This window comes from Chelonoidis abingdonii, chromosome 21 (assembly GCF_003597395.2).
Source record: "Chelonoidis abingdonii isolate Lonesome George chromosome 21, CheloAbing_2.0, whole genome shotgun sequence".
Classification (NCBI taxonomy): domain Eukaryota; kingdom Metazoa; phylum Chordata; order Testudines; family Testudinidae; genus Chelonoidis; species Chelonoidis abingdonii.
This window is the reverse complement of record NC_133789.1, coordinates 5363218-5432882: the sequence shown is the minus strand read 5'-3', so window position 1 is coordinate 5432882 and position 69665 is coordinate 5363218. Positions and strand designations below refer to the sequence as shown.

Here is a 69665-nt window from a genome sequence, read left to right as displayed (position 1 = left end):
TTCCAGCTGCTGCTTCCCGGGGCTGGGAGGTGGAGGGGGTTGTTGGTAGAGGGGGAGGGCTGACGTGGGTGTCAGGGTGATCAGAGGGGATCAACCAGAGGAGGCAGAACGCGGTGTCCTGGAGAGACGGCTGAGAGGGCCTGGCCTGGGCTTGGAGCTGCTGGAGGAGGCAGGATCCCAGGGTGGGTGGAGAGTTTGGCCCTTGGTCCTCAGAAGCGTGGGAGGGACCCGTTCAGTCCATCTAGCAAGTCCCTGCTCCCATCCTCCTTGGATGTCACAAATGCCCCCCCCCCCCCCCCAGTGTGTCCAGGGCCCACATTTGCTGCCTTTGTATCTTTCCTACTCCCCATTGTGGGCTTATTCTGGGGGGGATTTGGAACACTGTCTCCAGCTTTCCTAGGGGGCAGCGCGTGCTGCAGGGGTCACAGCAGGGGACTTTGATTCAGGACTCCTGGGTTCCTTTCCCAACTTTGGGAGAGGACAGTAGTAGAGCTGGGAGTCAGGAGACCTGGGTTCTGTTTGAGCTCTGGGAAGGACGGATTGTGTGTCGTGGCTTATGCCCAGGGGGGCCAGAATCAGGACCCTAGATTGTCTTTCTGACTCCCACCACCCACTGGCTGTGTGATCTTGGACAGGTCTCTTCCCCGCTCTGTGCCTCAGTTTCCCCCATCTGTAGCATGTTCCCCAGATCTCTGGGTGCAGATGGTATAAACACGGAGGCCTACGAGCTGATGGGGAAGCTGAGAAATGCCCAGTGCTGAAAGGTTTAAACCTTCCTGAGGCTTGGGAATGACCCTGTTGTCATAGCATCAGGGACAGGCAAGGTGTGGAACCCTGTTAAGCCCTCCCACCCGTTCCACCCCCCTTGGCAGAAACACACAGATTTGTTTGCCAAGGGAGGGTACAAAGGAGGACAGGGAGGGCCACATGCTGAGTTTCCCCTCCCCCGCCATGCTTCCTCAATCTCACCAGATGTGCTTCCTCCCCAGGTCCCCACCTGGGTTCTGCCGGGGTTGTTAGCAGGGATCCTGCCGGGTGCCCTGGGTCGTGGCTTCTTGGGGAGCAGGAGGGTTATGCGGAGAAGCAGATGGGAGAGTCCTAGCGCTCCGGTGAGCGGAGACAACTCCACATCTGCCATCTCTTCCCCATGAGGTCAGCTGTGGGGTGCCGGGCTCTGAGGATGAGGGGTGAGGAGGCAGAGACATGGGGAAAGGGGGTGTCAGTGACGGATGGACAGTCAACCTGTGGAACTCACTGCCAGGGGATGTTGTGAAAGCCAAAACTAGAACGGGGATCAAAAAAGAATGAGATCCATTCATGGACGACAGGTCAGTCAGTGACCATTAGCCAAGACGGGTAGGGGACACAACCCCATTCTCTGGTTGTCCCATAGCCTCTGACTGCCTGACGCTGGGACTGGACGACGGGTGGATTACTTGATAATTGCCCTGTTCTGTTCGTTCCCTCTGGGGCACCTGGCACCGGCTGCTGTTGGAAGACAGGACACTGGGATCGATAGCCCGTTGGTCTGACCCGGCGTGGCCATTCCTACGGGCCTGTACGCTCGTGTGTGGCATCGCACCCTGTCAGAAGGGGCCATTAGATCATTTAGTCTGACCCTCCATACAGCTACACGCATTAATATTCATCCTGTATTAAATCCAAAGACTTCAATTCGACTAAATCATTTCAACCCTCCGGAGAGTAAACTGCCTAGGCAGAGACTGAGGGGCCTCCACAGGGTTGGTCGCAGGTGGCTGTGCCCAAGGCTGCTGCCGTGGCAGGGAGTTGATCAGGTGTGATATGCCCAGGTGATCCTAGTGAGTGACTGGCGCCCTGCGCTGCAGAGGAAGGAGAATCCATCCTATGAGGTCCCTACCAGTCTGCTCGTGGGTGGGGGGAAATCCCATACAAACCCCAAATCCAGCAACCAATCTGACCCTGAGCAAGTCAGCAGGACACGCCAGCCAGGCAGCTAAGATGGGATCACCGGCCCCCCGTCTGGTGTCTCCAGCCATGGCTGTCTCTGATCCTCCTTCAGCGGCAAGCAATCCCCCCCCACTCCCACCCCTCAATACATCTAGACCTGGGATACTCGAAACTGAGGCTAGGGAGCCGCTCTTGCCGCTCTGTGCAGCACAGGATATTAAAACCCCGTGAGATTTAATTATGAACCGATCTAAGCTCCTAACCAATCAGGATGCTTTTCCTCTGTATTAACCATTTGTAGACTGCTTGGTCAGTCTGTCTTGCTGTGAGAATTATGTGTCCAAATAGTAAATGAAGCCACAGATGCCCAGGGCTGGGGCTCTTTCGGGTAATGTTAATTTGGCTCCTGGCCCCCCTGAGGTCGGAGTATGTCTGCTCTAGACTGGGGTAGGCAACCTATGGCACCCGTGCCAAAGGCAGCACGCGAGCTGATTTTCAGTGGCACTCACACTGCCCGGGTCCTGGCCACCGGTCCGGGTGGGCTCTGCATTTTAATTTAATTTTAAATGAAGCTTCTTAAACGTTTTAAAAACCTTATTTACTTTACATACAACAATCATTTTGTTCTATATTATAGACTTATAGAAAGAGACCTCCTAAAAACGTTAAAATCTGTTACTGGCACGCGAAACCTTACATTAGAGTGAATAAATGAAGACTCGGCACAGCACTTCTGAAAGGTTGCCGACCCCTGCTCTAGACACTTGTGTCCTGCCTTGTGGGGAGGAGACGAAAGCTCCTGGCCCGAAAAGTGGGGTGGGAGAGGAGAGAGACAATGGCCAGATTGGACCAGCTGAGCCTCTGTGCTGAGGAGGGTCTGTCCCCTCACTGGAGTGTCCTCCTGCTCGCCCACAAACCCCTCTCGACTTCCGCTAGGTTTGCCCTCTCTAATCTTCTGGGGCCCGCCCTGTCCTCTATGAGTTTGCAATGATATTTGGTAACATTTCCGAGCTTGCTTCAGCTAGTTCCTTAAGTAGTGTGGGGTGAATTTCATCAGATCCTGATGGCTTGAATACATCTAACTTACCTAAATGTTCTTTTACCCGTTCTTTCCTTCTTCTGGCTTGAGTTCCTGCCCACTTGTTAATGTTAATTGTGTTCAGTATCTGCTCACAATTGATCTTTGTAGTGAAGACCGAAGCAAAATAATAGGTTTCAGAGTAGCAGCCGTGTTAGTCTGTATCCTCAAAAAGAACAGGAGGACTTGTAGCACCTTAGAGACTAACGAATTTATTTGAGCATGAGCTTTCATGGGCTACAGCCCACTTCATCGGATGCATAGAATGGAACATATAGTGAGGCAATATATATACATACGGAGAAGATGAAACTCCCACCTTTTCATGGTCTCTGTATGTGTGTATATATATCTCTCCTTACTAGATGTTCCATTCTATGCATCCAATGAAGTGGGCTATAGCCCATAAAAGCTTATGCTCAAATAAATTTTAGTCTCTAAGTACTCCTGTTCTTTTTGAAGCAAAATACGTATTAAACACCTCAGCCTTCTTGATGTCACCATCCACTATTAGCTCCCCTTCCCTGCTAAGTAGAGGACTTACACTTTCCTTTGGCATTCTCTTGCTCCTAATGTATTTATAGAACCTCTTTTTGTCTTTTATGCTCCTAGATGAGTTACACTATTAGCTTGTGCCTTCGCCTTTTCGCTGTTGTGCCTACATGCTTGTGCCATTCGTTTATATTCATCCTTAGGCTGCGATTTGTCCACATCCTACTAGGCTGTAGATCCTACTAAAAAGGAGAGGATAGAAGTTGATCCTACTCTTTGTAGGATTCCCTTTTTGTTTTTCAGGTCACTAAAGAGTTCCTGATGGATCCCTATTGGCCTCTCACTAGTCTAACTGTCTTTCCTTTGCACCACGATAGTTGCAGAGCTTTGTGTATCACCCTGGGGCCTGCTGGGTATTCTCCACAGTTGTCTCCACTAGTTAGATGAGCCTCCAGTTCTGGCACTTCCGTTCTATGCTTCCTACCGTGGAGACGCTTCCATAAGCTAATGGCATCTCCCCTTAGCCCAGAGGATGGTCTCAAGTTGCAGTGGGGGAGGTTTAGGTTGAATATTAGGAAAATCTTTTTCACTTTGTGTGTGGTGAAGCACTGGAATTGGTTACCTAGGGAGGTGGTGGAATCTCCTTCCTTAGAGGTTTTTAAGGTCAGGCTTGACAAAGCCCTGGCTGGGATGATTTAATTGGGAATTGGTCCTGCTTTGAGCAGGGGGTTGGACTAGATGACCTCCTGAGGTGCCTTTCAACCCTGATATTCTATGGTTCCTTTGCTCGGCTGCAGCTTACATACGGTGTGCCAAGCTTCTCAAGCCTTCTGCATTGCGGTGAGATCTCATAGGACTGTGGAACAGTCTGCCAAGGGAAGTGGGGGAAGCTTTGTCCCCAGGGACCCTTAAAGCTAGACAGGACAGAGGAGCAGGAGGGTTGTCAGGAACAAGCCTGCCCTGCACCAGATGGGACCAAAAAGGTCCCTTCTGTTTGCAACTCCTGTGACCCACCGTTCCAATGGAGAGCGAAGCCCTTCAGAGCTCTCGCTTGCATTTCTGAGCAAAAAAGGAAAAGCTGAAGGGCAGGGTTCTCAGCGAGTATAAATCTGCCAGTGTGGAACTGTTCTGATTTACCCCAGCTGGGGATCTGGCCCCGTGAATGCAGTCAGGTGACACTGCACTGCACGTAACCCTGAGCTGAGCGGATCAGAGCTGGCTTGGCCACATGGCCCATATCAAGTACTGTCTGGATCTTGTGGTCTCCATGGGAATAAGCTGGCTTTTAGCCCAAAGCCAGCCTTGGAAAGGCTCCTGCTTGCAAAATAAAAGTCCCGGGGGGTGTAGGGGTGATCACTGTTTGGGCGGGATGTGCAGTGTACATTGGGGTACGTGCTTCCCTGGCCAGAGGTCCAGAGTTCTGACCTCTTAGCAAGATGAGCTGAGGCAGAAGGGAAGGCACCAGGGTCTGCCCCATGGCTGGCTAAACCCTGAAGGCTAAACCATCTGCTCTAGCTTCTACTCCACGGAGCCCTAAGTGATCAGGATAAGAAATTTGCAAATAGCCCCTTGTCCGTGGATGTGTTAAAGATCCCATCACCCTTCTTGTAAGTGCAAGGGTGTTAGCTCCAGTGTTCAGGCCAAATTCCAGAACTGGACTGGAACAGAAGTGGGCTGTGGGTTGGGAGTGAGGATCATCGGTAGAGCTGGGCCGGGTTCGAGGGCTGGAATAGCAGGGGGCTGTGGGTTGGGAGTGAGGCTCATGGGTAGAGCTGGGCCGGGTTCGAGGGCTGGAATAGCAGGGGGGTGCAGGTTGGGATCGAGATGTCTGTCCCCCGCCTGGAACCTGCCTGTCGTTCTCATGAGAGCCGCAGCTCCAGGAAGCGGGTCACAATGTCGCGCGGCAGCACCACTTCCAGGCCGTAACAAGCTGGGTTTTGGTTTCTCTCCCCGCAGGGGGGCTCCGAGCTGGAGATGAAGGTGGTGGCCTGACACTAAGGGCCATTCCATTCACGAGAGGGACCCCCGGCAATGGGCAGCCACGAGAAGGAGCTGGCCTCCCCCCGGAGGGCGCCGGCGCCGTCCAGGTCCAACAGCACCGTGTCTTCCAAGCACAGCAGCGCTCACCAGGTCCGGCATCTCCCCTCCTTCTCGCTGACGCTCCCAGGAGACCGTTCCCTGCCCCCGGGACCAGAGCTGGGCCAGCGGAGCCTCGGGAGGGGGGCGGGAAAGAGGGGGGCTGGTGATCTCGCCCCAGAATCTGGTGCCCGCACCACAAAAGCGGGGCTGGCCAGCGAGGAGATATGTTTGCACCAAGGGTCTGACGCTGCCGATCAGTGACTTGGAAGCCAGGGATGTTCTCCGGGGCCCATGTTGCTTTAAGCTGGAGCAAAGGCAGGGACCAGGAAGAGGTCTGATGGGGAACCCAGCACCCTGCTATCCCGCCCCGCAGTAGGGCATGGCCATTTCCTAGTGCCAATTGGCATTGGTACCCCCACAGCCCTGGGCGGTGTGTGTAGACAGAGATCATGGTCCGTCAGCCCGGTCATGCCAAGGAGAGCGCGTCTCAGGGGCACTGAGGGAGCAGCGCAGGGGTTACTATACGACTTATCTCCCTCGGCGCCCAGGCGGGGCGGCGTTGGGGCCTGTCTGTTCTCAGTCAGACCCCCCCACCCGTGTGCTGCAGGGCTCTGAGTGCTGGGAGGTGGTGGACGAGCCCCAGGGCAGGATCGGGCTCAGCCAGGAGCTGGAGCGGCACGAGGGATACCTGCTGAAGAAGAGGAAGTGGCCCCTGAAGGGCTGGCATAAGGTGAGAAGGCGAAGGGGCGGGGGATAGAAAACCTTCCCCCTTCCGCAACCCAGCACCCCGCTGTTGCTTCACGGCCTCCTTGCAGTGCAGCTGGGGGGCACCCCTCGTGGGGCAGGGGACTGGGGCTAGCTCTCAGTCCCCACCCGCCTCGTCCTGGGCTCTGCACTCATCTGGGACTGAGCCTGCCCTCAGCTGGGGGACCGCGAAGGGAAACTCAGGGCATGGCCCCAGCAGGGGGCGCTCTTCCCCACGCCGGCGCTGATCGAGTGCCCCAGCAAGGCCCTGCCTGCGTCCTCATAGAGCCCAGGGATGGAGGGTATCTGGCTAACGCTGGGGCATTTGTTGACCCTGGTTTCCTTGGTCAGCTCCTAGCTTGGGTGGTTACATTCTGTCTGCAGGGGATTTCCCCCTGCAGCTTCACGATTCTCCTTCACGTCCTGTCCTAAACTGCCACGCGATGTTCAATAGCTTTCAGCCCAGGCCTGGCTGCATTTTGAGGCTCTGTGAGCAGTGGGCAGTGTGGCTGTTAATTGGGTCCTGTGCTCCACCCCAGAGGCGGCTGCATTTCAGTGCTGGGGGAAGCGATTTTGGGATGACGTTTGGAAGGTGCTTTGGCATCCTCTAGGCACCTTGAATCCAGCACGTGAGTTGGGCTCCTGGGGGCAGATCCTGCTGCCCTCTGCCCCCTGACGTCCCCACCCTCTCCTCCCTCCTTCAGCCTTGTTGTCTTCTCCTCTTCCTCCCACAGAGATACTTCGTGCTGGAGGAGGGGATCCTGAAATATGCCACCACGCGCCAGGATGTGAGTACGGCACAGGCAGGGGCCAGGATCAGTCGGCCTGGGGTGGGTGTGCTGGAGCTGGCTTGCAAGGACTCTGTGTTTAGAAGGAACCCTATGGATCGTGCCCCCATTTCACCATCATCCCTCTGCCCCAAATGGGGCCAGTTAGGAAGGGGTCTCTCACTGGGGACCGTCCTTCCCCCGATCCAGGTGGGGCGAGGTGGGCGGGGTGGTGCACTGGGATGTGGGGGTGGAAGGGCACTGCCCAGTGCCCATTCGCACCCCTGCTGACCCGGGCCTGCAACCCGGCCCCTTGCAGGTCCTCAAGGGCAAGCTGCATGGCTCTGTCGACGTCCGTCTGGCCGTCATGTCCATCAACAGGAAAGCTCAGCGCGTGGACCTGGACACGGAGGAGAACATCTACCACCTCAAGGTAGCGGAGCGCCCAGCTGGGGCACGGGGAGAGCGGGTACGGGAGGGAGGAGATGGGATGAGATGGGGAGAGAGATGGGGGAGGGAGGAGACGGGACGCGGGGGTAGACAGGAGGAGAGGGTGGGGGGAGGGAGGAGATGAGGGACAGGGCAGATGGGGAGAGAGAGGTGGTGGGAGGGGGGTGGCTCGGGCTATAGAGTGGGGTGTCTATGGGAGATGGGTGGTGACACATGTCCCGTCTCTCCCCCGACTCTCTGGGGTCTCCCCCTCCTGCAGATCAAATCCCAAGAGCTCTTTACTAGCTGGGTGACCAAGCTGTGCTCCCACCGCCTGACGGAGAAGCCCCAGTGCCCGGCTCCCACAGGGGGCCCAGCCAGGCGAGTCCTGCCCTCCGCCGAGGTGAGCGCTGCCCGTCCACTTTGGGAGCACAGGAAGGGACTGTGGGGGGGAGGTCATGGGAGACTCTGCCCCTTTGGGAGATGGAACCTAGGCGTCCGGGCCTCGCCCTCCCCCTATGGACAGAGTCTTCCCCAGGGAGCTCCCCTAACCCCCCACCCCTGCGTCCCCCAGGGCTATGGCTCCCGGAACTGCGTCCTGCCGTCGGATGGCACCCCAGCCCTGTCCACGGTGACCAGCCCCCGGGACAAGGTGAACGCCTGGCTGAAGGACAGCGAGGGGCTGGATAGGTGCTCAGCAGGTGAGCGGGGTGGGAAGGCTGGGGACGGGGTGTGGAATGGGGGGGCTGTGGCACCCAACCCGAGAAGCTCTTTGGGCACTCTGTTCCCCTGCCTGAGCGATGGGGGCAGGGAGTGTGGCACCCACCTGTTCTCGTTCACCGTGGCTGCTTCTTTGTTTCTCTCTATACCTGCCCTCCCCCCATCTCAGAGCTCTCTGAGTGCCAGGGGAAGCTGCAGGAGCTGAACAAGATGCTCCAGAGCCTGGAGACCTTGCACCGCATCCCGTCCACACCCCTCATCTCCAACAGCCAGGTGACTGGGGGGGGGGGGGGGGGGGGGGGGGGGGGGGGGGGGGGGGCTGGATCCTTCCTGTGGGGTGGTGCTGGCCCTGGCCCTTTAGGGAGCTCCCTGCCGGGAAGCCGGAGCAGTGCTGAGATCAGGGCCCATATTGCTGAGGATGGAAAAGGCCTCAGATCACAAAGGGGAGCCCAGAGGAGGGATCGTGCCTTGAATCCATGGTGATGGGCTCTGCACAGGGTCCTAGGTGCAAAGGCATCCACATGGATGGCCTGGGTCTGAGCTTCCCATGGGCTGTTGGCAGCAGGTGGGGCAGGGCAGCGGGGATGCAGATTCACTAGCCAGGTGCCACTGGCTGTTAACTGGGCCCTGTGCTTCACCCCAGAGGCGGCTGCATTTCACACTAGTGAGCGAACCCTGTGCACCGCTGGCTGTTTACTAGGCCCCGTGTTTCACCCCAGAGGTGGCTGTATTTCACGCTAGTGAGCAACCTCTGTGCACCGCTGCCACCTGAGTCTGCCCCTTGCCCCTCCCCCACATCCGTGGTTCCTTCGCCTCTTGCCAAGGGGTCTCATGCTCTCTCTTGGTTACAGACCTCAGCAGCTGTAGAGAGACCCAGAAAGGGGAAGCGAACCACCAGGATCTGGTGCACTCAGAGCTTTGCCAAAGACGACACCATTGGCAGGGTGAGTGGGGCCATGGGGAGGGCTCCAGTGTTGGCGGGAGGAGGGGCTTGCTGCTTCGACTTTCCACAGATCCATGCGGTGCTGGCTTCGAAGGGCAGAGGGAGGCTGGAGCCAGCCATAGGAGAAGGAGGTCCCCTGGCAAATCAGGGGGCTGGGGGAGGCCACAGCATGAGACCCCCAAGATGTGGCCACGAGAGCCCAGATCCCATGTGGAGCAGAGTCAGGGCTTCCTGGGAGAGCCCCACCCGAGCCAGATTCACTGCAGAGGCGCGGCCTAGTGACTGGGGTTAGGGGTCTCTGAGGATGGCGCTAAGCCCCTTGGGGGGGTCAGAGGTCATGCCGATGTACGAAAGAGGGTGCTCTGTGAAGATCTAACCCTCCCCCATTCCGTGCCCCCAAAGGTGGGCCGTCTGCACGGCTCTGTCCCCAACCTCTCACGCTACCTGGAGTCGAGCCAGAGCCAGCCGGCCTTCAGCCTCCCCCCAGAGTACAGCCAGCTGCAGAGGAGCTTCTGGATCCTGGCCCAGAAAGGTGAGATGGGTTGGGAATGGGGAGGTGGGGACAGGCCATGGGACCTGTTGCTCAGAAGACACAAGCCGCCGTCTGGGGAGATGCGCAAAGCGCTTTACCTGGTCCAGCCACGGGGGGGGAGACAAAGCTCAGTGTCGGGTGAACGTGGGGGGCAGCCTGATCTTGTGTCCGTCCCTGCCCCCTGTCCCGACCCCTTCTCTAGTGCACGAGTCCCTCAGCAGCGTGGTGGCCGTGCTGACCGCGGAGAGGAATTGCCTCCAGGAGACGCGGCGGGCGCTGGATTTACAACACTGGGCAGGCGGTGCCAGGAACGCAGCCGCGGCTGGGGTAAGGCACCAGGTGTGCGTGGGCCACGCGCTGCGCCCTCCCTCTTTGCCACCGCGGGGAGCTGCGGGCCGATCCCAACTTTGCCTCCCGGCGTCACGGCCCCCTGGGTGGGTGGAGAGTGGCGACCCGAACCGGCCGCTCTGGCTGAGATGTGTGAGCGGCTGCTGCTCGAGCTGAAGGATGAGGCTATGGCCACTAGAGGGAAACAAAGACCCAGGTGCTTGTAGGCATCGGGTTTGCCGGGGTCCAGGCTGGAGCAGGTGTCCCTGGGTAGGAGATTCTGCGCTCTCCCTCCACCGCCTGCCCCAGGCACCCGCCACCATGGAGGTCTCTAACTAATAAGAAGGAGAAGCTCTGAATCCCGGGTTCGAATGCCGCCCAGGGCCGTAGCGACCGGAAGTACGGACCGTTGAGTGGCTCTGTACAAGGCCTGGCTGGGTGACTGAGCTCTCGTCTGCATTGGCAGGGCGGCTGGGGGCAGGGAAGGCTATGCTATGCACCCGTGATCAGCAGAACCTGGCAGGACCCGGCAGGGGTGCTGGGCCATCCGGGGGTGGGTGGGGGGAAGGAAAGGACGTGCTCCTGGGAACAGCCTCCCCCCAGCGTTCCTTTGTCTCCTCCTGGCCCAGGCTCCCTCACACAACCCGGACCACGCGGAGTATCTGCGGCGTTTCCACTCCCTCTCCATCTCCTCTGATGCCACGCTCGACTCGTTCACCTCGCTGCACCCGGACGAGGTCAGGCGCCCGCGGGGGGGAGGGAATGAGTGGGGGGGAGGATTCGTGCCCCTCGGTGGAAATCAGGATCAGACGACAGAGGGAGTCCCCCACCCCCCCGTTCCCTCTCATGCCGTGGCGGGCGGTGCCTGTGGGTTGATGCTGGGGCCATCGATGGAGCCGTGCAGCACTGAATTGCCCCGCAGATAGCTGTCCAGCCCTCTCTGGAGGGGGGGTGTCTCTCTAGCGCTGCCCCTTCCAGCCAGTCCTGCTGCTCCTGCTTCCCTGGGGGGATCAAACCCGCCCCGCCATGGGGGGCTTAGGCCCTCTGGGTGCCCCCTGGCATAGCCCCCTGCACTGTCAGCGAAGGGTCACGGTGCCCACCCTTCTACCCCGTCGCAGCCTAACACCCACCTGGCCAAGGGACAGGAGAAGCAGCTGTCCAACCGCAGCATCATCTCGCTCTCAGACTCTCACACCGAGTTCTTCGACGCCTGCGAGGTCTTCCTGTCCGCCAGCTCCTCCGAGAACGAGGTGAGGGGCAGGGCTAGGGGGATCCCCGCTGCAGGGCCGTCCAGCACCTGATCCTGGGCCCTGCTGCCCTTTGCTGGCTGGGTTGTGTCAGGCGTCTATTGCTTCCCTCTGGGGTCCTGTCAGTAGGGTCGACACACCAATGCTGATGTGGTGGCCGGCTGAGAGCCGTGGAGTCAAGACAGTAGTGGTCCCGGGTCAGTTATACCTGGCACAGGTGTGAGCAGCGAGACACACAAAGGTATACGCACCTCTGGCCATGCAAAAACACGCACATGTACCTGTGTGCACAGCCGTGCACAACCACTGCACATGTACGCACAGCCATGCCCACCTCCGCACACGCAGACATACACAACAGCCGTCGTGTACGCGGGCACGCACAGCCGTCCCCACATCTGTACCCGTGTCCCCTCACAACAGCCACGCCCGCAGGTGCGCACAAGGACACACCCACACAAGGTGCCAGTTTAGACATCCGGAATGACTCTGTGGGAGGGGCTAAGAGAAGGGGGAGGGACTAGGGAAAGTGGGTGGAGCTAGAGGAAGCCATCCCATGCAAAAGCCCTGGGCTTTTCTGTCCTTGGCTGGGTTTGGGGTTTGTCGCGCTCACCTGGCCTCTCTCTGTTCTCTCTCTTCTGCCCTCCTCTCGCCCTGGCCCAGCCGCTGGCTGAGAAGCCTCTTCCCACCCAACCCCCCCATTCATCCTTATGAGCTTTTACTTGTGTCTCGTGTAGACACAACCTTGGTGCATAGAACCATTATCCTAGAAAGCACCCCCAGCTCCCACTCTGCCTCTCCCCTACCCCCCACTTCTCCTGCTTTAAACCCCCTCTCCGCTACCCCCCCTGGACCGCCTCCCACAGATCCTTGGTCCTCTGCTACTGAACCCCCAGCTCCCATTCTGCCTCTCCCTCACCCCCCACTTCTCCTGCTTTAAACCCCCTCTCCGCTACCCCCCCTGGACCGCCTCCCACAGATCCTTGGTCCTCCGCTACGACCCTCACTTCCCATTTTGCCTCTCCCTCACCCCCCACTTCTCCGCTTTAAACCCCCCTCTCCGCTACCCCCTGGACCGCCTCCCACAGATCCTTGTCCTCCGCTACTGAACCCCCAGCTCCCACTCTGCCCTCCCCCACCCCCATTTCTCCCGCTTTTAAACCCACTCTCCGCTACCCCCTGCCCCCCCCCCCAGATCCTTGGTCCTCCATACTGACCTTCAGCTACCAGATAACCCCCCCGTCCCCACACCTCTGCCTCTTCCTCGACTTAACCACCTCCTTCTGGGGGGTCCGACTTGTCTTTCCCTCAGTGGGCTCAGTCATGTCCCTAACCTGAGGAATCTCCCACCCAGTTCTAACCACCCTCTCTCCCCATTCTCGCCCTTAAGAAGCCCCTAACACCTGTGCATGCTCCAAGTGGGCTGCTATCCCGCGCCCTGCCCTGGCTGTTAGAAACCCCATCCCTTCCTGTGTATAGTGGGGGCACAGGCCTGGAAACTAGACAGCCCCCCTGCCCCGCCCTGTCTGTGCTTTGGGGCAGGGGGGAAATTCTGGCTCCCGGGACTTGGGTCCCAAATTTGAGTTGGTAGCAGCAAATGCACTGGGAGCCAGTACATTCCCCTCTGCCCTTATTCTGCTGAGCTGGGGGCTCTCCCAGCCAGCCTGCCAGTGGGTCGACCTGTGGCTAATCCATTGAGCGCTCGAGGGAGGGAGACTTTGTCCCACTAGCTCTGGAGGGGCATGTTGTGCTTTAACCGTCCCTCTGTCCACGCAGCCCTCGGACTCCCCACCCCCACCCAACTCCCATCGTACCTGCCCAGTTCAGTCCCGTAGTTGCAATCCAGCTTCTGTGACCTTTCTGCCCCTCCAGGCTCTGACGACGAGAGTCCTGGCATGAGCGAGGCCACCAACAGCCTCTCCGACGAGGCCGGGGGACAGGGCTTCCAGAGAGTGTATCGCCCGGGGGGATCACAGATGTGGGGAGTCTTGGATGACTTGGGGCATGGGAGGGGAGAAGCTGGGGCCGATGGCTGAGAGTTGAGGGTGGGGGGAGAAAAAGAGTTGGGGGGGTGATGGCTGGGGGGAAGGGGATGAGTTGGGGGGCTGATGGCTGTGGGGAGGGGAGCAGGCTGGGGGGCCGATTGTTGGGGGAGGGGGAGAAGCCAGGGGCAATAGCTGAGGGAGGGAGGCAGGCTGGGGGGCCGATGGCTAGGGGGAGGAGGAGAAGCTGGGGGGCAATAGCTGAGGGAGAGGGACGGGTTCAGGGGAGGGCCCAGGTGACTCACACGTCTGCCCCCAGCAGGCCGAGGCGCGGCGGACAGGGGGTCTGCGCCGTGCACGTCCGAGCCGGGAGCGGGGGCGCTACCAGCTCCCCTGCCCCTGCCCGTGCTGCTGCCCATGAGGCTCCCGCGCCGGAGCTGCCTGCCAGCCCCCAGCATCCCCGCCGGTGACGTCAGCCTGTGGAACATCCTGCGTAACAACGTGGGCAAGGACCTGTCCAAGGTGTCCATGCCGGTGCAGCTCAACGAGCCGCTCAACATGCTGCAGCGGCTCTGCGAGGAGCTGGAGTACAGCATCCTGCTGGACGCCGCCAGCCGCTGCGCCGACCCCTGCGAGCGCCTGGTATGGGCCCTGCCCCCAAGCCCTCTGACCCGCTCTCACCAGAACAGACCAGTTCTTGGGGGTCCCTTCTTCGGCCTAGCGCGTCGCTGGGGGTGAGGTTCGTGGGAAGAGGTAAAAGCCATACAGTGCTGTCTGGCTGGCCATATTCCTTCCTGACCCCTCCAGTTCAGGCCCTGAAGCATGAGGGTCAAAAGCCCAGGTAGCTCCTTCCGCAGCCGTTTGTCCTCATTCCTAGAAATGGCTAATCCATTTGCCCTGCAGCAGGGAGTTCCACCCATTCATAGCCCTTACCTCATGATCCCACCTCCACTAGATGAATGGAACCCGTCTCTCCCCGTAGCTGCTCCTCCACCCTCTTAGCTCTGCCCACAGCACCACCTGCCCTGGGGCCTGGGCGTTACGGCCGGATATGGCCCAGGTCCCAGTGACTCTCTCCCCCCAGGTCTGCGTCGCTGCCTTTGCTGTCTCTGCCTACGCCTCCACCTATTACCGTGCAGGCAGCAAACCCTTTAACCCCGTCCTGGGCGAGACATATGAGTGCGTTCGGCCAGACAAAGGCTTCCGCTTCATCAGCGAGCAGGTATTCAGCTGGCCAGCCAGGCTCAGGGGGAGGGACACAAGGACAGGAGTCAGCCACAGTAACAAACTGACCCTGGATGTGACACCCCTGCCCTCTCCTGGGCAGAATCCAAACTGCCTGCTGCATGTGTCATGAGCACTGTACTGCTTGCAGCTGGTGGGGATTTGCCTGGCGTTACTTTTCGTCTCTCCCCCCAGAAGAACACACAGAGGAGCATGGAGGAGAAGTGTCTGTAGCTGAGAACGGAGATGGGGGTGGGGGCTGCAGAGGAGAGAGAGCTCTTGTGAAGAGGGCGGGGGGATTGCACCCTCCCCCAGCCCCAGCTCTCCAGACAGACAACTCAGCTGCGTGGCTCTTCCTTTCTCTCCCTACTGCATGCAGGTTTGCCACCACCCGCCCGTCTCCGCCTGCCACGCAGAGTCAGACAACTTCATCTTCTGGCAAGGTGAGCACCAGGGCCTCGGGATTGGGTCAGAACCGCCCGGCCAGCAGGATTCTCTGCCCTCTGTGCTCAGGGATTCGGGACCAGTGGCTGGGTCAGAACTGCCCGACCAGTGAAATTCTCTGTGCTCACGGCTGCGGGACCAGGGGGCTGGGGGTGGGTCAGAGCCATGCGGGAGGAGTGCTCAGGAGTGTGGGTTTGGGTCAGAACCTCCCTGAGCGCGCTACTGTCTCTCTCTGCTCCCTTCAGACATGAAGTGGAAAAATAAATTCTGGGGCAAGTCCCTGGAGATCGTCCCCGTGGGGACCGTGAACGTCAAACTGCCCAGGTGAGTGACCCCCGGGGCTGGTGAGTCCCTGCCCTGTGCCCTTGCCCACCCCCACGGTGCCCGGCCCCTCCCCTCCCAGTTACTGTCTCTCTCGCTGGCCAAGGTTCGGGGACCACTTCGAGTGGAACAAGGTGACATCCTGTATCCACAACATCCTGAGCGGGCAGCGCTGGATCGAGCACTACGGCGAAGTCCTGATCCGCAACGTCAGGGACAGCAGCTACCACTGCAAGATCACCTTCTGCAAGGTAGAGCGGGGCTGGGCCCCACAGCCCCCCATGACCCCCACGCCTCCCCTCCAGCCACCCACCCCCTAGAACAGGGCCGGGCACCAGAGCCTCCTCGTCCCCCATGCCTCCCCTCCAGCCTCCCACCCAGCCTTCTCTGCCCCAACCCCCGTGAGGTGTCTTCTCCCCCCTAACCCCTCCCCTCCTCAGCAGGCCCGTTACTGGAGCTCCAGCGTGAATGAGGTGCAGGGGGCCGTGCTGAGCCGCGGGGGGCAGGTGATCCACCGGCTCTTCGGCAAGTGGCACGAGGGGCTATACCGCGGCGCGCCCCCGGCCGGGCAGTGCCTCTGGAAACCCAGTAAGGAACCCAGGGGAGGGGCGGGGGGGGGGGGGGGCAATGCTGTCCCTTCTTGCTGGGGTGGGCCTTCTTCCTGGAGGGACCGGTCTTCTATAGGGGACTGGATAACCACGCCCTGCAGGGACAGACCTCCCCACCCCCTACAGGCCGGCCCTCCATAGGGGACTGGGAAACCGTCCCCCTGCAGGGACAGACCTCCCCACCCCATAGGGGCCGGCTCTCCATTGGAGACTGGGAAACTGCCCCTCCCACCCCATAGGGATCAGCCTTTTCTAGGGGTGGGACATCACACCTATAGCTCTGGACTCCTTTGGGGAACGGGGAGGGGTGCTGGCCCCTGCAGGGACAGCGCCCCACCAAAGGGACCTGTGGGCAATAGCCCTGCACCCCTATTACTCTTGTTGCACATGAGCTTTGGGGGGCCCCAGGCAGGACCCCCAGTCTGGGCTGTGAGTGGAGCGTTCCGGCTCCCAGCCTCACGCCCAGTTCTGATCTGCGGGCCCGTCCCAGAAGAGGTGCTATCCGAGGGTGAGGGGTTGGATGGGAGGGGTGCTCAGAGGCTGGCTCTGTGTGTGTTCTCCCTGCCCCCCGCAGACCCCATGCCCCGAGAGCTCGAGAAGAACTATGGCTTCACGCAGTTCGCCCTGGAGCTGAATGAGCTGACGCCGGAGCTCAAGCATTTCCTGCCGTCCACGGACACGCGGCTGCGCCCTGACCAGCGGTGAGTGTCCCCCTTCCCCAAGACAGATCCATCTTCTGATCCACTGGGTCTAGCAGGCTCAGGGTGGCTCAGGCCTCGGGATCTGCGGCGGGGTGGTAGAGGGGTATAGCTGAGACCCCACAGCTCATTGCAGGAGTGATTCCACCCCCCCACCATCCCCAGGTATCTGGAGGAAGGCAACGTGCAGGCGGCAGAGTCCCAGAAGCGCCGGATCGAGCAGCTGCAGAGAGATCGGCGCAGGGTCATGGAGGATAACAACATCTTCCACCAGGCGCGTTTCTTCAGGTACTGGCTGCCTGCCTGGTCGCTCCTGGGAGCCACCTCCCTGCCCCACTCTGAAGTGGGTCCCTAGGGGGCTGGGCGGCGCTCCAGGGTGTTGTGGGACCCCCGGGTCCTGGCTTATGCCAAAGCCACAACGTGGTCACAGGCAACTGGGGTCTGGGAGAGGCCTGAGCCTTAGAAATGAGCGGGAAGCTGAGCAGCCCCTGGGATATTTTGGGATATTTGCAGGGGAGCGAGTTGGGGTTTGGGCCTGGACGCTGGTCCCAGGTTAGTCACAAGGCCCCATCCTCAGTTATTTGCCCGGCTCTTTGGATCGCCCCTGGGGCTGAGTCCTGCCCTGGTGAAGGCACAACTCCCTGTCTCTGACCACATCCTTCCCTCTGCAGGCAGCAGACGGACCCTGGCGGCACGGAGTCCTGGGTCAGCAATGACACCTACTGGAAGCTGCGGGCAGAGCCCGGCTACGCCAACCTCGACAGCCCCGTGCTGTGGTAGCAGCGGGCATCCCGGGGGCCGCCCTGCCTTCCAGGCACGTAGGGACTAGTGGGCAGGGTCTGGGGGCACCACAGCGCTGGACATATGCAAGGAGGGCAGGGCACTGGGTCCCAGCCACCCCCTCCGGGGTCTGCTGGGACGTTAGGCCAGGTGCCTCTGCAGTGCCCCCCAGCGGACAGGGTGTGAAAGGTGTCCTGGCCCTTCCCGGGTCCACCCTGCTCCCATCCCATCCCCATTGCTGCTGTCTGCTGGCCGGACAGCTTGCCACCGCTGGCACCTTGGAGACTGCTGGGGTTGCCATCCCCATGCACGTATTTCTGCCTTCCCCCCACGGGGGGCACCATGATCTGGCGGGTGGGTGGGAGGAAGCTTTTATTTTTCAAATTCTTTGTATTAATTTAAACAAAACTTTGCAGACAGGGGCCTGAATCCGGGCGGGTGAACTGCAGCAGATGGGACTGTGTGCATAGCAGGGGCCCAGATCTTCCTGCACGGAAAAGCCATTCCTCAGCATAGCCCTGGCCTTGGAGCCGGGAGCAGCCAGGCGATGACCTGAGTAGCTATGTTACCTAATGGTTGGACCCAGGACTCCTGGGTTCCATTCCCAGCTCCAGGACGGGAGTGGAGTCCAGGGGTTAGAGCTGAGGAGATTTGGGATGGTTTGGTTCCAGGCTCATCCAGGGCTGTACGGATGGGTGAGGAGTGGGGCAGGACATAGGCGTTAATGACGGTCCGTAGAGACCTCGTTCACCCATCTGTTGCAGGGATGGCGTGTTCGGTGCTGGTGAGCTGGGAGTTGTTCCCCTTGGGCCCCTGAATCTGCTCAGGGCCTTTGGCAGCCCTTTTCTCCCATTTTTGGGAGGCCGCGGGGGGCAGGTTCAGAAAGCACCCCTGGGGCTCTGATGCTTTGGGGGGTGTTCTGGGCAGTAGCTGCTGGAGTGCTCCTGTTACTTACCCGCAGGGGGCACTGTGGAGCTTGGAGGAAGGCGGCCAGCATGGGGGGCAGGGATCCCCCGTGTGGCTTCGGGTCAGCCTGCTGGTGGGCAGACCCCGCGCTCTCCCTCCAGGCCCCGTCGGGCTGGGTTTGGCCATTTCTTTGATCAAACATTCTACACCTCTAATAAAGGATCCGGAAGAGCCTGAGTGGTGAGTCTCCTTCACCATCACCCCCCTGCTCCCACCTTTCCTCTCCCCCACCCAACTTGAGGGGAGGTTCTTCCTCTCTGCAAACCAGGCCCCCTCCAGCCCACCCATGGGCTCCTGGCTCCAGGGTTCTTTCCTTCCTGCAGCACCAGTGGTTTCAGACATCCTTAGCGAGTGCAGGAGGCTTCATTCATTCATGTGGCCTAGGGGTTAGAGCAGAGGGGCTGACAACCAGGCCTCCTGGGTTCTGGTCCCAGCTGCGAGACGAGAGTGGGGGCCAGGGGTTAGTTAAAGGAAGGGGGGTGGTAGTTAAACTGAGGCCTCCTGGGTTCTGGTCCCCATTTTGCCCCCGGAAACAAGTCACTTGTTGGCCTGTTTCCTCACCAGGCTGCCTAGAGGTAAGTCACTGGCGTGCAGTGCTTGGAGAGCCCCAGCTGGAAGGTGCAGGAGCCAGGCAGGTTTCCTGGTGCACGCCCAGCAGGGTTTGGCGTGTAGCACGGCACCTGTCAGTGCATGAGCACAAGGGATTGGGGCCAGGCAAGCTGCTGCCACCCTGAGTATTGGGCCAGGCCTGCTGAACAGGTTGGTGCTGTGAGGCGTTAACATCCCTGGGTGGGGTGTACCCTCCATCCACCGCCAAGGCTGCTGCCCATGCCCGGGATGGGGCCTGTCCATCCTGGGGGGCTGCAGGCTCCCTGCCTGGCTCTAAGCAGTGATCAGCTCGCTGCACCCAGGTTGGTGCCTCCCAAAGTGCTGGGCTCACGCCCCCTCCCGCAGTCACAGCCTTAGATTCTCACGTGCTTGCGCTCAACTCCTGCACATCGTACGTACGCATGCACCCACTCAGCTCCATGTGCTCAGTTGCAGGCCCTGAATATACAGCCCCACCCATAGGTCCTCATGCAGCGACACCTACGCTCAGCCAGATGCTTATGCCAACCCCCCAACACACAGTAGTACAGATGTGCAAATGCACGCATTGCACACACACCCCACATGGATCCTCACACGTATGTCCTGCACACTTGCTAGACACAGGCCTGCATGGCTGCCTGCTCATTGCATCCACGTATGCCTCTCACGCACGGCTGGGGGTGCACATGGGCGCAGCCAGCCAGGCAGTTGCGCGCACACACATACACACACACACAGAGCTCTGTGTGTGTGTGTGTGTGTGTGCGCGCGCGCGCGCGCGTGTGTGTCACATGCTCTCTGCAGGTCACACACACACACACAAGTATGTGTGACCTCACGCATGCATTGCATCCAGATCTCGCGCTCTCTCTCCCCCCGCCACCCCCTCACGCAGCATACGCCTGGCTAGTGTGGCACCTGGTCCCATCCAGCCAAGCTCAGCTGCAGCAATTCCCCGCCCCCCCAACACATCCGCCCCCTCCTGCATGCACGGTGCATCCAGGTCTCTGGTGCTCACACATACACCGTGTGGGCACCACGGCTTTACAGTTTATTTAAAGAAAGTCTTAAGCAAAAAACAAACCACGGTGAACGTGTAGATTCTGTACATAGGTCAATAAATATTTTCCCAAGTAAAGAGTTTTTTCTTAAAAAAACACCCCACCCCCACCCCCAACCACCCACCCCCGCCCGACGACCGCAATTTCGCCGCCTAGGCTGGGCAGCGTGTAAACATTGGGCAAGCGCAGCAGGGCTGCTGGTGGCCTGTGCCCGCAATGGGGGCAGCCCGGCGTGGCAGGCTGCAAGGAGGGCCGAGCCCACTGCTAACAGGCTGGCACCGTCCTCTGATTGTCTGGCTGAAGAAATCGACCTCGTGGTCCCAGGCTAGAGGCTTCAAATATTGCAGGTCCGGGGAATGCCCCCAGGGAGGGGAGAAAAATAACATTTAATGTTTAACTAACCCCCCCTCCCCCCGAATCATTAGGTAGCCGAGTGGTGGAAGGTTTTGGGGGGGGGGGGGCAGTGCCCCAGGGATCGGGGAGGTCCCAGCCTAGAGCTGAGTGCGGCTTGGAGCCAGCAGCAGTGAAAGGGGGGGGGGGGGGCAGGCTCCCTGCTGTTTGGGAACTGAAGAACAGAGTCCCCCGGAAGGCCAGGAGCTGGGGTGCAAAGGGAGGGGTCTGGTTCACATAGGGCTGCCCTGCCCTCCTCTGCAAGATCCATGAATATTTCTGGCTGATGCCCCCTCCAGCTAGACACCGCAGAGCGAGAGGGGAGCAGCCTCGATCACCCGCGTGGTTTGGCACCTGCTTGCAGGGGGCTGCACTGGGCACGGACCAGGCCTCCGTCACACCTGAACCCTCAGCACGCTTGGAGGGAGGAGGGGGAGGGGCGGAAGGTGCCTGCTGCAATGGGGGGAAATGAGGCTGCTAGGAGGGTGCTCCCGCCATCACTGGTCCCCACTGGAGGGCAGCAGCGAGCAACGGGGGGAGGAGACATAATGTGCCCCTGTGCCCAGCCCACCCTGGCCTGGTGGGGGGTGGGGGGGGCGGGATGGTTGGCAGGACAGGCACTCTGGGCGTCAGTGATAAGCAGGGTCAGGCCAGACCTGCTGCTCTCACCCGCTGCTGCTCCTGGCTGGCTGCAGGGTAACAGCATTGATGGTGCTTTGGGGGAGGCAGGGGGTGCCCTTGTTGGGTGTTTGCCTAATTTAATAGAGGGGGAGTGTGTCAGGACACCAATGAAGAAGCACGCCCATGCACACAGGTGTGCGCAGTTTTCTCTCACGTGTGAGCCCCCCCCCGTATATGTGCAACTGCTGCAGGTGAATAGGCACGTGCAACAGTGCAGCCATGTGCTCGTGTGCGACTGGGGCATGGGTCAGTGTGTAAATGCACAGGGGTGTGAGCACCTCTGTGGCTGCCTCCTCCCCCTATGTGCGACTGCACACACTGGCACAGGAGGGCACACGTGGCAATGCACAAACATGGGCCAGCAGGGCCCAGCCTTGCGCGCACACACACACACACCAACAACCTGTAACATTTGTGTGGGCAGGGCTTGAACTGTGCACCTGGGGGGCGGGGGGTGAAGTCACCCACAGAAACTTCCCCCCCTCCCCCACCTTCACCTCCTCTGCTGCGCCTGTCTGCAGCAACTGCCCCCCCCGCCCCACCGTTACACCCTTTCCCAGGGGACACCTGATATGATTTGGGGGGCAGGGGAGCTCCAGCCCATCAGCACCAGGAAAACACTCCCTCCCTGCCCCCCTCAGTTGCCATAGAACCCGTAGTAGCCGGGGTCGGCGCCCCCGTCCTTGTCGTACAGGTCCCCGTTGCGGGCGGGGGGCGAGCTCTCGGCGCTGGAAGCGTAGGGCGACACCCGGCGCCGCTTGCACTCCGCCTCGAACAGGCCTGAGTCCGAGGAGTCCACCGACTTGACCGAGGCTGGCTCGGCCCAGCCCTCCGCGTCCTTCCCCTTCTCCTCGCCAGCGGGCAGGGGCCTGATATCCCGCACGGGCCGGAACCAGCCCAGCGCCCCGGGGCTGGGCTTGGCGGGTGGCTGCCAGGTGGCAGACGGCGAGCCAAAGGGGTGGGGCTCCTGGTAGTAGGGCAGCGTGGCGTGGGGCGAGGCTGGCAGGGGGAAGGCCTTCACGCCGAAGGGCATGTACTTGTTCCCGCTGTAGCTACCCTCGTAGGCGCTGTAATCCAGGGGGGCGGTGGGGGGCTGCTGGGAGGTGAAGTACCAGCGGGGGGGATCCTTGTGCTGCAGCGGCTCCCCGTTGTAGTAGCGGCTCTGGGGCAGTGGGTACTGCTCGTGCAGGAAGGATGGGAAGCGGCTGCCGGGCAGGAGCTGCTGGCAGCTGGTGGCGTCAGGCGGGGATGGGGTCACGCGGTCGCCCTCTGCCGTCGTGTACATCCTGTGGGGGGACAAACACAAAGTGGGGGTCAAGTAGGGGGTGGAGAGGGTGCCCTGCGGCACCGGGGTTGGAGCTGGATGGCTGGTCGGGGGGTGGCACCTGGTGCCTCAGGTTGGGCTCCGGCCCTGGCTGGCTTCAGCTGAGTTCTGGTAACTGAGTCGAGTTTGTGGGGGTCTCAGCCCCGTTCCTGGCTGGGCATCCCTGGCCGTCGCCATCCCTCCCCGCATGCTGGCAAGCTCAGCAGAGGCCCCAGGCCCCAGCAGGTGAGCGACAAGGTTCCCTCTCCTTTTTTCCACCCATGTGCGGAATATATTTTGTCACGTGCACCACTATTGAGGTACGGTGGGGATGTGCACCAGCCGTAGAAACAAAAACACCTAGAGAGAATCTCTCTATTTAAAATGTTCCCAGAGGGATGATGACTCCAGCCAGGACAGGCAGTTTAGAATGAAAGAATTAAAACTGAAGTGTAAGAGAGAAATAAAACACTCAAGTAGCACTTGGAAAGAATAAACTTACAGCGAATGTGTGTGCATTGCAGGAAGTACCAAGAAGGAACAACAGCACAAGTATGTGTTGGGAGGTGTGTGTGTCACACTCTCTCTCTCTCTCTCTCTCTCTCACACACACACACACACACACACACACACACACGTCTCTCCCCTCTGCAGCTCAGGGGAGAGGGGTCTCTCCCAACTCCACTGCAGCTCTGCATGTCCAATGTTTGCATCAGTGACCCCTCCCTGCCCTCCCCGCCAATGCCCTCTGAGAACTGGGGGGTGCCAGGCGAACGGGGGCCTTGGAGATGCCTGGCAGTGACCCAACGAGGATGGTGCATCAAGGCAGACCCGCCCCCTGGCCCGTGGCTGGGCTGGCCCCGGGGGGCAATGGGGAGACAGCCAGTGGGGGGTGGGGAGAGGATACTCACGAGTCGAAGTTGTCCCGGAAGCCTTTGGCAAAGGGGTTGTGGTCGATTTTCAGCTGAGTGATCTAGGACAACACAGGACAGTCTGGGCACATGTTCACACTGCATGTGCGGGCCAGCACGGGGCTGGGGAGGGGGCAGAGGGGAAGGAGGGAGAGTCGGGGGGAAGAAGCAGGGATGCAGGGCAGCCTCCATCTTCCTAATGCTCCCCCAACTGCCCCCCCTCAAGCCCTAGGAACCCTTTTCCCCCCGATTGCTCCCATCACGGGCCCTGCTCCACCTTTTCCCCAACACCCACCCTGCTCTTCCCAGCATGAGGCAGAAGCTAGGCCATGGGGTGCTGATGTGATGCTCCAGTCCCCACCCTTCAGACCTGCCCTTCTCCTTGGCACAGCACCCCCTAGCAGCTGCCCCCAGGTGTCCAAGGGGTTGCCATGGCCCAAGGAGGCGCGGGGGCCCTGTACTCACGTCAGCGTTCTGGTAGGCTGTGACGGCGATGAACTGCGTCTCCGGGAAGATGAAGCTCTGGGTGTTGCCGGAGGGGTAGGCCTCATCCCCTTCCCCCTCCTTCACCTCCATCACGTGCAGCCGTGGTTGGTACTTGTGCAGTGACTGCAGCACGATCATCTGCAGAGAGCAGGGCACGGGAGCGTCACGGGAGAGGTGCTTGGAGCAGCAGGCACGGAGCTCATAAGGGATGCTCTGCAGTTGGGAGTGGGGGGGACGTTGGGACAATCCATGGTAGGGTGATCCCCACTGTTCTGCGGGTCAATCTATGGGGGAGACCATGGCAGGCTTATCCGCTGGGATAAGCCATTGAGGGAACATCAGTGGGATTCACAGCTTTAGATAGCTATCATGTGGCAGGCAGTTCCACAGGCTAACTATTGGGCAAAAGGCAGCTCCTTCAGCTGGAAGGAAGGAAACAGAAAGAACAGAACAGAGAGAGCACGAGGGGTCCTGAGAGTCAGCCCCACACCACAGAGAAGCTGATGGTGGGGAGTAGGTAGTGTCTGGAGGGTCTAGAAGCTGGAGGGGAGTGCAGATAGCTGGACAGAGACTCACCAGCCTGATAAGGATGGGTGTCTGGCCTGTGCCCTACAATGGGCGATGTTACCTGGGTGACAGGGATGGGTGTCTGGCCTGTGCCCTGCGATTGGGGGCATTAGCCGGGCAACAGGGATGGACGTCTGGCCTATGCCCCATGATGGGGGACGTTACCCGGGTGACAGGGACAGGTGTCTGGCCTGTGCCCTGCAATCGGGGGTGTTACCCGGGCAACAGGGACGGAAGTCTGGCCTGTGCCCCACGACGGGGGACGTTACCCAGGTGATAGGGACAGGTGTTTGGCCTGTGATTGGGGGGTGGGGGGGGTGGGGCTGGTGGTTACCTGTGTGATGTTATTGGACGCCCCTTTGTTATTGGTGAGCTTGAGTTTTCCGAACGAGACCTCTTGGCGCATCCAGTGGGCCCCAGTGTTGGGCGAGTCGGGGTGGATGTACAGCCGGTTACCTGCCAAAACAGCCACCTGCTGAGTGTCACGCCGCTCCCATGGGCCCACCAGCTGCTCCCTGCACCCAGAGCCTGATGCGGTGCCCCTGCCTGCCAGCGCCCCCTCCCGGCTGGGTGCCTCTGGCTCAGGGCTCGGAGCAGCACCTGGGACCAGCTCCTCCACCCAACCACGGGAGGCAATTCCCCCCACTCACCCAGCCCAGGCTGGGAAGTGTCGGCTGGGTAGGCAGGGGGCAGAGAGGTGATAACCCATCGGCTCCCACCCTGGCCCCAGGGTGCTACGCCTGCCAGGGAGCCACTGCACCGTCTCAGCTGCCCACAAGAGGGCACTCTGGCTCCTGGGAATGCGGCGAGTGCTGGGGGGGGTGCAGCTGGGGCTGGGGGGACGGGGTGGGCTCCCTGTTGCTCCTCATGGCAACTGGCTGCTGGGCTGGTCCAGGGCCCTGTGGCCCCAGGGGAGGTTGGGGTTGGGGCGAATTGCAGATGCTAGTTCCCCACTAGGGTGAACAGAAAGCAAGTGTGAAAAATCTGGACAAGGGGTGGGGGAGTAATAGGAACCTATATAAGAAAAAGACCCAAAATCGGGACTGTCCCTATAAAATCGGGACATCTGGTCACCCTGCTCCCCACTTCCGTTCGGGGAACATGGATCCAGCCAGCTCCACCCGCCGCAAGGAAAAAGGCAGCCCCGAGACGCTGGCCATTGCTGCTTGAAATCTAAATCCCGCCCCCTCCCTCAATCAGGAACCAGCTCTCAGGTCACAGCGAGTCCCCCCACCCCCACCCTCAGCTGCCCCCAACACAGCTTATCAGCAGTTGCACTCTGGGATATGGTGCAGAAGCTCCAGCTACCTCCAGGCCCAGCCTTTCCAGCAGGAGGCTGCAGGGAATAATGCAGGAGTGGTGGCTATGGGGGGAGCTCTGGCAGTCCAGTCAGCCTCTCTCAACAGGCGGGGTGCTGCCAGGGAGGGTGAGCGACAGTGGCTTGGGGGGGCCCTGGCTCTCCAGAGGGGGCGCTGCTAAGGGGGGGGGGTTCAGGAGCAGTGGCTGGGGGAGGGGGGCCTGGCTTCCCAGCAGGGGGCCGTGCCAGAGGGGTGCAGGAGAGTGGCTGGGGAGGGGGCACGCTGGCTCTCCCAGCAGGGGGTCTGAGCTGAGGGGGTGAGGGCAGTGGCTGGGGGAGGGGCACTGGCTCGCACAGGGGCGCTGTCAGGGGGGAGGTGCAAGGAGCCGTGGCTGGGGGGAGGGGCACCGGGCTCCAAAGGGGGCGGCAGGGGGGTTGGAGCAGTGGCTGGGGGAGGGGCGCCTGGCTTCAACAGTGGGGGTGCAGGGCAGTGGCTGGGGGAGGGGGGGCACCTGTCTTCTCCTCAGCAGGGGGCCTTGCGGGGGTGTGTGTGCGTGGAAGCGGTCTGGGAGGGGGCGCGTGGCTCTACCAGAGGGGGCGCTGCGTGAGGGGGGGGGTGCAGAAGCAGTGGTTGGGGGGGGGTGCCTGGAATTCCAGCAGGGGGCGCTGCAGGAGCTCTGGCCGTGGGAGCTCCCCACTCTCTCAAGAGAAGCCAAGAGACAGTGACAAGCATCGATCACCCCCCTGTACCCAACCCCCTGGTTCTGCCCCATGAACGAGATAACTGAGAGGTGGGGAAGGGGCCTGGATCTCTCCTTCCTACCTGGCATATTCCCCTCGGCCTTGCCGCACTGGACCCACTTCCCGCCTTGGTACCTCCAGTGGTGCTGATCCACCAGGACGATGTCCACGCAGACCCTGTAGTGAGCCACGGGGTCCAGCCCGGAGAGGTTAAAGCTGAGAAATGGGAACATCCGCCTGGGGCAGGGACACAAACACAACCCAGCATGTTACTCTGGAGGGGACGCCCCTGGGTCCCCATATCACTCAGCAAGACACCTCCCTCCTTCCCTAGCGCAGAGCATCCACCTGCCCTTGAAATCCCGTGGTGTCCAGCCACGCGGTGAGGAAAGATCCCCCCAGGAGGTGAGCTGGGCCCCAGGTGGGATCCCAGCCCCAAGCAGGACAGAACGGAGGATGTATCTGTGAGACCGTGATGGCAACAAGAGGGATTGGTGTGCAGTGGCCTGGCTTGTCCTCACGCTATTATTTCTGATGGTAGCACTGAGCGGCCCCAACAGAGACCAGGGTCCTGCTGTGCTAGGGGCTGTACAAAAACACAGCGAGGCAGTCCCTGCCCCCAAGAGGTCACAGTCTGATTACACAAAAGACATGTACAGGGTGGGAGGGGAAACTGAGGCACAGTGAGACTGACTAGTCCCAGGTCAGCGACAGAGCTGGGAGGAGAACCCAGGCCTCCCGAGTCCCAGCTCGGCACAGAGCAGGCACCTGGGTTACCCCTCAGCCAACGCCATGAGGTTACCCTGTAACTACACACCCCTAGACAAGGCCGGTGCACGGCTGGTTTCCCATCCCCATTCATTCCTGAGCACTGGGGGGCACCTGGGGTATCAAACTGGAGAGATCGGGAGAGGGCTGAGGGCAGAGATTGCAGGAGAGCCTGAGAGAGACGAGGAGACGATTTAACCATTCCTGGTATTGCAGCAGAGACCAGGGGCGTTCCCTGGGAACAGGGAGGGATGGAGGGGGGAGGAGAAGCTCGGGGTGGCTATAGAAAGTGGGGGGAAGAAGCAGTAGAGAATGGAGATGGGAGGGGAGACAACGGGGTGGGGGTGAGTTGTTGAAGCAACCCCCCTTCCCGTCCCCCAGAGCACTGAGCTGGATTATTTCCCAGCTCTTCCAATTCCGGTTCTGAAGCTGGCCCAGCCAGCCGGTTCTGATCCCAGCCCCTGCCCTCTCCCCCCCCAGCCCCTTGCCCCCCACCAAGGCAGATTTAACCGCTTGGCCCTATTTAGAACTCAGAGACTTGTCAAGTGACTGTGACAGGTGGCCGCTCAGTTCTGCAACCCACGCCCAGGCCGCCCCTTCCCTCTGCCTCCCCACATTTCCGGTTCAGGAACCGACACCGTTGCTATTCTCAGCCCCATCGCCAGGCCAGGGAAGGCCGAGGAGCAGGAGGGAGGGAGGGAGGCAGGGAGAGGACAGCTGGGAAGGGAGAAGAGGAAAGAGACATGATGGGGTGGGGCTCACACGTCAATTTCAAATCCCTACTCCATCCCCTCTCATTAGTGGCCTCCCCCTTCGTCAGAGCAAGAAGTGGGGTCTGAGAAAGGCAGCTGGGAAATAGGGGACACTCTCTCCCTGCTGCACGCAGGGCCCTGGCCTGGCAGGAGCTATAGGGATCAATGCAACAAACCACATCCGCACACACCTAACAGGCGCCACTGAGGGTCTAACACACAAACATACCGGCGTCTGCTGTTAGCGCTAGGGCAGGGGGTCGCGACTCCTCGGGGGTCACAAGATTATTACATGGGGGGGTCGCGAGCTGTCAGCCTCTACCCCAAACCCTGCTTTGCCTTTATAATAGTGTTAAATATATATAAAAAAAGTGTTTTTAATTTATAAGGGGGTGTCGCACTCAGAGGCTTGCTGTGTGAAAGGGGTCACCAGTACAAAAGTTTGAGAACCACTGCGGGGGGGAGGGATAGCTCAGTGGTTTGTGCTGCTAAACCCAGGGTTGTGAGTTCAGCCCTTGAGGGGGCCACTTAGGGATCTGGGTCAAAATCAGAACTTGGCCCTGCTAGTGAAGGCAGGGGACTGGACTCGATGACCTTTCGGGGTCTCTTCTGTATCTCCATATATTAGGGGATAGGTAGCAGGTGGCTGTAGACACCAGGGCCAGCCACAAGAGGGAGACATGACCACACGTGTAAGGCACTCCTATAGGGAGTGTAAGCATGGCTCCCTCTAGCGGCTGGCTTTAGGGACTGCAACAGGCTGCTCGTCCCAGCTGATACAAGTCCTCTCCAGCAGCAGCGACTGCTTTGGGTCTGAAGGTTGCAGGTTCGCTCCAGGCGGACGCAGGAACAGCCCTACTGGGTCAGAGCAGTGGTCCAGCTCGGCCAGTCTCCTGGCTTCCAACAGGCTAGTTCAGCGCACGGTGGGAACCACAGAGGCCGCCGAGGGACAACATTGACAGGAGGCAGAAAACGAAACTGGCTGGGAACACCCAGCCTCAGCGGGTTTTAGAGGCCTGATCCTCAGTGCCGTCCAAATCCAGGGTGGCAAAGTGAGGGGGCGAGATCAAGCGTTACAGGGAGTGAATTAATTGTTGGCAATTATGATGCACGGGCCAAAATCCTGCTGTCACCCACCCTGGTGTGCAGCTGGAGTGGTGCACTGATGCCAGATTTACTCTGTGGAAGTAAGAGCAGCCATAGCTAGACTGAGAGCAGCTAGTTAAAGATGCACCTTAGTGCCAGCCCCCTCTCAGGTTTACGCTGGTTTTACACACTGACCCACGCTGGATTAGCACGAGGGTAGCCAGGTTCAGAACCAGGCCCAGTCACGCTGATGCAACCCTTCTGGCCCCATTCCAGCCTTGCCCACACCAACCATTCCAAAATCAACCAGCCCCCCCTCCTCCCACCGGCGTGAGAGTGGCTAAAAATTCCTGAAATTAAAATTTTAAAAATAGATGCTTTCTTTATTTGCCTTCTGGATTTTGAGCCGGGGGGGGGGGGGGGAAGAGAGAGAGAGAGAGAGAGAGAGAGTGTGTGTGTCAGGGGGGGATTCAGGACATCAAAGCCTCTCTCTGCCACCATGACGGCTGGAAACTTACTGTTCTTTTGTTTTAAATGGAAGCCGAGAGTCTCACATCATCACTGGACTCCCGGAGTTGGGGCTTTCAGAACAACCAAAATCAGGAGCAAATTGCCAGAGCAAAAATGCCCGAGCTGCCGAGCCTGGGATTCTGATCGGACTCCCCCTGGGAGGACTCAGGAGCGCTGCTGTAAGGGGGAGCGAAGTACGCGCTTGGGGCCAGGGACCATCATTCTGTTCTGTTCATAGGGCACCTAGCATCATGGGGCCTGGTCCGTAGCTCCTATGTGCTACCACAATATACAACTAATCATAATAAGACTAAGAGCAGAATTGAACCCCACTCCGGTCCTGCTCATGTTCCTGGTGAAGCCAAGAGCTGAGGACCGTGGGACACAAGCTGTTGTCAGTTGCGCCAGTGTAAAATTTCCTCCCCTGCTGGTTTAAATGGGCCACGGCCTGGGCTGCCCAGAGACTCTCTCTCTGTCAATCAGTTATGACCCCCACCCACCCCCAGCCCCGCACATGGAGGGGAGCAAAGGGGAGAGTGTGCAAATATTGCACTAGCTAGTGAATAAAAGATGGGCCAAGGGCGGGGAGCCACTAGGGTCCAGGCCACGCACGGCCCTGGGCAAAGCACCTGCCTGTTTGCAACGTACCAGGCTCCAGGGACAGGGTGAAGCAGACGTCACCGAAGCCCAGGGCAGCCCAGGAAGGCCGGCTCCCCACTGCCCAGCCTGCTGGGTCTCGGGGAGTCTCAGTGCACCTGGGGTGTGCATGGCCCGACAGGCAGCAACTCCACCCCCGCCCCACAGGAGAGGGACACACTCAGCTGCACCTCTGTTGTGTAAGAGAGAGACGGTGCGGGAGGAAACAGCTTTTGGAGGACGCTGGGGAGCCCAAATGCTCATCTCTCTCACCAACCGTTGGTCCAGTAAAGATATCACCTCCCCAACCTTGTCTCTTTAATATCCTGGGGCCAGTCACAGCCCAGCACACACCCCATGGTACGTACACAAACATACACACACTCTGAGCCAGCCCCCCCATACAATCAAACACACACAGTCATAACCCATTCAGCACCTAAGCGTATACGCACACGCACACCCAAGACATAGTGACACACGCTGAGAGCAGCCCTAGAGTGTGCGTGCACAATCCGGCGTGCCCATGTACACGTCCATGGCTACGCACACCTGTGGCACTCACACAACGCCCCGACTGTGTGTACGCGCAGATTCACACACAAAGTGACGCGCACAGTCCCCACGGGCACACTCACGGATGTGCACAATTGATCACCAGCATAGTCACAGGTAACCTGCTGCTGCGCGTGCACACACACACACACACACACACAAACGTGAGCTGCACTCAGGCAGACGTGTGCTCCCCTGTGCAATGCTGCTCTTTAAACATTAGCGGCCCCCTTGAAATATTTATCCCCGATTCTCTCTGCCAGAGGCCACAAGCAGGAGCAGAGGGTGCTTTGGGATCCAGTGCCGGGCTCCCCGAATCCTGTCTGAGCTGAGAGCTGGGGTGGGGGGGCATGGTGCCAGGGGATGGGGGGGGCAATGTGGATTCAGTGGGAGCACTGAGGTGGGGGCGGAAGGAGCCCCGCCAGAACCAGACCCGCTGGTACCGCTCTGTTGGCATGGGGAGGCCAGGGCAGCTCCCTCCTGCCCCGCAGGCTCCATTCGACCTGCCAAGCCTGGCTTTCTCCCCATCATTTCAGGGATCTCTCTCCTGCCCTGCGTTCCCCTCTTCCTCCCCCTCCTGCCGCTGCTCTTCTCTTCCTTTCTCTTTCTCTCTTTCCTCTGCTTCTCTTGGTCTCTCTCACTTCCTTCCTTCCTCCCTCCACTCCCTCCCCGCGCTTGCCACAGCGCATGATGCTCAAAGCTGACAGGCCCAGGCGCCCCTGGCGTGGGAGGGGGATGCTGGGTGGAACCAGGAGGGGCTTTGAGCCTTCGGGCTCTGGGTTTCCTCGAAGCGCCGGCGTTTCTGATAAAGCAGGGCCCAGGGTGGAGTGATCGCAGGGCCAGGGGTGACCGGGCAGGAGCAGGGCCCCACTTCTCAGAAACGGCTTCGGAAAGCCCGGCCCAGGCCTCGCTCCTAGGGCTGAGTCGGACCTGCGGGGGACGGGACCCTCCCCTCCCTCTGCATGGAAATCCTCCTCCCTACTGCTCAGAGACCAGCCCAGGGGCGTCCCTGGGGTGTCCCAGGGAGTCATGGGAAGCAAATGTCTTTCGGAGCTCACTTCTTCTGCCTGCTTTCACCCTCGGTTACCTCCCGGGGACCCTCATCCCAGGTCTCCTCTTCTGTACTACTGACCAGTGGGGGGCGCCTCTGAGCACCCAGCCTGCCCCACGCCTTGCACCCTTCCATGTCTCATCTGCCCCATGCCCCCAGCCTGCCCCATTCCCCATGCCCCCTGTCTAACCTGCCCCATTGCTCCCAGCCTACGTCCAAGCCCAGACTTGTGTAAAAAACGTTACACAAATGGTTTCACCTTTCCGAATGGTTTGGGACCGAGGGGGTGAGTTGGGTGGGGTGAGGGGTTTAAACCATTTCCAAGACCCAGGTGTTTTTAAATACCAACTCCCTGTGAAAGCCGAGTGCTCCCCGGGTTTCTAAGGAAAATCGACGTGTCTGCAAGAAACGTCCAGGTCTGAAATTCCATGTTTTAATCATGACTCTTGAAGATCGGGCCTGGGGGTTCTGCCCAGAAATGGGGCTCCTCCCCTGCTCCCATTATGAGCTTTCCGGGACACCAGAGCCGGAGCTCCAGATCTGAATGGCAGCAAACCTCAGGCTTGGACTTAGAAGTCCCTGGAGAGCTGGGGATTTTCTGGGTGGAGGGTGAGCACAGGGCCGGGAAAGCAGGGGGTCAGGGTGGCGGAGCATCTGTAAAGGGGAGGGGAAAGTTGGTACAGCCCACCTGCCCGCAGCACGTTGGCATCTATAATGCTCCTCAGCTGGGTCCATGTTCTCTCTACCCTGTCAACCCTTCTGCGGCCAAGATCGTCACGGGCTCGAACTAAAACCCTGGATCCAAAGCGCCCTGAAAATCTGGAGCTGTTCAAAAGCTCTGCTCTGGGTCTGGAAGTTGCAAATGGCCCCTATCCAGGACTACCCCAAACCGGACCCGCTGCCCCGCTTTCAGCCAGGCATCTCCCACGACACATCCATTCTCCTCCTGCAGCTGAGTCTGCCCCATACAGCCGGGGGGTTCCTGTCCCACAGGAGCTTTGGTTTTATTTCAGCTCGGAGGTATCCTGGATTCGGTTACACCGCTCCTGCACCGGGATACTTGTGCCGGCGCCTTGCCATGGTGACTTGCTGCAGACCAGGGTGGCGGGGGTGGGAGGGATACACACTGAGCTGAGCGGCTGCCCCGGGTCTTAAGATCTTTGGTGCCCCCAACTTTCACAGACCAAAGCCAGCTGGATCCTGAGCAGAGTTCAATGGAGCTCCCGCCAGCTTGGAATCCATTCGAGGATCTCAGCGAGACATTGGGAGATTATGCTGGTTTCCTGCCAGCTTTCTTTGCTCGAGTAGGCAAATTAATTTTCCAAATGCTTGCCCTGAGCTCCCTGGGGCCTGGGGAGTGTGAGTGCTTTGCTGCTCTCCAGGAAGATCTCTGCTCCCAGGGCAGCAGGATCTCCCCCGAATAACTGTGTCAGAGATGTGGTCTTTGTGCCGAGGTGACAAGCCCTTGCAGCGTGTGGCTTCTGTCTCCCAAGGCCGCGGATTTGTGGTGGCACAGGAGTGCGAGGATGCCCTTTTCATGGCTGTGTCAGCAACGTATTGCCCCATATGCGTATGGGGCAGGTGGGGCTGGGGCTTCTCAGGCCTGGTCTCGGTGCAATGGAAGCTAGAGCAGGCCCTGCGTTGTATCCGACATGGAGCCAAAAGCAGCACCTACGCACTGAAATGAAGCCACTTTTGGAGTGGAGCATGTCAGTGGTGCAAGCTACGCCGCTTTGAAACTTACACCTGTTTCCCAGCCCATGTACACAGGAGGCCTGATCTTGGTTGCATCGGTGTTAATAAGGAGTGACTCCACTTTGTGTTCGTACAGGGCCTAGCGCGATGGGGTCCTGATCTTGCCTGGAGTTTCTAGGTGCTACTTTAATACAAATAAATAATAATACTACAATGATAGAAGTTAATAAAGTACAGGTAGGAGCTGAAGAGAAACAGGTAGGCAAAATCATCCCATTCAGTTACATCCAGGAGGTGAAAGTAACTTACAGGACTTACTGGTACTGTCGGAGTCCTGAGAGGGCGTGGCCTCATACGGAAGAGGCGTGGCCTCAAGATTTAAAGGCCATGGGGCACCAGCTGTGGCTAGGACCCCCAGGGCCTTTAAATCAACCCGGGGCTCCCAGCTGCAGAGGTGGCTGGGAGCCCCCTGAGGCTCAGGGGCAAATTAAAGGGCCAGGGGCACCAGGAGCTCTGAGCCCTTTAAATCCCGGCCCCAGCCCGACCGCCTGAGCCGCAGGTGGGATTCAAAGGGCTCTGGGATGCCCGCTGCAGCAGGGAGCTCAGAACCCTTTAAATCCCGGCTGTGGAAGTTGGTGCGGTCTGGCACGGTGTACTGGCTCTTGCCGGTATGCCAGACCGGACCGGACCGGCTTACTTTCACCTCTGATTACATCACACGAAGGCAGACAACTAAATATTGACAATTTTTATAAGTGCTTGTATACAAACGCAAGAAGTTTAAATACTCAAGATGGGTGGAATTGAGTGCCTGGTATGAAATAGGATATTGACAGAAGAGGAATCACAGAAACTTGGTGGGCTGATGATAATCAATGGGTAACACCAGGGTACAAAATGTCTAGGAATGACAAAGTAGCTCATGCTGGTAGGCGAGTGGCATGATATGCAAAAGAGAACAGTCAAACACAGCAAATATCTTAAATGACTCAAACTGCATCATAGAATCGCTACGGAGAGAAATTCCATGCTCGAAGAAAAACATACCAGTAGGGATATACGACTGACCAGGATGGCAGTAGTGCAGGGATTCTCAAACTGGGGGTCGTGACCCCTCAGGGGGTCACAAGGTTATTACATGGGGGAGGTCGCAAGCTGTCAGCCTCCACCCCAAACCCCACTTTGCCTCCAGCATTTATAATGGTGTTAATATATTAAAAAGTGTTTTTAATTTATATGAGGGGGTTGTACTCAGAGACTTGCTGTGTGAAAGGGGTCACCGGTACAAAAGTTTGAGAACCACTGCGATAGTGATTGTGAAATGCTCAGGGAGATTAGAGAGGCTACAAAAACAGAAACCCCAATAATGGGGGATATCAACTATCCACATATTGACTGGGAACATGTCATCTCAGGAACAGATGCAGAGATAAAAATCTCTAGACACCATTAATGGCTGCTTCTTGGAGTAGCTAATCCTTGCACCCGCAAGGGGAAAGACAATTCTTGATTTGGTCCTAAGTGGTACAAAAGGTGAATATAGCTGAACTGTTCAGTAATAGTGACCATAATGTAATTAAATTTAACATCTGGGCGGGGGGAGGCGGGGGGGAAGGCGGGAGAGTACCAGAGAAACCCACCACAGCAACATTTAACTTCAAAAAGGGGAACTATACAAAAATGAAGAGATCAGTTAAACAGAAATTGAAAGGATCATTCACAAGCGTGAAATGCCTGCAAACTGCATGGAAACTTCTTAAAAACACCATAGGAAAGGCTCGAACTGTATATGCCCCAAATAAAATTAAAATAAAATAATAATAATAATAATCAGGAAAGGGACCAAAAATATGCCACTATGGTAAACAGAGTTAAAGAGATGGCTAGAGACAAAAAGACTTGTTTTAAAAATTGGGAGTCAAATCCTACTGAGGAAAACAGAAGAGAACATAAACTCTGGCAAGTCAAGTGAAAAATATAATTAGGCAGGCCAGAAAAGAATTTGAAGAGCAACTAGCAAAAGGCGCACACAAAAATTTTGCTGTTAGATTTAAATATATCAGAAGCAGGATGCCTGCCGAACAAAAAAATGGGATCCACTGGTTGCTTGAGGTGCTACAGGATTACTCAAAGAAGACAAGGTTGTTGCGGAGACGTTAAATGAACTTTTTGCATCGGTCTTCACTGCAGAGGATGCAAGGGAAATTCCCACACCAGAGACATTCTTTTTGGCAAAAAATCTGAGAAACGGTTCCAGAATGAGATGTCAGTAGAGGAGGTTTTGGAACAAATTGATAAATTAAATAGTAATAAGTCACCAGGACCAGATGGTATTCATCCAAGAATTCTGAAGGAACTCAAATATGAAACTGCAGAACTACTAACTGTAGTATGTAACCTATCACTTAAATCAACCTCTATACTAGGTGACTGGTGTTCAGCTAATGTAACATTTTTTTAGAAAGGCTCCAGAGGTGATCCTGGCAAGTACAGGCCAGTAAGCCTGACTTCAGTACCAGGCAAATTGATGGAAACTATAGCAAAGAACAGAATGATCAGACATATAGATAAACACGATGTGTTAGGGAAGGGAAAAACATACCTCACCAATCTATTAGAATTCTTTGAGGGTATCGATAAACATGTGGACAAGGGTGATCCAGTGGATGTAGTGTACTTGGATTTTCAGAAAGCTTTTGACAAGGTCCCTCACCAAAGGCTCTTAAGCAAAGTAGGCAGTCATAGGATAAGAGGGAAGGTGCTCTCATAGATTAGCAGTTAAAAGCTAGAAAACCAAGGGCAGGAACAAATAGGTTTCACAGTGGAGAGAGGTGAATAGCGGGGTCCCCCAAGGATCAGTAGTGGGATTAGTGCTGTTCAACACATTCATAAGTGGTCTGGAAAAAGGGATAAGGGATGAGGTGGCAAAGTTTCAGACAATACAAAATTACTCAAGAAAGCTAAGTCGAAAGCCGACTGCAAAGAGTTACAACGGGGTCTCACAACACTGGGTGACTGGGCAACAAAATGGCAAATGAAATTCGATGTTGATAAACACAGAGTAATGCACATTGAAAACATCATCCCAACTATGCATGCAAAATGATGAGGTCTACATTAGCTGTTACCATTCAAGGAAGATCTGGGAGTCATCAAGGACAGTTCTCTGAGATCATCTGCTCAATGCGCAGCAAAAGTCAAAAAAGCGACCAGCATGTTAGGAACCATTAGGAAAGGGATAGGGAAATAAGACAGAAAATATCATGATGCCACTATATAATGAATGGTACAACCACTCCTTGTACTGCATGCAGTGCTGGTCACCCCAGCTCATAAAAGATATATTAGAATTGGAAAAAGGACAGAAAAGGGCGACAAGAAATGACGAGGGGGATGGAACAGCTTCCATATGAAGAGAGCCTAAAAACACTGGGACTTTTCAGCTTCGAAAAGAGACGATGAAGGAGGGATATGAGAGAGATCTATGAATGGGCTGGAGAAAAGTGAATAGGGAAGTGTTATTTACCCCCTTCACATAACAAGAACCAGGGGTCACCCAATGAAATGAATAGGCAGCGGGTTTAACACAAACAGTTTTGAAAGGTTAAAAAAAACATTTGGGGGGGCAAACGAAAGGCTTTGTTTGGCCCAAAATGTTTCGATTTTGAGCATTCTTAAATATTTTTGAATTTGAAAAGAAAATAAAGGCAACGTCAAACTGGAAAAATCAAAATGTTGCGATTCCCCCACCCCACACTCCACCCGCCGCGGAATAATCTGGTGAAGCTGACGCAACCTGCGAATGGTTCACTCGCACGGTTTTTGCCCCTAGACTTTCAGCTGCAACTTTTCGCCCACCACTAATGAAAACACTCTTCCGGCCGGATCCTTAGCTGGTGTCTATTGACATAGTGCTACTGACGTCAGAGGAGCTCCGCTGATTTACAGTGGCTGGGGAGACGGACCTCGGAACAAAGACGCCGGATTCTGTACTACATTACGGCAGCAGAGCAGAGAACCAGCCTTCTTGGCACTATTGTTCAATGTGCTTCTCCTAACCCAGATATCGCGCGTGGAGCAACTTTGCTGTATGGTCCCCATCTACAGAGCGCTGGCTGGCCAGAGGCACATAGACTGGTGTGACCAGGCAGTTCTTAAAGGTCGTGCTTTTTTTAGACAACTGTGTGGATGTTCCTGAACACTCTGATTTCAGCAGGTCTCCAATCCTTCCCCTTCTCTTTCATTTGAGGATCTTAAAGCACTTTGCAAAGACTAATGTATGAAAGCTGACAATCTCCCCACAGGAGGTGGGCCACCCCAATTTAAAGATGGAGAAACCAAAGCCTGGTGTCTTGGCTCAAGATCACAGAGAAAGAGCTGGGGATAGAACCCAGGAGTCCTGCCTCAGGCCTCTGCACGCCGACCACAGCCTGAAATAGAACCATTGTCCAGGCCTGTCTGTGACCACCAGCCCCTCAACCCAAGGAATAGAAGCCAGGATCCCTCCCCCTGCTCTAACCACTAGACCACACGCCCTCCCAAATCCAGCTATCCTGATGCTCAGTCTCCTGCTCTAACCACTAGACCACATAAGCATGTCCATAAACAAAAATTTCTTCTTCCCAACCACCCGGAGGGGATCACAGGGAACACCAATGGAGGCAGGAGATACACACTCAGAGCAGTGCCAGGCAGAGAACATCTGCAAAGCTCTCGCCAAACCAGTACGGCGCCAGTACCCTCCCTCTGGCTGAGGGTTCAAATGTAGCACACATCTCCTGGGTGAGTGACAGTCTGAGCAGGGGCTGCGGCTGTCCTCAGCCTGGGTTGATCAGTAACACCTCAGAGGGGCGTGGAGCTAGGGCGCTGTGGCAGAGAGGAGCTGTCTAATATCTGCTCTCTGCTACGCATTATGTGGCTCACTAATATCACTGGTAACACACACTCTTCACTGGTTTCCGTGGGAGGTTTGGCTCTGATGGATTTAATGGTAGTCAAGTAAGAACGCATTGTGGACATGAGTGATAAAATACAGTCTCAGAGCACGATCCAAATGTGTCCATGGCTGGTTGGAATTAAAGGGGAGAAATCACGGGGTCTCTAAAAGCAACACAAATTGGGCAGCCCACACCAGAGTCAATCCATAGTTGATGCTGCAGCACCTAGCATGGGTCCCCGAGCCCTGTACCCACCCACCTTTGGAATGCAGCCACCGCTGGAAGGGAGCCCAGCAGCTGTGTAAGAATTTGATCCAAAGCCACTGGAAACAGTTGAACAGGCCACAACAGCACCCAATAATGCTGCGCAGCAGTTTCGGACAGGAAGAGAAGTGCCACGGAGCTTGAAGAAATGCTTGTTCATACACGGCCAGATGGGCCGTTTTTAAATTCTGGAGCCAAGCAGAAGGGGAGATTTTAGGTGGTTTTAGACAATTTTTTCAAAGCACGAGTTAAAAATAATCCACTGGTCTGGTGACATTGTGGGAGATGTTAGAGGCAGGTTTTCTCCCCACAGTGCTGGCCGGGGCTTTATGCAAACGTGTGCGCTTGAAAGCAGAAACTCAATCGCTGATTTTTTAAACTCAATGGTCCAGACTCTCATCCGGTGGAAACTAACACAGCTCCCTTGGTTTCAAAGAAGCCACATCGATTTATACCCGCTGAGAACTTAGCTCGTTTGATGGTGTTTTCCATCCACTTTCCGCCGGTGTAATTGGAGGGCCAGGGGGAACCTGCCCCCACTCCCTACTGGGTAAATCTGGAATATGGCCGCAGTGAGTCAGGATGGCTATTTTAACCTAGGCCTTCCTATTTAAATGTCTCCTTCTGCATGTGGCTGCATCTAGATCCCACATAACTGCTGGATCACTCCTCCTGACCCTGTGCACTGTCAGCAAGGGACACTGCAGGATTGTGCCCCCCCCGCCCCGCCCCTCCCACATTGACTCAGCAGGAGACACAGCGGTTGCCTGATGGTGCAAGACACTGGGTTCCTCGCCTGCCTAGCTCTTGGGTGACAGCCGCCCTGCCTCGGGCAGGAGTCCAATACACGCCCTTGGGGACCGGGCTGTGATGAGCTACCAAAATCTACAGGAAGCAATTGCTGAAGTTAAATCTAAACGTTACTGAAAGCCACGTGGCCCTGCCCTTCACATAACACAATGATCTAGAGCAGAGGTTGGCAAACTATGGCTCGCAGGCCACATCCAGCCCGCAGGACCCTCCTGCCCAGCCCCTGAGCTCCCGGCCGGGGAGGCTCGTCCCTGGCCCTCTCCCCTCCAGCCACACCTTCGCACTTCCACCCATCCACCTCCCGGGCTTTCCAATAAGATAAGGCTTAGATAAGGGGCAGGAGGACCCAGGGGGCAGTTGGATGGGGCAGAGGTTCTGGGAGTGGGGGGCAGTCAGGGGACAGGGGGCGGTTGGATAGGTGTGGGAATCCCGGAGAGCCTGTCAGGAGGCAGGGGTGTGGACAGGGGTCAGGGCAGTCAGGGAACAGTGAGAATGGGGGGTTGGATGGGCCAGGGGTTCTGTGGGGGTGGTCAGGGGATGGGGAATGGGGGGGTTGCATAGGCATGGGAGTCCTGGGGGGCCTGTTGGGGGGTGGTTGGGTGGATAGGGGTCAGGGCAGTAAAGGGACAGGGAGTGGGGGCGTTGGATAGGGGGTGAATTCCCAGGGGGACAGTTAGGGGTGGGGGGTCTCGGGAGGAGGCAGTCAGGGAACAAGAAGTGGGGGGTTGGAGGTTCTGAGGAGGGGGCAGTCAGGGAGTGGGAGGGGTCAGATAGGGGGCAGGGACCAGGCTGTTTGGGGAGGCACAGCCTTCCCTACCCGGCTTTCCATACAGTTTTCCAACCCTGATGTGGCCTTCAGGCCAAAAAGTTTGCCCACCCCTGATCTAGGGGGTCGATCCCAGCTGCTGATAAACTTTCCAGGAGTGGGGGAGCATAAAATACCCCATGTCCTCACCAGGGGCTGTGGGGTGAACCAACAGCACCCGGCGAGAAGTCCCTTGTTCTCCCCCCAGCTCGGCCACAGGGGCGTGGAGAAGCCTGACCCCTAGTGGGTGCACTCGAGGGGTGCATGGCTGAGCTAGCGCAGCAGAATGGTGTCTCTTCACAGCCCCTACTGAGAACAATTCTTATTTATTTGCAGACAGTCCCTATGGCAAGGAACTGACTGCATCAGTGGGGACAGGCCTGGAGAAGGAAGAAGAGCTAAAGGAAATCTCCTCCCATCCCTGGCACAGGTGCCTCACTTCCTCCCAAAACACAGTTGCCTGGTTTTAATCCCAGAGGTGTCAGAAGAGCAGGCTAAGCCAGATCCCACAGCACACGAGCAGGAGGCCCGGGAGCCATTCACCCCTCATTAAGCGGGTCTTTCACCTTGCTCCTGAACCTCTTCTTTCATCAGCTCCGTCTTCACCTCAGCTTATCTGAGCAGGAACCTTCCTTCCTTCTGACTCCCCTGGAAATGGATTCCCAGCTCAGAACTGGTCTCCTCTGCATGCTAACGCCATGTTGCAATTACCCCAGAGCACAGTCCCACCCTGGGTGGCTGTAGGAACTCCACCTCCCCTAGTGGGGTCAACGGAAGCATCCCTCCCCCAAGCCCAGCCACATCTACACCAGGGGCTAGGTCAGCCAAGCCCTCAGGGGTGTGAATTTTTCATACCCGAGAGCTGTGGCTAAGTCATTCAAGATTTTTAGTGTTACTCAGACCACTGCTACCCTAGTGGAATGTGGAGTGGCCCCCCTGTCTTCAATGGACACAGAGTCCCAATCTCCTCCCTGCAAGATCCAGAGCAGCACCACCGACTTTACAAGACTAACTTTCCCACCCCACTCTATGTCCACTGCCACTGAGAGTTGGGATTGATTCTGTCCCTGCACCACGTCCCTCTACCCTTGACTTCTCTCTCTTTGCAAGATCCCAGTCCTGGCAGCCCCCAGCCCTGGCCAAACCAAGCACCTGCTTCCTCCACTCCTGCCCTTGTGCCTCTGGCAGAAATCCTGTGACCTTGTGGGCCTTCCTCCATCGCGATGCCATCCTCTCCTCCTTCAGTTCTGCCCTTTCTCTATCAATCAACCTTGCCTCTCCAACCTGGCCGACTCCCATGCCTGCAAATCCAGTTGCTTGGACTCCTTCCTCAACCCCCACTCCCCACCCCCCACTTCTCCCGCTTCATAGGATCTCCCCACTTTCTCCTTGCCAGGCAGGTGCCAAAATGCAGCCCTCTCTCCAGACCCTCCCATCCAGGCTAGGTCTAAATCTTGCCAGTTCTTTCTGCAGAACCTCCCTAAGGGCTAGCTGGTGATGATGCACCATGTCAATGGGGGAAGAGCTCTCCCATCGGCATCATAAACCCAACCTCCGCGAGAGGCAGCAGCTCTGTCGTCCTGCCGGCACAGGCCTGGCCACACCCGCGCACAAGGGGACAGCTTAGTCACGCATTGTCTACACTACAGATAACCACGTCAATCAGGGGTGTGAAAAATCCACACCCGGCACGAGGCAGTTCTACCGACCTAACCTCCTTATAGACAGCGCTGTGACACCTCGCGGAGGTGGATTCACGGCCAGGCCTCTCCATTCGTGCAGCTAAAACTCTCACTATCTCATGGCTCTGACCACCCCGTTCAGACTGCTGCTGCAAAGAGCATCACTGACCACCCCACCGCTCTGTCTGGATCTCTCCCCAGCTCCCCCTTTCTCCAGGACTTCAAACATGAGTGATTTGCCTTTCCTTTCAATTCTCGGCCTTCAGGGCGTGTGCCCACCCTAACCATCATCTCCTTGAAATGTCAGCTCCCCGCAGAGGGTGCCAGCCCCCCCTCCACGCCAATGTGTTACATTTTCAAACAAGCCCCTCTGTGCTCTCCCCCATGCTGCCCCAGTAAACACTCCCGATGCCACCTCCTTGGCCATCTTCCCGGTGGCCTTCACTCTGCTGACGAAAGGGAATTTTGTTCTCCTACAATTCCCTCAACTCTCTCCTTTGCCTCGATCCTACAAAAATCTTGACACTGGCGAGGCAGCTGGTGCCGGTCCCTCGTACGCCCCCACTGGCATCCAGCCGCTGTCTCTTGGACTCTCTTTTTGTTCGGTGTTGGTGAAGTCCCTAGTGCAATGGGGCTGTGATCCTCCGTGTGGGCTCTGCCTCCCCCACCCCACCCCTGGATTCTATTATCCTACAAACACCATCCGGCCCTGATCTCAGCTTAACAATAACGAGCAAGATCGGCCGGTGGAAATCAAAGCAGCTCCATTGATTTCCACAGAGGTAGGCCGATTTACACCAGCTGGGGATCTGGCCCAGATGACAACAGATTCCCCAAGCCAGAGTGAACCCTCCCTAGAGACACAGGTTAAAGGAACTGGACCAGGGTTAATTTCTTGGCAGGACTTCAGGGCAGGTTTGGGGATGTGACACCCGCTGCTGCTTTGCATCACTGCAATACTTCCAAGCATTGGCGAGGGGTGGGAGGGAGATGAGGGGGTTGGGGAAGGAGCATGTGCGCTGATAAAAGTCTCACTGTGCTGTAATCTTGCATTAGCATCAGCAGGAGCTATGAGCGGGCAGGGACCGGCCCCCCATTTCCAGCGTCTCCTGCTTTTTCCTACGGGGATCGGAGCGGGGTCAGGAAAAAAATTAACTGGCCCTGAGAACTGAGCATCTTCTGGCAAATGAGTCACATTTTCCACGGAGGGCTCGTGCGTCGCAGCAGGCACAGGCTCAGCCCACCTGCTGCCTTGCTGGGAGGCAGCGGGGCACGGAGGGAGGGCATTTCCGAGAAGGGGGGAACGTTTTGCCTATGAGACCAGACTCCAGTGAGACTCAGGAGGAGGCTGTCCCATGGGAGAACCAGGCTCTCTCCGCACAATGAAAGCCCATCAGTGGGCCAGCCTGTTCCAGGAGAGGGGAGAGACTAGGTGCAGGGGCCATCTGTGTGTTCAGCATTCATACAGCACCAAGCACAGCGGGGGGCTGGTCCAGGACTGGCTGATCCCCAGCAAATAGTCTAATTGGTCCCCCCTCCTCACCACGCCCACTTTGGGCTGCAGCAGGGGCACACCCGAGCACCAGATAGTCTGGGGTAGTTTGCAGGAGTAACCCCATGTGGGGTGACCAGATATCCCGATTTTATAGGGACAGTCCTAATTTTGGGGTCTTTTTCTCACATAGGCACCTATTACCCCCCACCTCCTGTCCTTTTTTGACACTTTCTCTCTGGTCAGCCTAACCCCATGTGGACGTGCCTGGGGAAGAGGGAGAGAGATTGTCATGCAGCAGACACCTCCGAGGGAAGCTACCTGGATCCAGCTCATGGGAATGTCCCGACACATCGAAAGGCCGGACAGGCCGGCCCGTAGAGTGCAAGAGAGGGAGTCTGGAACATGGCCTCTCCTTCTCTGTGAATCCCAATCTCATCCTAACTTCAGTGGGAATTCTGGGGGCAGGAGGGAGGCCCAGCCAGGTGATAAGGCACATTCTCCTCCTTAGATCTCAACCGTGTTAGAGCTAACATGCTAAGGACCAGGTCCTCAGCTGGTGTAAATCCACTGACTTCAGAGCTAGGCTTATTTACACCTCACCCACCGGGGAACTGGCCTTCAGGCCATGTGGTGTCCCTCCTATACCATTAATTGCCTGTCTACTACTCTGAGAAAGAAAATCATCCATCACGCTGGGACGCCAGCCAGCAATGCTATTTCTGCTTTGTCAGAGCAGCCCACAGCTCCGGCCCAGGACCTATGTCCTCACCCCACATGTTCACCTAAGGCCTTTGAGGCTCTCAAGCTAGACCTGGTAGGGGGATGAACCTTCTGGGAGCAGGGGCCCATCCCCTGCTCAGATCAGAGGCTGCCTTCAAGATCCAGATCACCACCATGGTGGCTTCCCTTTTCTTTTAGCTTCATTCCTCCTGTGGAAGGAGCAATTTTGTTTGTTTTCCAGCTAGGTCTGAGCTCAAACCTTCCTCTCCGAACAGCCCCAAGCTTTGGGACAGACCAGATTCAATTCCCCATATATAGCTTCCCAGGACATCACTGTTCTTATTTACTATTCGCCCCACTGCTAGGTGTCGCACAAACAGACCCAAAAGATGGTCCTCCGACAGCTTACACCCGTTGGGCTTACTCTCGTTTTAAAGTCACTGTCCTAAAAATTCTCCAGCGGGCCCCAGAGGGAAGGATCCAGAAAACAAATATAAAAATTAAAAACTTGTCTGTGAAACAAAGGTAGGACCCAGCTCATGTTCTGTTCCACCAGTTCTCACGGGTAGGGTGGGATGGCTTCTTGTGGGAAGAGGAGTTCAGCGTAAATAAAAAATGTTACTAGAAGAATGAGATGACTCAAAATTGTTCTTTGGGACTTAAGGAACACAATGCCAGGAGGACTCCATTCAGCAAAGCACTTGCTTAAAGTTAAGCGCATGCTTTGAAGTCCCATCGAGCTGGAGATCTCTGCTGAATCAGGGCCCTCGTTAGGACAAAACAGTGCAGTAAGGCGGGCGTAATCTGCACTGTAAGAAATAGGCATCACCAGAGCCGATCAGACTCTTGTGATCCAATTAGTCGGGCTCTGAGACCCAGTCTATACGGCAATCAGAGGTGTGATCGCAGCACGTGACCACGCCGGAACTCGCTTTAATCTTGCTTTAATCTCGTTAGCTCAGGCAGCAACAGCAGTGAAGCCACAGCAGCACAGGCTAGCCACCTGAGGGTCCCGCCACCCAAGGGTCCCAAGTGAGTTTGTAAGGCCCGTGCTGCTCCGATATCAAAGACAGCTACATTAAAGCTAACTCGGGTGTGTCTACGTATGCTGCTATCACACCTCCAACCACTGAATGGCCAATCAAGATGCTGCGGTTGAAGATGCAAGAAACTCTCACGATAATTTAGGCAGGGCTCTGTTAATACGGCGATGGGTGCTATGCGGAAAGACGGAAGAAGAAATTGAGCAGGTTATTCAATAGCTATTTCCAGTGCTTGATTAGCCCTTAAATATGAAGGATTTAAAGCACTTACTCTGTTTATCCTGCCTAACATAACTGTGGGCATTCACCGGTTGTTAGTTTTGCCGTTATTGCAGAAATGGCATTGATCTCCCTGAGCGTGAGCATGGCACTTCCCTCTCTGTCTGACAAGGAGCTAAGGAGACATTCCGATAAACGGGCCAGGTTATCTCAGGGCCACCCAGAGGGGCGAGGCAGGAGGGGGCAATTTTCCCCGGGCCCCGCAGGGGCCCCGTGAGCCCTGGACCGGCAGCGATCCGGGTCTTCAGCAGCATTTTGGCGGCGGGGGGGCCTTTAGCGCTACCAAAGATGCGGAGCGACTGATGGGCCCCCCGCCGCCAAAATGCCACTGAAGACCCGGATCGCTGCTGGGTGAGTACAAGTGCCGCAACTCCCCCGCTTTGCCCCAGATTCCCTGAATGCTCTGGGTGGCGCTGAGTTATCCACTGAGCTCAAGTGGCACTGCTGCATGGGGCGCCACGGAGAGAAGTCATTTTACGCAGGTTCAGAATCTCGCCGAGCAGTACCGCCCCCCAAAAGGTTTATAAATAAATATATTTCACATTTAAGCACGTTTCGGGCGCGTGGGAACTTTGATGTGGTTGGAATTTTAATCTGTTACTCTGCAGGGGACTGTTTTATCTTGGGCGGCAAATATCACCTAGAACATCGAAAGAGGAACGCTTTAAGACCCTAATTTCTAGCATGTATCTGAGGACTGATGTATAAAAAAACCCCTGGCTTAAGCCACCAGCAAAGACTGGCCACCACTTGGAAGCCAGGGCCATATTGTCTCAGGATCAAGGCACTACCTTGGAATTGAACTACTGATACCACTACGTCAGTTAGGAGACTGTTTTTTTTAATTGATCAAGTTATACCAATACAACTCCTACCGTGCACGCAGTTATATTGATATAAAAGTGACTCAGGTCACATCTACGCTACAGACATCCGCTGGCATATCCATGTCAGGCAGGGGTAAGAAGAGGTGTGATCGCCGGACAAAACACAGCTGTGCCAGCAAGAGCCCCTAGTGTAAACAGAGTCATATTGCTAAAATTGTGCTTTTGCTGGCATAGAATATTTTGCTCTATGGGGCTGGAATAAACTATACCTGTAAAACTTCCAAGCATAGATCTGGCTTCACACTGGTATCTTTTATTTCCCATCCCATATGGGACTAGTTATGCCAGCATAAAGCACCTTTATATTGCTATAACTGCATCCACACTAGGGGGCTTGTATGAATTTAACTACACTGCTTTGCATTTAGACAGACCTTGGGGGTCTCAAACAGACCTGTGCTCTATTGTGCTAGGCCCTATATAAACACACACAGTCCCTACCCCAAAGAGCTTGGTTTTCAAAAGGGTTGAAATGAAATCCTGGCCTTGCTGCTGTCAGTGAGTGTTCTGCGGTTGACTTCAACTCAGGCAAGCTGTCACCTCATCAATTTTAAAATGACACATTCGATTGAAAGCATTGCTGCAGCCATGTTGGGCTCTCTAATATCCTGGGACAAGGTGGGTGAGGTAGTATCTTTGATCAGACCATCTTCTGTTGGTGAGAAGGACAAGCTTCTGAGATTCATGGAGCTGAAAAAGAGCTGTGTGTCCGTGTAGCTGAAAAGCTTGTCTCTTTCACCAAAGTTGGTCCCATAAAAGAAATTACCTCCCTCACCTCTGTCTCTTTAACATCTGATTTAAAAACAAACTAATATTGTTACAAGCAACACCTCAGGTTGATGAGGTTAATGAGAGGAAGTGGAGGGGGAAAAACCAAAACACATATTTCTGTATGTTTTTCTACATTGTTTACTTTGTGCATTTGACAGCACTCTGTGTCTTGTCAGTTTCACCATTTCCTCTGTTATAGTCAATTTCATAGTTTTCCCCTGTAGAGTCAATTTTCCCTGATTGTTGGTGTGGGTCTGTATAAACACTACAGGGGAAAGAAAAATATCTCTCTCTCCCCCCTCCTACTCTACCTATATATAAGAAAACACGATCGTAAAATACTGCAGGGGGATTCCAGGGTAGGATGTGAAACCACTTTTAAATTCTTTGATTTAAATGGATGGGAGTTTGAGTTGATGGTGTCTCTCTAAGCAGCACATTCCTGCTTTGATTTTGGTAGGGAATTCTGCTTAAAATTGACAGCACGACACCAGGGGCAACGGAGCTACTCTGAGGGCTTGTCTACACTTAGAACTCCACAGCAGCAGTGTGGCCGTTACCTGTGCCGATCGGGGTGGGTAATCCACCTTCCATAGGTCACCAGAAGAATTCTTGCACCCATCTAGTGCTGTCGACATGGAGACTTCGATTTACCCAGCTCCGTCCCTTGGGGGATTTTTCACACCCCTGAGCAGCGTAGCTGAGTCGATCTAATTTGTAGGCCAGACCTGACATACAGATGAGGACCTGATGCACAGCTTTTAGCTAAAGGTCAAGCTAAATTGTACTAGGAAGTTTGGGTTACTTGAAAGGTGCTTGCTTAGCAAAGGAGATGGCTTATCGCTGCTACTTCTGTAAGAAACATGATTCCTGAAGGTGGGGGGACCCTCCGTCTAGGTTGCAATACATTGTTAGTTGCTCATACCTTCTCCAGCCTCGTACCATGCTATCATACTGCTACACTAAGCGCAGGGTGGAGACCACAGGAGTGTGGTTCTGAAACAGAAGGGGGAGGAGTGGGCTGGGGTGAGGGCCACAGCTCACTGCTCAGGATAGGAGATGGAAGGATCAGGGGCGGCGATGAGTAGTGAAGCAGTGACACAGGGAACGTGGAGGCAAGTGGGTGCGAGTGGAAGATTATGTAGGTGCTCTGGTGGAAGGATATTTTAGGGCCCATTTCAGAAGTGAGTAAATCTGTCCAGAGAGAGACAGAGGCCTCTAGCCTGCCTTGCAGCTCAGGAAGTAGGTCTAAGGGAATCTATGAGCACCTAAATCACCCATGCATAGGCCTTGCTTCTGAATCTGTCCTGTTAACAGGCATGTCCTAGCGATTTGGGTGGAAGTGTCTACGATACAGGAGAGGGTGCAAAGGTGTGGAAATCAGTGGCCTAGTGCTGAGGTGGGACTCCATGGGGGGTCTTATTTACAAATACAGAGCCACAAAGCCCTGGAGGGGTGGGGGGGTCAGGTTCCCAGTGGGGGCAGCACTCAGTGGGCATAAAATGGCCTAACTCCACTGATATCGATTTGCACCAGCCAAAGATCTGATTTTCCCCCTCCCCAAAGCATCCACCCAGCACCTTTCCTGCTGGAGGAATGAGCTGTAGGATGGGATAGTCCAGGATTCTCACCCTAGGTCTGCTGACTCCTTGTCTGGTTGGGACAGGACCAGCTTTCTGCACCTCAGTTTTCCAGTCTATAAAATGGGGATGAGTCTACCATCCCCACCGCAGTGCTACGAGGACTTCTCTCATAATGGACCAGTTTCACAACAGCGCAGTTTGAGGGTTAATGAGTTTGCTGAACCCCACCCTTCCCCACCCCACCCCCAGCCCCTTTTCCATCTCCTGAGCACATCACACAACACAGCCCTGCTTGCTCCCTCTGGTTAAAAAACACCCGTCATGGAGGGGCGGCGGGTGGGCTGCTGATTTCCTGAGTTGACTTGTCTCCCAATGAAAAGCCTGCCGCTGAGTCTGAGATGATGAAAGGGCGCAGAGCCACAATAACCACGGCCATGCAAGAGACAGAAGAGTCAGGGAGACGCTGCTGCTGCTGCTGCTGCTCGCCTCCCCCCTGCCCCGACCCGCTAATACCAACATGGGAGAGAAAAGCTCTTTGCAGAGTAACATTGCACCAGGCAAGCCCGGCTGACTTCAGTGTGCCTCATTTTACACGGAGGGAGTGAATCAGGTCCAAAGACTCCAAGGAGAGTTTAGCCTCCAGGCCAGTCTGTCTTTAGATTTACCTTGCACCAGGCCTGTGCAACTGTGCAAGTTGGTGCTTGCCCCAGTGCAACCCCCCCTGGTAAACTCTACTAGTGCAAACCCAGTTTTGCACAGGCACATTAGTGGGGTTGCACAGCTGCCTCTGCCTCCATGAAGTTATGTCCCAGTCTAGACAAGCCCATAGCAAATAAAACTAAGGAAGGGGTCTCCAGCTTTGGCTGTCAGACTGCTGTTGTTTTCTTGTGGGGTAGAGCACACCGCAGAAGTAACAGGGACTGTCCCACGCCCTCTGGAAGGAAGGATCCGGCACCAGATTTGTCCTAGACGCCTGCTAAGAAGAAAATTACTGTAGCAACAGGCCAACCCACGGTGGTGACGTTATAACGAGAAGCCAGGTTTGGGACAGAGGCCCAGTTCCCTCAAAGGTGTTTAAGCACCTAACTCTCACTGATGTCAACAGGCATCAAACATCTAGGCCTGAGCCATGTCCAGTGAAACCATGGCTCCAGCAGATGCCAGATCAGCCTCTTGACCTGTAGTGTGTGTGAGCAAGAGAGAGATGGATCCAAATGATTTCCCACAGCACCCGCTGCCAATGGGGCCCAGCTTCTCCAGCGCTTTCACCTTCCAGCACACACACAGTTCCTGTGGGCCAGTCTGAAATGATTTAAGTATCCTCAAAAGGGAAGGAGCTAACTGTTAAGCACTCCAATTCAGGGCGCGCACAGATAGGCTCTGCTCTGTGTAATTACACACACACACACACTCTCTTTCTCTCTCTCTCTCTCTCTCTCTGCTGGAGTTCCCCCAACTCAGGGGTCTTAGTCAATGTCAGACCATTGGTGCAGAACACCGTAGTGCTTTCTCGTAAGGGCATGACCTGCCTTGGCAGGAGTTGGCCTAAAAAGACAGCCATACTCCATGCCCAGCCTGGCTTGTTTCATGGTTGTATTTGGGCAACAGCGGATTTCAAGGAGCAGTCCGGGGGACACGCAGGCTGGATCCACAGGGAACACCACAAATTCAAGCCTAGCTGAGCGACTGCCATGGAGCACAAGCAGATCACTCTCTTCCTCCCCAAAATTTGCAGTGCTGGGGAAGTAATAGGCTTCCTTTTACTCTAAAGCCCCACTGGAACCTGATTCTTCGCTATTCAGATTGTAATCAGCCCAATAGTGGTGACAGGGTGGGGTAAGATTTAGAGACCAGTGAGTAACTCCTGAAACCAATAGAGGCCGAATCTCTAAAGCAATAAAATCCTACGTCTGTGGGAGGGGGATATTTTAGGGCCTGATCCTGCTCCCCTTGCAACCAACATCGGTTGTGTCACTGATTTCAATGGGGGCAGGATTGGGCCAGTGATTATGGAAGACGTTTGGGCTGGGTGTCAATTTGGCCATATTCAGATAAAAGGGATCTGACTTTCAGTCGGCAAGGACCCACCCCTGGCTCCGAGAGAATGAAGCCCCCTTTCAGGGATCACAAGTGAGGCACACAAAAATCTTTAGCCACTTTCAAAAATCCCGGCCTACACAGCACCGTTACAGAAGAAAGATCTCAAAGCACTATCAAAACCAACCAGCTTTGCAGACCAGGAGCCCCGATCCTGCTCCCCCTGAAGTCAATGGGAAAAGACGCCAGTCTAGTGCCAGGACAACAGGACTGGGCCCTCTCTACACGTGAATTATTTTAAGCGCCTCTGGAATGCAGCCACCTCTGGACAGTGTTTGTTTAACACCCCACAGCAGCAGATTAATTTAACGCAACATATTCGATTTAGTGAAAGGCTCAGAGGGGCGCAATTAACTATGCGAATGCATCCTATGTGCAGTTAAAACTCATTTGGAAGGGTTAGTTCTGGGCTCAGGGGAAAGAGGAAGCTATTTCTTCTGGTGATATTTTAGTAGGTTTCTATATGACCCCAGCAGTGGAAAAAAAGAAAATCTCAGATGCTGAAAACTGATCAAATATGTTCCACCCCCAATCTGAATTTAAATTTCCAGAGAAACCGAGTCACTGGGGTTTGCAGGCAGAGAAGGGAATTGAGAGAGTACTAGACAGGGTTTTTCTAGCTCCAGGTGCTTTTGGATCTATCAGGTTGATATTTCTTTCCTTCCCCTTCCCTGTCCCTTGATAGTGATGGTATGTAACTGAATTGCCCTGAGTGCTTCACAGAGGGCATGCTCCACAGGACTGCAGGCCTGGAAGCCTGCCTGGGAAATGAACCGGCCTTAACATGTTTAGACTTTCAACACATTAACCAGGTTGGTTTCGGCATCAAAGTGACACCGTCTGTCTGGGCCAAAGAAAGAAAAAGCTGAAAGGTGCGGAGACCTCCTGGGTGAAAAGGAGATGCCCCCTCACAGCAGCAGCCAAATCCACTGGATCAGGTCTGAGTTTTAGCCATTTCTGAAGCTCTGTTTTGCACTGATCTGCAGTGGGAGCCCCAGCTTTTAATAAGTTATTAAAAAGCATGTTCTAAAATGCATTAACCCCGGCAGAGGAGGTGAGAAAGCACCTAAACAGGAGGCAGGTTAGAATAAAAAAAAGGGACCAGATCCCTTGCTGGTGCAAATTGGCACGGCAATAGGGAAGTCGATGGAGCTCTGCTGATTTACACCAGCGGGGGGAATCCAGTCCAGCATGTGTGCGTCCGCCTGTTAAACAGACATTGAAATATAACTGTGCCTGGTAGGAAGCAGCCCATCGCTTAAAGAACAAATACAGCACCACTTCCAGGCCACAGGCTGAGAGCGCTCGCCACCTCCCAGCACTAGGCCCTGATTTTGTAGCACCTCTTCGGGCGCAGAAGTGACACAGGCAGACTGTGATGGCACTGTAGGCACAGGCGGCCCTGGGTGAAACATGCCTGACACCTCACAGACCCTACTACACCCACTGGATCAGAATGGTAGGACCAGAAGAGACCTCCAGAGGTCATCTCCTCCTGTCCCCTGCGCTCATGGCCGGGCTACATATGATCTGAAATCAGAAGCCCTCCTGCCACTGGGCTTCAGAGGCAGGCAGATGGGGCTACCACAGGGCAAAGCGTCCCCCATGCTGGGAAGTGGGGGGCTGCTGAGGTGGAATTCGTGTTGGTCAAGGGCTTGGAGACAACTGGGCCAAAGATGGGCATTCATTATACAACTTCATGGCATTTCAGGGTTCCGATTCCCTGCTGGCCTGACGCCACTGAAGTCAGTGGAGTTACGCCACCACAGCATTTGGCCCTAGGTTGTCATCATCGTGATTATTAAAGACCTGCAGCATTTCCAGCTGACAAGCCTGGGAAAAGAGGACACGGTTTTAGTGCCCGCTAAAACCCTGGCTTCCCGTGACTCTGATCATGTACTGCCTGGGGTCGCTGCCTGGTCAGGAACCCTGGCATGGATTCAAATGGTTTCTCTTGGCTTGTTGAGCTCGCTGGCACGCTATCTGAGCGAGCCTGCCACGGGAGCCAGAGAGGAAACAAGCAGCTGCCCGGTGGCTCACAACCTGCCCAGTCACTCTTGTGCGGACTTGGGCCTGTGAGGTGCCAAAGACCCTGAGAGTACCTAGCCTGAGAGTGTCCAGCGGGCACCAGCGGCCGAGGACTGCCGGGCACCCAAGCAGAAATACAGGGTGTGAACAGGAGAGCGGCTCAGAGATGGCCAGGCACACAGCAGTCGGCTTGGAGCCCTCACTCAGAAAGACAAGAGGGAGAAGAGAAAGCCAGAGTGTGTGTGGAAGATCCAAGTAATTACACATACGATCCCTTGGCAAGGCCAGATTTTGGTCTCCGTCCCAGCGGTGAAAAGGCAGAGTAACCCCTGTGCACTTCACTTCGCGCTAGTTTTACCCTAGTCGCTGTGAGACTCAGCCAGACCCCAGGAGGCCACCCGGCCTGTGCCGGGCGCTGCGCAGCCACAACCCGAGACTCCGGGGATTGCGCCGGGGGGGCTGAGATCCGGACCTTGGGGGCCTGCTGGCGTTTCACTCCCCCGAAGGATTTACCGATCCGGCAGGTGTCAAAGAGCCAAGAGTGTCGAGAACAACGCCCGGGATTTGCAGACACGCAGCGAGCCAGGCCCTCCTCCCCACCCCGGGACCCGCGCCCTACAGCCCCTTTGCGCCCCGCGGTGTCCCACTCGGGCAGGTAGGGGCTCGGCGCACCGCGGGGAGAGAGAGGAGCCCTGGCTCTCTCCAGAGAAGTTTTAGGACTTGGCTGGCGGGGCCGGGGTGAGCCGAGCAATGGGATCGCGTTAGGGGGAGGCGACGAGCGGGCTCCAGGTTTCCACCCCCCCCAGACACACTACATTTGGGGGAGTCCCGATCTCCCCACCATCTTCAGCAGACACGCTCCCGCCCTTGTAGGGGGGCACCCGTCCCCACCCGCCCCTTAAACTCCGCCCCCCCCACCTCCCGGAGGGTCCCGGGCCCCCCTGCCCCGGCCTCACCTGCCCTGCTTGGTGATGATCATCTCGGTCTGGTGCTTGTGGAATTTGGCCCAGAGCGGGTAGTTGTTGAGCATCACCTGGACCTTGCCGGCGAGCTGGTAGCCGGGCACCGGGTACAGCGGGCCCCGGGGGAACACGTGTTGCACGGCGCCCGGGTAGCAGCCTTCCCCCGCCGCCGGGCTCGGGTAGAGCTCGCCGCCGCCCGGGTAGAGCTCGCCGGGAGGCAGCCCGAAGCCGTGGCTGCCTGGCTGGGTGGCGGCGGGCGGCGGCTGGGCTCTGTAGGCGGAGCAGCTGTTCAGGGCCGGGCTGAGGAAGCGGCCGGTGGCCGGGGCGCCCCCGGTGAAGCCCCCGGGGACCATCGGGGGGCTGTAGGGCAGGCTCAGCGAGCAGCCCTCCGGAGCCGGGGCGTCGGGGAAGTAGAACCGCTCCGGGACGCCCATCTTCAGCTCGGCCGGCTCCTTGGCCCCCTGCAGATCCAGCGGCTCCTTGGCAAAACTTTGGCTGTCGGTGCCATTCAGCATGGTGAGCGCGGGGCTGCTAGCTCCGGAGGCTGGATCCAGGGCTCCCATCGACTTGCCAGGCGAGGCGGGGTGGGGGAGTTTGCAGGGGGGGAGATCAGCCCCCTCCCCTGCCTCAGCAACTCATCAGGGTCGTGCAAAAAATAAAATAAAGAGACGTCCCCGCCAGGCACCAAATTCTCTGCAGCGCTCGCCCCGCAGCTCCCAGCCCCACTTCAGCGGCGGCTGAGTCGGTTTCACACGCGGGGCCGGGGCTCCATCGCCGGTCCGGACACGCCAGGAGCAAAGGCAGCAGAACCCCCCCGCTGCCCCCGGCCAAAGCTCTGTTTGTACAAAATCCTCCTAACTAAAGAGCCCGCCGGGTTCCAGGGGGCGGGGGGGAGTTTCCCCCTGACACCTCCCCTCTTTCCAAGGGTCACCCGAAGGGGGGGGATTCCCCCCACTCCTGGGAGCCGCCTCGTCTGCTCCGCTCCGTCACTCCACCTGCTCCATCCTCTGACTCCAAGAGCCACTCTGGCCTCTCTCTTATTAAAAGCGGCGGCACTTGGGGCTGCGAGGCTCCGCCTCCTCCCGTGATGGCCACGCCCCCTAGGAGGCACCTCCCATTGTGAACGGGGACTTGGGATGCGGCGGGAGGGACTGTCCAGCCAGAGGGGAAAAGGGAATTTAAGGCCCCGATCCTGCCAGCGCAGATGCATGTGCTCCACTTTAAGTATCAAAGATTCATAGAACATCAGGGTTGGAAGGGACCTCAGGAGGTCATCTGGTCCAACCCACTGCTCAAAGCAGGACCTAATCCCAGGGCCATCCAGAGGGGGAGGGCAAGTGGGGCAATTTGCTCCAGGCCCCGGGCCCCACAGGGGCCCTGCGAGCCCTGCCCAGTAGCGGTCCGGGTCTTCAGTGCCGCTGAAGATGCTGAGCAACTGAAGGGCCCCCCGCCACCAAAATGCCGCCTAAGACCCGGACCGCCACCGGGCCAGGGCTCGCAGGGCCCCTGCAGAGCCCAGGGCCAATTGCCCCACTTGCCCCCCCCCCCCAGCAGCCCTGGGATTAAGTCCTGCTTTGAGCAGGGGGTTGGACTAGATGACCTCCTGAGGTCCCTTCCAACCCTGATGTTCTATGACTCTATGATACTTAAAGTGGACGACCCTGCCTAATCCCCAACTAAATCATCCCAGCCAGGGCTCTGTCAAGCCGGGCCTTAAAAACCTCTCAGGAAGGAGATTCCACCAGCTCCCTAGGCAGCGTTGTTGTAGCTGGGATAGTCCCAGGATGTCAGCAAGACCTCACCCACCTTGACTTGTGGTCCAACTAGACAGCTGCCTAGGGTGGCAGATTTCTGGGCAGCTGCCTGGTGGGCCAGGCCACAAGGCCAATCACTAAAATCCATCATTCGGAGAGAGCGTCTGGGGCCAATCTGCTGCTTTAGGCCTGTGGGGAGGTGGAATTTTGCCGAGGGCAGCAGATTGTCTTGAGCAGCCTCTGGTCCCCTTGAAGCCAGTGGAATTCTGCTCATGTTTGCAGGGTCAGGCTGTCACCTTGGTTTGGGTTTGATTCTGTATCAGGGGTATGCTGTTTAGCCATTGTTATTTCACTTGCTTCAGAGTGAGATTGCGGACATCCCAGAGATTTATAAGCATCAATTGCTCCCCCCCATTTTTCTTCTTTTGGTTTTCTGACCCCCCCCCCCCAAAAAAAAAGCTACTGCCCATTAATGCTTAGAACATCCTCTGAATTTTGCAAATGATCGGCTGCAGCATTCAGAAGTTACAGATGGACAAAGAAATGCCATCCTGTTGAGTGGAAACCCTTTGCAAGCTCGGCCAGTGGGATATCTTCCCCCTGCCTAACATAGCAATGCCGGCAGACGTCTGTAGTGTAGACAGTCTAACAGAGGTAGACCCCCAAATCTCATTGGAATTGGGCACCTCATTTTGGAAATCCCAGACCATGGCTCCAATCCTGCAAACGTTATGCACAGGCTTAACTTTATGCAGGCGGGTCGATGTCAGTGGCGCTGCCCTTGTGCGCAAAGTTAAGCAGCTGCTGAAGTGTTTGTAGGATGGGGGTCTTGTTTGTTTATTTCAGGGTGTGGGGGAGGGATAGCTCAGTGATTTGAGCATTGGCCTGCTAAACCCAGGGTTGTGACTTCAGTCCTTGAGGGGGCCACTTAGGGATCTGGGGCAAAATCAGTACTTGGTCCTGCTAGTGAAGGCAGGGGGCTGGACTCAATGACCTTTCAAAGTACCTTTCAGTTCTATGCAATAGGTATATCTCCATATATTACCTGTGTCAAGCTCTAGCTGCTTCAAAGACCCCACACTTGCATGGATCTGATTGCAGGATCAGGAGCCAATTGTTCCCCTAGGATAATCCCCATCCCCAGTCTGTGGGGAAAGGTGTCTGTACTCTTCCAAGCTCCTCCCCATAAATAAGATGCACCCACAAGTCATCAAAATGAGACACTGCTCACAGTAGAGGTTTGAAATATGATGGTGCAGCACTCCAGGTTTGTTGAGTTTGGTTCCTTCCTGAGTGGGGGGTGTCACCACTTGACACCTCAAAATCCCACTCAGCAGATTGGGCTGTTCTTGACCCTCCCTCTCCTCTTCCAGTAAATAGTTAACACAGCTGACATTTAAATGATCACCCCAGTTAACTCTTCCTTGAGATGAATGGGGGTGTTAGCCTCTCTCCAAGATACTGGCCCTGGCTTTCTGCAGGTTTGCTTGGATGTCTCTACAGCAGTTACACATGGGTCACATCTGAGGTTTCCTTTGCAACTGTGACAGCTAGAGACTTTTTTTTTAAGTTAAAGATGAAGATACTATCTTCTTCCTCAGAATCTCAAAGAGGTCCCAGGATGTTGTATGGCTATATACTAGCCCTGTATCACAGTCAGTGGAACTGGAGTCAAAGGATCCAGGTTCTCTGGAGGAACAATCATTGAGGGGTGTCCAGGGGAAAGAGGAAATGGGAGGTGGGCCACGGAGACAAGTCAGCCATGTGGATGGAGCAGTGTTCAGAGTTTAATAAAGTCACAATTTGTTCAACTGAACCCGCATTCAGTGTCACCTTTTGCAAATGAAACAGCCCAAGCTGAGCCCTCCATCAAGAGAACAACAAAAATACATCTCATTAAATAGTAATACCTCTCCATAATAAAGACTGTGGTCATGATAAAGAGGTGAGAGAGGGTATTGGATTTCCCAAGGATTTTAGGGGCATGGGATCCAAAGTGAAGACCCTGAAAACATGTATTATATATTTGTTTTGTCATAGTGCCAAGGAGCCCCAGTCATGGATCAGGATCGTGTGGCGCTAGGCGCTGTACAAACACAAAGCAAAAAGATCGTCCCAGCGCCGACAAACTTACAGTCGAAGTATTAGACAAGAGACAACAGGTGGATACAGACCAACGGGGGAGTACAATAAGACAATATCCACCAGCAGAGTAGGCCCATTTTACGCATGCAAGTAAATCAATATGCTTCACTGACGTCAGTGGGCTTACTGGCATGAATAAAGCTACTCACATTTGTAGTGTTTGTGGACCCCGCCCGAGAGTTGCAGAGTGATTTGCAGCCAATAAAAGTTTTGTTACTTTGCCAGATTTTTAAATTGGATTTTTCCAAGAAGGGGGTAAAAAAAATTGCCAGGATAGATACAGAACTTGCTTTAAAAAGGATGGGCAGGGGGAGAATTGTTTGTTTTACAATATTTTCAGTTCTTTTATTTTCATTCCAGCTTTCCCCCCCCCCTTCTGTGGTTTTGGGGCATGATCCTGTAGTCCTTGAGCTAGGACTACCTGTGTGGGAAGATTTGTGTTGGTGGAATCACGGGGATAGTCCCATTGATTTCATTGATACTGCTGGTTTGAGGAACAAAGTGTTAATCAGGTGAATCAGGGTTCAGGGTATCCAGTACTCCTGTGGTGAAAGTCATGCAAGGATAGATAGATAGATAGATAGATAGATATGGGGGTGTATATGGGGAAAGAAAGAAAGAACAGGCCTATTAAAAAGATACTTTGAACATAAACCTCATACAATCAAAAAGCAAATTTTAGCCCTATGGTAGCTTCAAATATTGCAACTAAAATAATAGTACAAATACATTTTTCTTTCCACCCTTTGCCTTTTACATTTCCCTCAATTTGGATATTGAACCTAGTCTAGTCACTTTCATTTTTTTCTTGTCACTTTCACCTTCCAGTTGTAAAGCATTATGCTATGTTCTACTGTCAGTGCTATTCACTAATTATTAATTCATTATCGTTATTACTCACTACACCTACCACCACTAACAAAAAGGTATAAACATTATGACCCTGCAGGAAAATGTGTCAACCGAAACAACAACAAATACTCGCCCTGTTCTTAATGAAATTTTAAAAATAAAACTCAGAATCAAAAAAATAAAAAAATCAGAATCAGAAGCATTTTCTATTTATATCGGGTTTTGTAACTGCAAGGAGATTGAAATGTTCAGCCTAAAATTCCTTGACAGCACCTTTTAAAAATGTTCATTTGGAAGGCAGAAGAAAAAAACTTCAGCTATTGTTAAAAAAAAAAAAGTGACTCTGAGATTTAATACAAGGGGCAGGAAAATCAGCTCCCCACAAATCCGTGGGCCTGATTCGGGTCTCATTTACACCGGTGTAATCAGAAGCGACTCCACTGAAGGATGCTTGTGTAAAATTTAAATGACAGTGGGAATCAGAGGCACAGTGCTTCAAAGCTAGTGCTGACAGCCAGAGGAGCCCTCCCCTTCTGAACAGAAAGTCAAACTCATTTCAGGCTAAAGTGAATGTGACCTGGTAGGAAGTTTGCTCTGAAACGAAAGGAGAGGTGAGGTGGGGGGAAGAATCCTGGGAGAAATGTCTGAGGTCAACACAATGTTTCGGTTTTGTTTGTCTCCCAGGCAGAGGTTCCTAGAGTGCCCGTCCAAGCTCTGTGCCACGCGTGTTGGGATCCATTAAGTGCAGCTGCAGGCCATGCAGAGAGGATGTTGCTTTTAACACTTTTTATACGTTCAGTTTTTCTTCTCCACGGTGGTTATTTATTTATTTATTTTTAGACTGCTCAAGAAACCTGAAAAATCCAGTCCCGCCTCAGGGACATCCACCCTCTGCCCTGCAGATCATTCACGCCAATCCATGCCCACCTCATACACTCCCAGGGCCGGCGCTTCCATTGAGGTGAACTAGGCAATCGCCTAGGGCGCCAGGATTTTCGGGGGGCGGCATTTTGCCGGGGGGGGGAGGTAGGTGGCTCCGGTGGACCTGCTGCAGTTGTGCCTGCGGAGGGTCCGTTGGTCTGCGGCTCCGGTGGACCTCCCGCAGGCACGCCTGCAGCAGCTCCACCAGAGCCACAGACCAACGGACCTTCCACAGAAATAGCTGCGGCAGCTCCACCGGAGCCGCGGGAGTGGTGCGCGGGGCAGCGAAATGGCCGTGCGCCTAGGGTGCGAAAAACTCTAGCGCCGGTCCTGTACACTCCTCTCTGTGCCAGGCCATGCCCACCCCAAATACACTTGCAATCAAGAGACTGTCCTTCAATATAATATTTCCCAGTGGTAGAGCTGTACCACCTGTAAAGAAAATCCCTGGATCTTTCCTTATAGTGACCACTGTTGTTGTGGCCATATTGAGTCCCAGGATATTAGCGAGACAAGGTGGACCGCGAGACAAGCTTTCAAGCTGCAGGGAGCTCTTCTTCCTTGGCAGCTGTCCCAGCGAAGTTCCTGTCAATATTTTCCATTCCCAGTGGGAACACAGTATGCAGGGGACGGTGGCCAGGGATCACTGATCTGACTGGGATAACAGCCCCAAAAATACACTGATCAGGAGGGTTCTCACCGAGCTATTTATTTCCACATCTCAGCCTGTTACATTCTCTCTTCTCATTAGAGCTCTGAATTTAACTCACCTTGGAGATCACACTGAATAGATACAGAACACCAGATATTTGTCACTCCGATATTTTTTCCCTTTCCCCAACTATAACATAACCAGCAATTGCTATCCTTCTTGCTAGCCCCCTCCAGGCTAGAAGTCTGTTCTCTTCATCGGAGGTGGAAATATTGCAACAGCCACTCAGAAAAGTTTAGACAAGAAAATTGGTATCCCATAGGGTTAGGGCTTGAAGTCAATGGCTGTCTCTCTGGTTGGGCTTTGGATTAGGACCCCAGCAGCATGTTTTCAGTGAGGAGCGTTCACAATCAGTGCCAGATTTTTCAGAAGTGCTCAGCACCGGATCTGAGCAACAAATGGCTTTTTCAGTTCACTGGCAATTCCGAAAATTTCAACAACGGAAGAACAAGGACAGAACAAGGAGTAAAGGTCTTAAGTTCCAGTGGGGGAGGTTTAGGTTGGATATTAGGAAAAAACTTTTTCACTAAGAGAGTGGTGAAGCACTGGAATGGGTTACCTAGGGAGGTGGTGGAATCTCCTTCCTTAGAAGTTTTTAAGGTCAGGCTTGACAAAGCCCTGGCTGGGATGATTTAGCTGGGGGTTGGTCCTGCTTTGAGCAGGGGGTTGGACTAGATGACCTCCTGAGGTCCTTTCCAGCCCTGAGATTCTATGATTCTATGATTCTAACATAAGAACATAAGAATGGCCCTACTGGGTCAGACCAAAGGTCCATCTAGCCCAGTATTCTGTTGGCCAACAGTAGCCAATGCCCGGTGCCCCAGAGGGAATGAACAGAACAGGGAATCATCAAGTGATCCATCCCTCGTTACTCATTCTCAGCTTCTGGCAAAAGAGTTTTGGGTTGAAATGAAACATTTCCAGATTTCCAGTGAGTTGAAAAGCCAAAACAGATTTCGTTTTGATTGCTTTGTGAGCATTTTTAAACGTTTCTGATTTAATTTCAAAACGTACTTTCATTTTTTTAAGGTCCTTTCAAAGCCCCAAAGGAAAATAGCCCTTTGGATTCAGAATTTAAAAAAAAAATTCTAAATGAAAAGTTTGGTGAAATTGATGCATATTCGAGGAAAGTTTCAGTGTTGCAGAATCTGCATTTTTCACCAGAAAAAAAGTGTGTGAATTCCATTTCCCCAGCTCTTGTCAGCACCTAGTGCTTGTAAGAGCCTGCATCTAATACTAACTGAAGAAAGCTGGGACGAGCACCTGCAATGTACACTTGAAAACACCAGGGTGAGAGAAGATGGAGGCAGAAGAAGAGAATCCAGTTTAGTGGCACTGAGTGCTGGCTCGCTTCATCCAACACTCATCAGCAAGAGGCTCTGGTCTCGTCCTCACTCTGGGGTATCCATCTCTCCAAGAAACATTCTCCCACTGCCTCTTCTGCCCCTGCCATGGTATGTGGTCATGTCCCCTCACCTGCAATTATAATACCTTGCTGTTTACTGAGATCCATGGGTGCTGTTTACTGAGATCCACTAGCTGGAATGGCAGGGCTTTGCATGTTCGGTGGTGCAGCCCCAGTTCTAATCATGCTGACTATATTGACATGGCCAGATTTCACCCCCCCATCTCCACTGGGACTTCCCGTCATACCCATCAGCTTAGCATCCCATACGACATCGATGCTGTGGAAGATTAAGGAGCAAAAGGAGCCATGTGTTTTTCTCCCTCCACTCTTCCAGGCCAGAGGATTCGAGATTAGAGAACCCTTTGACGGGCACTGACTTCTCCTTCCCACCCTGAATCTCAAAGGGAGAGGAGGCTGCTCCCTTTGGCTTTCTTCCTAATATGTGCACCCACAGCACTGCCGATCTCAAAACCAACCTTGTTTATCCACTGGAATATCTCCAGGGGGCAGCTTCCATCTCTGGCTATCTGAGGCCTGATTTTCAGAGGCTCTGAGCATCCATCAGGCCAGATTCTGAACCCCATACTCCGCAAGCAAATGCCCTTGACTTCATTGGAGTCCGGTGCTATTTAACAGAAGCTGGACGTGATTGTGAGACATTTCTTGATATCAATGGGCATCAGGGACTCTTTGTTCTGTTTGTACAGCTCCAAGCACAATGGGCTCCCGGTCCATGACTAGGACTCCTAGGGTACGTCCACACTGCAATTTTCATTCCCGCCAGTCCAAGTCAGCTGACCTGAGCCAGCTGCCACCCTGCCGCGGGTCTTTGATTGCAGTGCAGAAATGCCTCTAGGGCTAGAAACTACTGAAATACAAATAAATAACCCCTCTTTAAACTGCTGTGTCCCAAAATCCCTTCCCACTGCCATGTCCCCACATCTGCCATGCACCCAAATCTCCTGCCACTGCGCTCACTGCCCACTGGATTTACTGGGGAGGTGATACTCAAACCTTCTCCCTGCATCAACTGAACAGGGAGAGGCCACCCTGGGAACAAGGCAGTGGATCTGCACAGCCCCCTTCCCCCAGCGTGGACCAGGCCCAGGGGAGCTCCCAAGAGTCCACCTATCTTGAGACAGAGGAAATGGGGAGTTAAGGATGTGCAAGGCGGGGGCGGAGGGGGGGGCTGCAGGGGGTTGGGGGGGAAATGTGTCTGGGTGGATGGGAGCGACACCCTCCCTGATGGCACTGAGTAGCCCAGACTGATGGGCCTGGCTGCCGTCTCTATAGAGGGTTGTGTATTGTCCCATCAGATGCAACTTAGCAGCCATTTCAGTCTTTTCAGAAGTTTAATTGTTTAGAAAGGCTTCCCTTCCCCCTGTTTAAATCCATATGCAAAATCACCCTGGCTCCTCTTCCGGCTCCCTGCCAGCTCCTCCCAGAGCTGTAATCCCCCAGGAATTAGAAGAGGAAAGAATTGATTATTAGAAGCATTTAAACAGCCGTTTTATTCAAGGATTTTACAAGGAGGGCAGCCAGCCTGGGAAGACTCTGGAAATCCAATATCCTGGATCCAGCTATCCTATGCTCTGTGTCACCTGCACATGGCAACACACACAGGGAGGACACACATGAACGCATGCTAAGGTGCAAAGAGCCCTATGCCCTTTAACCCAAACCTTGTGTGTGGCTCCCCATTCCCCCATGAGAAAACAGTGTCTGTGAGGATCCTCAACTGCTTTACAAACTATACACTTCGGCCACCTCTGAGATGGACGCCTTGTTACCAGCCTATAGCAACGCTGCACATCAGAAGCAGTGGAGGCCCAGAAATCAATAAATCACTCATCGAAGTTCTTACCAAAAACTTTCCAGACAATTCTTGTGTCAGGAAAACTTTTGTTAAAAGAGAAAAGGGGGGAAAAAAACACCCAAACAACTCATTAGAAGGAGACAAGAAAAAAGTGCAGCAGCATGTGTTCCTCTGACGTCACCACGTGCTAATTCATTCCTGATTTACCATCCCCAGCAAGGATAAATTCACAGGCACACGCCCCCTCCTGCTGTGAGATCAGCTCTCCTGGCCAGGAAGACAGACAATTATGAGCAGCAGAGAATCCTGTGGCACCTTATTAGTCTATAAGGTGCCACAGGATTCTCTGCTGCTTTTACAGATCCAGACTAACACGGCTACCCCTCAGACAATTATGAGGCTCACCAGCTTCCCTGCTGCTCCCGTTGTCAACCCAGGCAGCAGAGACCAGTGGACAAGGCACTGCGCTGGGACCCAGGAGACCTGGGCATTATTCCTAGCTAGGACATGCTATAGGACCTTGGGCAAATCACTTCCCCTATGTCTTCCTCCTCCATTCTTTGGAGTTCAAGTTGTTTTGGGGCCTTGTCTGTACACACACGTTTTATCCCTTTGGCTATAACTGAAGAGGTACAACCCTCACTGGCGTGGATGCAGTTGTACCCGCATAAAAGGATGCTTTATGCCAGGCTAGCTACTCCTGTACGGGAAGCTATAGCGGTAAAATGCATCCTACCACACACTTGTACAGCATCTAGCGCAAGACGGTCCTCACCTCAGCTGAGGCCTCTAGACACCCACTGTACCACAAATCCTGGCAAATTCCAGGAGGATCCTGAAGCTCGAAGGGCCCCTCTCCTCCTCAGTGGGGCTTTGACCATCAGAGATGATCCAGATACAAGCTGATCCATCCTTTTCGAAGTCCTCTCGCATCCACATTCTGACTCAGGTGGCCTTGGAAAGCGCTGGGAGGCGTCAGAGTCCAGGGAAAGGGGAGCAATCCAAAACTGGGCCTGTTTGAATAAGTGGTCCCTGAGATACAGTGCCCCTAAAGAGAGACATCGGAATGTTATGGTTCTGATAGGTTTGTAGATGTCTGCATATGCCTGGATCTGTCTGTATCTATAAGTATAAGCTTGTGAATGTCTGTCAAAGGCCAGATAAGTCTGTATCTAAAGGTAGAAGCCTGCAGATGTGTGTACAAGTCTGTAGCTACATGTGTAACCCTGTATCTACGCGTGCAACTCTGCGATCGCTCCCTCTCTCTATCAGTATTCGTCTTTCTGCAAACCTCACAGATACAAACAGAAATGAAACGGAAGGAATGAAAGCCCCAGCGCTTGGGCTGCCCAAAGCTTGACTGGACAAGACCCCGGTAAATAGTCAGCACAGGGAACAATCCTGTATTGCTCACATATCTCCTGCCCCGTATCAGGGGATAGGTCAGAGTCAGTGGATCTTTTCCCTCTCTAACATCTCTGACCAGATTCTCAGTAGGGAAAAGTAAATCACACCTGGATGTTGGCTCTTTGCAAGGAAAAGGGCCAGAAATGAATTGTTAAAAAAATACTAAGCGTAGCTAGACAGGCTGAATGCATGCTAAGATAGACTCATGGACTGGATGGCCGCGTCCCATTCCAGGTCTTTAGCTACATGGACATCTTAGGCATTCAGTCTTCTCCAGGACCCGAAGAATGAACATTACAGCCCTGCCTGCAATGTAAAGGGATTTGGTCCCATAGGAAAGAGCAGAATTAGAGATTAATTCAATGGGGAGGGGAACCCGTCCCTCCCATTTCACCACCGCACCAGCAACATAAATAAATCAATAAATCCGGCATGTCCCAACCAAGAAAAACCAGCCAAGATCATTAAGGGTAAAACTGGCTGGAGTGAAGATGATGTTCCGCTTTAGATTTATTGCCTGACTTTTACAATCTCATGATGCCCTAAAAGCTCCCAGAGGAAATTTCAGATCATTGCCGACCGTTGTTAAAACCAGACAGCTGAGTGTCTGGCTGCACACAGCAATTCGAGGGCTCAGAGCAGCGTCGGAGGGATACAAAGTGCTGTTCTGAGCTGGCAGACTTAGGGAATCAATGTCCCGATGAGAAGAGAACTGAACTGCCCCTTTTCCGAGCTCCAAAAGAGGATCTTCTATGGCGGCGAAGGAATTCTTCCTCCCAGAATGTCTTCAGACCAAAAATGAGCCCCTTCCTGGAGGTGCGGAGCTCAGCGTTTTATCAAAGAGGTCAGTATCATTGTCGCTATTGTAGAGATGGGGAAACTGAGGCACACAGAGGGGTCAGGATTTGCCCAAGGTCACCCAGCAAACCAGTGGCAAAGCTGAGGAACAGGAAGAGAGCAGCAAAGGCATGTTGTATATCAACTGCCCCGTCCTAAGTGCATCCGGTTTCCTGTGCTCTGTGACACATGGGCACCTTCTGAGGTGCGGCGGGCAGGAGGAAATGGCTCAAGCCAAGGGATCCGGGCAGGATATGATTGTGGTTGTGAGGCTTTTGCATTTTCTGTCTGTCTCTCTCTCTCTTGTCCTGTCACACTCCTGTCTCAGGAAGCGCATTGGCGAAGTCGCTCATCAAAGAGCATCGCTTGCTCTGCCAGGAGAGCTGCCGAAGCCTGCGGTTGTGCTGCCTTTTCCAGCGCGGAGGGAGACCCCCCCCGAGCCGGGGCAGGGCTGTCTGAGGGTGCTACACAAGTGGTGCCGCTCAGCAGCTCCGTCTGCTCTGAGTCAGTGCTCAGTGGCTGGGCACAGCCATCTTTCAAGCCGCTATAGCCCCAAGCTCCTGATCAGCGATGACCTCAGGGAGTTTTCTGAAGTGGGTTCTTATCCCCATTCCACTTGGACTATTTACACTGGGCCTGTGGCTACGATATCCTTCCTGCCTTCCACTGCACCGCTGGGTCCTGTTAACCAGAGCTCCCCTTTCCACTCAGCTTTGGCGGTCTTTCAGCTGGAGGTGGGTGGATTTTTTTTTACAACTAGATAGACCCATCAAACTGTGCTGGGGCATCTGTGATCCCGGGGCTGGGAATCAGTCAGCCAGGAACCTGCCCCTGTCCCCGGATAAGTCACTTCAAGTCAGCCATGCTGCATTCTCCCCACTGAAAAGCTGTGGATAAAGATTCTTATGCGCCTCTGTCAATCGCAGAAGCAAGTTAATATTCGGACAGATCTTTGGCGGGTGAAGGTGTACCATAGTATGGGACCTCCACCTAGGCATTTGTAGCTTTTGGGGAGGGGTGGGGGGATCAGACTCACCCCGGTCCTATTTTGAAGGCTGAAATGAGACTTAAATGGTGCATAAGCCTTTTGCTTAGGGATGAATTTCATCTCAACCCGCTGCCAAGAGCTTGTAGCCACCCATATACATCCAAAGGCTGGTTGAGAAACTGTATTCATTCATTCTGGATCAGCTGGCACCAAGCCACGTATCTCTGCTGTGGCCTAACTACTCTGGCGGCGCTACACCACCTGCCGCCAGCTGAGAATCTGGCCTAGAGGAACCTGTGCACGTACCACGGGCTAGGACAGGGGTAGGCATCCTATGGCACGCGTGCTGAAGGCGGCACGCGAGCTGATTTTCAGTGGCATTCACACTGCCCGGGTCCTGCCCACCGGTCCAGGTGGGCTCTGCATTTTAATTTAATTTTAAATGAAGCTTCTTAAACATTTTAAAAACCTTATTTACTTTACATACAATTGTTTAGTTCTGTATTATAGACATATACAAAGAGACCTTCTAAAAACATTTAAATGTATTACTGGCACTCGAGACCTTAAATCAGAGTGAATAAATGAAGACTCGGCACAGCACTTCTGAAAGGTTGCCGATCCCTGGGCTAGGATGACCATATTTTCCCAAAGGGAAAACAGGACACCACATGGAGCTGGCCCGAGGCCCCCTTCTACACCCTCACCCGCCCCCAGCATGGGACTGGCTCGAGTCCCCTCTGCCACTCGCCTGCACAGGGATGGCCTGAGGCCCCCCATCTACTCCCCACACACAGGGCCAGGCCAAGACCCCCTGCCGCCCACCCGTGTGGGGCTGGCTCGGCCTGAGCCACTCTGCTGAGCCCTCCTTCCCATGCAGGGCTGGCTTTGCCACTCGCACCCTCCCCACACATGTCCCTTCACGCCCCGCTAGGGGTTACACCCCACTTCTTTGGCAAAACAGGGCATTTGTCCCATTTGCTCTTGCCAAAAGATGATCAATTGGCAAGATCAAATGGGGAAAAATGCCCAGTTTTGCCAAAAAGGTCGCATCGGCCAGGACAGGGCTTAGAAAAAGGAAACTGTCCTGGCCAAAACGGGATGTATGGTCACTCTACGCGTAGCTCAATCCTGCCAGATGAGATTCATGGAGGATTCTGAAGATTTGATTTAAGCAAAACTCCTAGCAAGAGCCGAGATCTTGGGCTTTGGTCCCCTATAGATATCGTGCCAGACCCTCGGTTTGTATAAATAGGCGGAGCTCCCCGGGTGTTAGTGCAAGCGGGCCGAATGAACACTCTGGTAGGGGAGGTGCCAGTGACAAAGATGAATGCACAGCAACATTTTAGTTTTAGGCCATACATGCTTTATATTGAGGTCCCGTTTACAAACAATCTATACAGGCTCAATACATGATTCATCAACATGTCAATAATTGGCTGATCAATTATTAAGAGACTCCAACGATTGCTTCTTACCACGCCGGATAACCATCTTTAACCCTTCTATGCTGAAAACCCGCTCTAACACATACAACTCACGCCCACGCTTAGAACATCTGTCAATCATTTATTAACCTCGCCTTTGCCGTGCTGCCTACAAAAAACTTGACAACAGTTAGGCAGCTGGTGTAATGAGACCACTGTGTAGCATCAGCATAATAATCTCCAGCTCTTATGTAGCGCTTTTCATCAGCAGCTCTCAAAGTGCTTGACAAAGGAGGGTTGTATCATTATCCCCATTTTACAGATGGGGAAAACTGAGGCATATATCAATATTGTCTCAATGATTCCTTGAGCTCTCCCACCTGTCTGTCTTCATTTGTTGTCTCTTGGCCTATCCTTCGATCATAAGCTCTTTGGACCAGAGACCATATTTCTGTTCTGCATTTGTTCAGCACCTGGCACCATAGGGTCCTGGCCCATTAGTTCAGTGGAGATGCTCCTAATTTACACCAGCATGAGCGAGACCAGAATCAAGGCCAGTATACCTGTCAGGAGCAGAGTGTAAGTATATCCAGTCAATGGCAGCTGGAGAGAAGTGTTTTTGCATCGCGAAATGAGCAGAGCTGGCTGGAAACTGGAATTTCTGTTCTGTGAGAAATTCCACCAATTTGAAAAAAAAAATCATTTCACATTGGGAAACAAAAAATCAAAAGTTAGGAATTTCCTGCGGCATGAAAGTTCCAGCATTTCTGATTCGGGACTCTTGGAATATTTAAGTTCATTAAGTAAAAACATTGTTTCAAGACTGTTGAAACATTCTACTGTAAAATATGAAAAGTAGCCTATGAAACATGTCATATGACATCTCATTTAATATTAAAATAATATTTTAATATAGTATAAAAGTCAAAATGGCACAAATCAAAATGAGAAAGTCAAAATTAAACATCGGGACATTATTGAAATGAGGAAGTCAGACTGATTCTTTTCCCTGTTGAAAATTTCATCGAAATTGACACATTCATACAACACCTTTCGATTTCAGCAAAATGGCATTCTCGGACGGAAAACTCCCCCACCCAATGTTTTTTCGACCAGCGCAAGAACTGAGCAAACATGTGCCTAGATGGTCAGGCAGCTGGGGCCAGATGCTCAACTGATGTAAATCAGCATAACTCCAACAATTGCTGGTTTCCACCAGTAGAGGATCTGTGCAGATCCTGTTGTTATTAACAATATCCCCATTCACATCCATTTACAAAAGGAATCCTGATGTGAACAGCAGCTCGAAGTTTGGCAGCGGTTCAGGTTGGAAGCAGGAATGTGCAGGACGGTAAGACAAATAGAGGATAAATCAGTGGGGCTGTTTCTTAATAAATCATTTTTTTCCTTTTTTCATTATTAAACGAAGAACAAAATAAAAAAAAAAGGGTCTAAATTCAGCCTCAGGAATAAAAATACCCCAGCGGAAGAATTTGCATCTCGCTTTTGCTATGAAGCCAGTTCCTACGTAGGTGGTCAGGGAGGCGTGACAGCAAACCGCAGCCTGGCAGAGCTGGGCCCCTGTCACCTGCCCTGGCAAAGTCCCGGGGGAAGAACCAACGGAGCCAGCTGGAAATAACTGCC

At 55.0% G+C, this 69665-nt stretch overlaps 2 protein-coding genes across 2 annotated transcripts; one reads left to right on the top strand and one right to left on the bottom strand.

The window, feature by feature from the left end:
- The first annotated feature begins 5455 nt into the window (after positions 1–5455).
- Positions 5456–17436, top strand: OSBPL7 (oxysterol binding protein like 7). Its single transcript, XM_075059595.1, has 24 exons — positions 5456–5629; positions 6186–6308; positions 7057–7110; positions 7409–7522; positions 7799–7921; positions 8093–8219; positions 8408–8511; positions 9090–9182; positions 9584–9713; positions 9916–10040; positions 10670–10777; positions 11159–11290; position 11417; positions 13160–13239; positions 13465–13493; positions 13683–13911; positions 14354–14491; positions 14873–14936; positions 15183–15261; positions 15365–15509; positions 15702–15846; positions 16441–16567; positions 16730–16852; positions 17236–17436. The coding sequence occupies exons 1-24, from the start codon at positions 5531–5533 to the stop codon at positions 17342–17344; spliced, it is 2601 nt and encodes an 866-aa protein (XP_074915696.1). The 5' UTR covers positions 5456–5530; the 3' UTR covers positions 17345–17436.
- A 4103-nt stretch (positions 17437–21539) lies between these two features.
- On the bottom strand, positions 21540–54766 carry TBX21 (T-box transcription factor 21). Its single transcript, XM_032791395.2, has 6 exons — positions 53749–54766; positions 26421–26575; positions 24635–24756; positions 23713–23871; positions 23248–23309; positions 21540–22319 (listed from the first exon to the last, which is right to left on the bottom strand). The coding sequence occupies exons 1-6, from the start codon at positions 54315–54317 to the stop codon at positions 21671–21673; spliced, it is 1716 nt and encodes a 571-aa protein (XP_032647286.1). The 5' UTR covers positions 54318–54766; the 3' UTR covers positions 21540–21670.
- Positions 54767–69665: the final 14899 nt, after the last annotated feature.

Bases quoted from the DNA above. Each gene is read 5' to 3' on its own strand.
- OSBPL7 (XM_075059595.1), top strand. From the start codon at position 5,531: ATGGGCAGCCACGAGAAGGAGCTGGCCTCCCCCCGGAGGGCGCCGGCG. The intron at 6,309-7,056 runs GTGAGAAGGCGA...TTCCTCCCACAG, and splicing joins CCCTGAAGGGCTGGCATAAG to AGATACTTCGTGCTGGAGGA. The intron at 8,512-9,089 runs GTGACTGGGGGG...TCTTGGTTACAG, and splicing joins CCCTCATCTCCAACAGCCAG to ACCTCAGCAGCTGTAGAGAG.
- TBX21 (XM_032791395.2), bottom strand. From the start codon at position 54,317: ATGGGAGCCCTGGATCCAGCCTCCGGAGCTAGCAGCCCCGCGCTCACC. The intron at 24,757-26,420 runs GTAGGAAGGAGA...CTGTTTTGGCAG, and splicing joins GGCCGAGGGGAATATGCCAG to GTAACCGGCTGTACATCCAC. The intron at 23,310-23,712 runs GTGAGTACAGGG...GTGTTGTCCTAG, and splicing joins CAGCCTACCAGAACGCTGAC to ATCACTCAGCTGAAAATCGA.